General features: G+C 57.3%; 1 protein-coding gene across 1 annotated transcript; it reads left to right on the top strand.

Annotated features, from left to right (window-relative positions):
• Positions 1-22,949: 22,949 nt before the first annotated feature.
• Positions 22,950-34,793, top strand: SIK1 (salt inducible kinase 1). The gene is made up of 14 exons (XM_054578772.1): positions 22,950-23,125; positions 23,740-23,907; positions 24,353-24,469; positions 26,985-27,048; positions 27,236-27,397; positions 27,560-27,684; positions 27,783-27,906; positions 28,567-28,787; positions 29,106-29,255; positions 29,704-29,826; positions 29,960-30,173; positions 30,702-30,983; positions 31,652-31,883; positions 32,349-34,793. Exons 2-14 carry the CDS (start codon positions 23,752-23,754, stop codon positions 32,731-32,733), a joined length of 2,355 nt encoding a protein of 784 aa, XP_054434747.1. The 5' UTR covers positions 22,950-23,125; positions 23,740-23,751; the 3' UTR covers positions 32,734-34,793.
• The last annotated feature ends 30,337 nt before the right edge of the window (positions 34,794-65,130 follow it).

Raw genomic sequence — 65,130 nt, 5'->3', positions numbered from 1 at the left:
GACCCTCCTTGGACATCCGTGTCTCCGTTTTAGAATGTGCCTGAGGACGGGCTGAGTCTTGGGCAGCAGGCAAAATAGTGTCACATCTGTTCTCTCTGGTTTTTGTCATCCCCTCCGCCTGCCTCTCACCCCTGGAAGCCCCTCTCCTTCCAGCCGTGGCTCATGTCCCCAAAGGGGGGTGCCCCCATGTGGGTCCTGGTCAGGCGCAGGATGTTGTTTGAAGAAGAAAATGGTCCCCAGCCCGCGGGTGGGGGAAGAGTCAGTATAGGGGTAAACTCAGCAGATAGAGGAGAGGTCCCATTTCAGAAAGTTTGGGTGACACATTCCTCTGCGCCCTCCTCCTGAAGGCTGGGCAGGCGGTGCCTGGAGGGCATTGGGAAGGGGAGTGAGGCCCCGGAGTTAGCAGGCGTTTGTGCAGCTCTGCAGAAGCAGGGCTCCTGGCCTTTCTGGAAAGGGTAGAACAGCCCCCCACCCTGGGCTGTTGGAGCCCCAGCTCTGTAGTCACTGGGAGCCAGAAAAATGTGAACCCCCTCCCCCGGTATGGACTAAACACGTGTCCCCAACCCAAGGGCAGATGGCCTCAAAGGGACGAGGTGGGCACCAGAAAGGGCAGGGAAGGGCTGCTGGGTCTTGGGGACCTTCCACTCATGGAAGCAGCAGCTAAGCTGGCTGTGGGAGCCTGGAGGGCCCACTCGGAGCAGATGGATGGACTGACAGGCCTTGAATCCCACTGGGCCACTCGGCAGTGCCCCTGTGCTCACAGTTGTGTCCTGGGAGGACCGCCCCCGCCCCCCCGTATATGAGTCCCTGGGCTCAGACGCCTGACACTGCCGCCCTCCTCACAGGGTAGAGATGGGGTCAGCCAAAGGGAGCAATGGACCCCTCGGTGGCAGTTGGGGGTCACAAAAGAGATGGAGGAGGACAGAGAATGGGCGGCAGAGACTGGACACAGGCAGGGAGCAGCTCTCGCTAACTGCAGACCTCAGGGGCACCAGGAAGCACCCTCCCAACCCCATTGGGCCGGGTTTATGAGGGGCTTTCTTTAAAGCCGGGGTCGCGCTGTTGGCTCTCACTGCGCAGGGCCTCGGAGTTAGTCGTGGACCCCACGGAACACGGCCGCCCCGCAGGAGCCCCCATAGCTCCCCTCAGGTGGGTAGAGGAGGCGCAGAGCTGGGCAAGGGCCCCCGCAACCCAGACCCCACACCAAGGGGGCCGAGTCCACCCATGGGGCTGGGAGTGGCAGAGCCTGAGCTCTGCGAAAAGACCCCGAAACAGATGCCTGGAGGCTGCACGGAGCTCCCCCGGGGGTGGAGGGCGCTGGCTCAAGGCCCCCGGCCCCTTCCCTCTTCTGCCAGCACTCTGCCGCAGGGGGTGGGAGGATGGGTGCGCTCAGGGCCCTTGAGGGCCGAGGGATGGGTCACCCTCAGATTGGCAACAGCTGCATCTGCTGTGCTTGGAGCCCTTGAGATTAATCACCTGCCTTTTCCAATTAGAATCTCCTTGATTTCAGAAATATTTCTTCTTTACCAGGGAAGCGAGGGTGGTATTTTGAAGAGCAGGGGGAAGCTCCTTTGCTCAGTTGCTGAAGCTGGGGGCCCGGCTTGGGCCCCTGGCAGGGAACTGTGTCCCAGGCACCCGGTGCAGCCCCTGTCAAGCTCTCCGGGCCCAGAGACAGCGGCCTGCTTCCTAGGCGGGGGTGCGGCACAGCATGTGCCCCAGGCTGAGTGGGAGCAACCCTTCCCGCCCCCGCAGATGGCTCTGGCGGGGGCGGAGGGGGGACTGTGGCATGTGGCAGGCGAGGGAACCCAGAGCTGATGACCAGGCTGGAGCAACCAGGCCACATTTGACCATGTAAGGAGCCCCAGGCTGCTCGGAAAGCCCTGAATTAGAAAGGCATCCAGGCCTGTTGCGGAGGATAAGGAAGCTGCGCGGGGCCGAACTCCCAGGGGCTGTTATCAGCACCAGACACTGAAGGCTGCGGCTCCACCTGGGCGGTCTGCCCCTAGAAAGCCCTGGTGGTTCTGTTGAAGGCCAGGCTTTGTGTGCCCAGTGGCTGATGGGTGAGTCAGTTTTGTGTCACTCAGTGAGACGTGGATGCTTCCCTATTTGTAAAAGCAGCTGCTGCTGGACTACGGGCTCCATGGGCATGCTCAGCTTGGCCTCAGAATGTCATTGTCACTACAGGTCGGAGGCAGCACCGATTACATAAGTGGGGAAACTGAGTCCCAGGGGGGTCGCCCAGCAGAACTTCTGGGTGAGCTGGGCCCACTTCGGGGTGGGGGCATACCCGTGGGGGTGGGGCCTGAACACCGGGCCCTGTCTCTCCTGCATAATCCTGCCAGCATCCCATGGCTTTCCTGTCTCTGAGTCATCTGTCCTCACCTCCCTACACCTCTCTGTCCCTTAACTCCTGGCTGTCCCTGTCACCTGGCCAGCCCACTTGGCCTTTCTGGTTCTCCCCCCTGCCCATCTGACAGCTGACTCCATGTGGATACAGCACTGGAAACGCTCGCTGTGCCTTTGGTGTACCTTTGCTTTTTCATTTCATTTTTCTCATTGCTCCTTTTTATTTTATTTTGTAAAAGGGCAGGTCTGCAGGCGGTTCTCCCTTGCTCAGCTGGAGAAGTCCCATGCGCCGGGCCTTTGCCCAAGTTCCTCTGAGGCCTCACGTCCATTTAACACCGGTGGGAGGTGGAGCCCCTGGCTACTCTGGCCTTGCTGCTCTGCTTGTGTCCTCTGACCCTGCTCCGCTCAGAGACCTCAGAGACTGTCCAAGCACAGGCGTGTTCTCCCCGGAAGGGCCCACTGTCTGGAGAATGCAACAATCATGATCAAGGAACCAATAAATAACCTCGAGAAATACACATCCATTGATAGGGCCACCTGCTGTCGCTGGGTGAACTGCGCCAGGCACAGCACGCCCGCCCCCTCTGCCCCTCACACGGGCTCTGCCATTTGACTGAGTGATGAAAGCAGGAGAGACATGGGTTTATAGCCTAGAGAAACCTCACAGGTACCAGGACATGCAGACAAGAGTGTTGCAGATGCTCTGCTCATCACCAGTGACTTCATATAAATTGTGCAATAGTTACATGTGGAATAGTATACAGCAGGAAAAAGACCAACCTATAGTTACATACGACAACATGGGTCATCTTAGAAACACAATATTGAGTGAAAAATAGTTAATTGCAAAGGACTTCGTGATACATGCTTCAACCTGTAGAAAGGCCAACCTCAAGCAAAACAGAACACTATTGTTTAGAGATTCATAGTAAAGAGTAAGGGTGCTTCAGGATAGAGGTTGCCTCTGGGGAAGCTGGAGGGAGGGCTGTGAAGGAGCGAGGGGTGGGAGTGGGCGGATGTGCTCCAGCTTATGGGGGCGCCCGGGTGCCCAGCCTTGGAGAGGAGGACGCACTCTCCTGTAACTGACAATGACGGACGGCGCCTCTGGCTGCATGGCCTGCGGGGCTGGCCACCCCAGGGGGCCTGAGTCAAGACACGATCACAGAGCCAGCCAGCCCACGTGACCAGGCCTTCTCTGCCCCGAGGACCGCACGGCTGCCGGCCTCAGGTTCCAGGGAAGGAACCCCTCTACTCGGAAGGGCACCGCCAGCCCTCCTCCCGCTCGGTGGGATTGGCGGCAGGGCGGGCTCCGGGCAGCACATCAGGGAGGCTCTGCGAGGCTGGGACAGGGGTCATCTGCATCCCAGCTTTGTCAGGCTCCAGGTTGTGGTCTTGGTGACTCAGGCTGAAAGGGGGGCTGCTACCCTTTGAGGTCCTATCTGCCAGGACGCCCTGGAAGACCCCAGCAGGTGGGCAGAGGTGGGGGCTGCGTCAGCCTGATTCGGGTGCAGCTCCTCCTGGTGTCCTCTGGTAGGAGGGGACGACCTCATCTCTGCTGAGGCCAGGAGTCCACTGTGGGCACCTTCGTGACCCCCTGTGGCTCTGGCTGAGAACTTGGCCCCTCCCACCAGAGCCCTCTGCTCCAGGGCAGGGACCTTTTTCGCTCTGGAGGATTTCAGAAGATCCTTCTAAAAGGGTACCCCCAGATCTGCCCCTCTGGAAGGGAGATGCCACATCCTTGTCCTGCCCCTAAGAGGTCTGAGATGTTCCCCCCAGGCATAGCCTCGCTCGGGCCTCCTGTCCCTTCCTTATGTCACCTCTGGTACATTATGGGGGACAGCCCCCGAGTGTTGTTTGGCAACATGGTGGGAGCAAGCACACGAAGGCAGGGCAAGGGGTCAGGGGTGAATTGTCTCAGATCCTGCAGATTCCTGGAGGCAGCAGAGTTGCCCCTGGCTGGGGCATTAAGGACCAGGAGCGCAGGGAGGTGGGGAGCAGCCTGCAGGTGGAAGAACCTAAAAAACAAGGATCTGACGACTCAGGGCCGGATTCCAGCAGAACAGAGAACCACGTGCTTGGGTGGGGGGTGGGGGGGCAGAGCTGGGGGATTAGCGGGGCTGAGTCACAGCCCGCGGGGGTGGAGGGGACAGGAAGGATGACAGGTGAGGACGCTGGGTCCAGGGGCGGTGTGCAGGGAAGGGGAATGTGGTGGGATTATAGGATCCTGGAGGACGGAAGCGTTGGCTGTGTAGCTCCGGCAGCCGCTCCACCAGAATGTGCTGCAAAATAAGCAGAGGCGTGATGTTACATTGCGGGGGCGGAGAGTGAAGGCCCCAGACTGGGATGAGGTGCTGACGGTGACGGGGAAGGGGGCCGGGCCAGCACGGAGGAGCCTGCCCAGTGTCCCGGTCCAGCGGCGGGCCCTGGGCACCCGTGCCCTCTGCAGGAATCTGGGGCACTCAGACAGCAGCTCCGGGGAGTGGGCAGACCCGGGGTTGCTTATGACCGTCCCACAGCTGCCCGCTTTGGGTCTCTGCGGACAGCCGCTGCATGGCGGCGGGGCTTCCCCCATGAGGACACGGGGATGTGGACGAGGGGGCCCACCTGGCAAGGGCTCCAGGTCCCACAGAGTCTGGGGGGCAATGATGGCCCCGTCCGCAGTGCCCTCTGGGCTGTGTGGGGTGAGGGGTGAAGGGGTTGCCAGGCCCTCTGCTTTCTGTGCATGCAGGGTCTTGAAATGTGGTTTATTATTATGCAGTATGGTCAGGCCAACGGCTCAGGTGGTAGCCGCTGAAAAGAGCTCGTTTCTCACAGATCTCAAGAGGAGGGGCCGCCACGCAGGGCCTCTGGGGGCGCACCTGGGCCAGGTAGGCGGGGGAGGGGCAACGTGGTCAAGAGCCTTCACCATGGTTTCTAGGAAAGGGATGAGCCGGGTGGGCCAGCAGGCTCAGCATTGGCCAGCTCGCATAATTTTGACAGATGGGAGCACAGGGGACGTCCCTGGTTGCCTGGCACCCGGCCCTGGGATGGCGGCCGGCAGTGCTGGGCGTGCTGGCGCTGGAGGGGTGGGCTTGCGTGTGGAAGGCGGCTTGTGGGCCAAGTCTCTGACTGTCTCTAGGGAAGAGCCAGCCCTGGGAGGGGCCGTCCCGTCAGGGCCAGCAGGCCCCAGATTCAAAGCCTGAGACACGGAAACACAGAACAGGAGCTAGGAGCGTCAAGAAGGCGGGGCCCGGCCTGGAGGCCTTGGGCTTGTGCAGCCCAGCTACAGCATGGTCATGTTGAAAAGGACATTTTGAGCCCAACCCGGGTCTGGTTTTCCCTTGGCCGTTTTTCAGATCTGGTGGAAACAGTGCAGGAGGAAGGGGTGGCCTGAATTCCTTTCACCGGATCCAAGGGAACTTGCTGACGTCAGCCCCGACTGCTGGGTGATCGATGAGAAATCCCCAAGGTTCACGTATCACTCTGCACTTGGAAAGAACTTTCCGGAACCATGGCTCCTATGCCCACTCTTGCCCCATCCCTGCACTGCGGGACTTGGGTGCTCTTCCTCACCCCTGTGCACCAGGAGCCGGTCTAGGGTGTAGGGAGGAGGGTGGGAAGGGGCCCCCAGGAAGCTGGGAGTCCCCCCAGGCCCCACCTCAGAGCTGGGGAGCGTGGACCCTGCCCCTCTGGCCCCCTGCCTGGCTGCAGCCTGGTCACCACTGGCCCCTGCAAGGCCAGTCCTAGCACTGTCTTTTCTTGATGCACTGGCTCATTCAAATTGATTTTTTAAAAAGCTTTTGCAGAAAGAATAGCTTTCAAAATAGAGACACAGACTTAGTGTCTCAAGAGCCCTGAGAAATGTTGGGGGCTTGCCTGGGTCTGAACAACCCCAGGGGTACCTTTCCTCGGAAGGGCAGGGACGTCCGGTGCAGGTGCTGGCAGAGGTAGCCCAAGGGACAGGCCCAGCCACACTCATGGGGCCTGGAGGGCTGGAAGGTCTGAATGGAGTTTTCCATTTTCAGAGTGAAGGTCTGGGTGGACGAGAGGGAAACCTGAGAGGCGGTGCCGGTTGGTGGGTAGGAGGCTGTACTCTATCTATTTTTAATTGCAACGTGTAGACGAGCGCAGACAGTTGGCTCCGCTCTGGTGCATGGGGCCTGCAGGGCTCCTCGTTTGCGCTATTTGCCCAGACAGACGCGGCTCTCCTGGGGTAATCAGAGAAGGTTCTTTCAAAGAGAAGACGAAGCCCATCCCCTTGCAGTGTCCGGGGGCAGGGTGCACGTTCCATGCTCCCCGTGGGGTTCCGGCCCCTGCCCCTTGGGCCAGCATCACCTGACCCCCCTGCCAGGAACCTGGGTGATGGTGACTGACCCCTCACAGGGACATCTAGGTGCGGCCTTCTACGTGTGCTATGTGATAAAACTCACAACCAGGCAGGCAGGATGGGGTGCCCACGGGTGTTGAGATGCTGAGGGGTGACTAGGGCAGAGGTGCGGAGAAGCGCCAGAGCCTGTGCCTCGATTGTCCTCTTCCTGCGCTCGCCGGGGCCTGGGCCGCAGGGAGATGTGGACTCTTCCTCTTCACTTAAAAGAAGGCACAGCATGATCAAGCAGCTGTCCTCCTGAAGGCCACTTCCCCTTTACGTGGTCATGGGTTACGTGTCCCCCGAATTCCTGTGTGGAAGCCCTGACCCCCAGCCTCTCAGAACGTCACTGTATTTGCGTCCGTCTTTACAGAGGCGATTACATTAAAACAAGGCCATTCCGGTGGGCTCTGATCCAGCAGGAGCAGCGTCCTTCTCCGAGGAGATGAGGACACAGACAACACAGAGGGCCGACCACAGGAGGACACAGTGAGAGGACGGTCTACACCCAGCCCTCTTCCTCTCCTGCAGGACCTAGCGTGTTGCTCCTCCCCGCCCCGGCCCCAACCCAACCTGCAGTGACTTGTTCCTGGAAAGGCCCATTTGAAAGCGTATCTGCTGGTCAGGTCAGATCGAAAGGAATCCTTTGGGAACTACCAGGCAAAAATAAATAAATAAATAAATAAATAAATAAATAAATAAATAAATAAATAAGGCCTCAGTAACTCGCATTTTATTTGCGTTTGGAATTTCCTATACCAGGCTTCCTGAAGCGGGGTCTGGGTTGCTGCGGGAGGATCGCGCAGGGGGAGGGGCAGGCACGGCTGGTGGGCTTTTCGCTGTGTCCTGCAGGGACGCCCCGATTCCACGCCCACCGGGCTGTGGCTGTTGAGAGCTTTTCAACAGCAGGCAAGTAACGTCATTACCAGCGGAGTTCTAATGGGCCCCACCGTTCTCTCTGATTAAATCAGCCCTTAGTTGCAGCTGAGGTTCTTTCCAACCTGATCTCCATAAGGTGGGGGTTCCCGGGCTCAGCTCTGAGAGAGGAAGGAATAAACACCAATTGACGTCACAGGACAGCGGAGCCTGCGCTGTGCTGCCGCAGGGACCTAATAACAAAGGGCTCACGGAGCCTCTGGGCCGTCCTCTCCCTACGGCCCCCAACTCTAAATCCTTCTTGGGGGCATTTCTTGACTCTGCTGAACCAGCTGAGCCAAGGGTCTTCGCTTCCCAGGTGCCCTGCGCTCCCGCCCCTGGTGCAGGGAGTGGGAAGGAAGAGAAGGGGCCTGGGCGTCTGCCACGCCAGGACTCCTGTGTTTGTTCAGAGCGTCACCTGAGGCCACGCTCAAGTTCTCTTAGTTTGGTTCCCTGGAATGCAAGGGTTTGGGTGAAGGGGGTGTATTTGGGGGCGGTCTTAGGAAGCCCAGCGAGGAAGTGGGACAGGGAAGAGAAGATGCGTTGCCGAGTGGAAGCTGCCATGGGTAACGGGGCCGCTGGGAGGGTCATAGGGTGCCCTCTGCACAGCACCTGTGGAGCAAGGAAACTGAGATCCATTCTCCAGGCCCCAGCCCTGCTGATCGGACTTTACCCTTGGGGTTCTGGACGGGCCCTGAGAAGGCCCCTAGGCAGGGGCAGAGGCAGCAGCCTGAGAATAACCTCCTTGAGCCCCATAAGCCCCCATGGGAACCCACTGCAGGCTGCCCACCACCTGGAAGCCGGGGACACGTGATTTTCAGGACTCAGGTTCAAGGCTGGCATTCAGGAGGGGGTGGTGAGCGCTTCTAGAACTGGGACAAGGTCAGAGACAGGCTGTCCCTGCGTGAAATGAGCATGGACCGAACTGCTGAAGCTGCCGGTCCCAGCTCTTGCAGAAACCTGAGCAGGTCACAGTGCGGCGGTGTAAGGGCACAGCAGGTTCTGAGGACAGGTGGCCTGGGGGAGGGCTGGTCACCTGCTGGAAGTCAGAACAAGGGGGGACCAAAGCCCTCAGCCTCAATGGCCACCCTGCTGATGAATATCCTCACAAGAACCTGGCCCTTCCTCCTCCCAGGGCACCTGTCTGTTTAAAAGAAATTGGCACTTGCTGCACGACCCTTTGTGCAGCCCCAGGAGCTCCTACCGTCCCCTCTGACCTTCTTGCAGGCTCCTGTTCAGCCTCCAGCCCTACTCCTCCTCCCACCTCCAGCCTGCGATCCTCAAACCCAAGTCCTGGCCTTGGCCTTTCTGTTAAGACCGCCCAGTGTCTCCCTCTGGGTCACCGACATGCCTTGGCTGTCAGGGTGGGGGTGCCTTTGGGCCTGGGCCGGCTGTGCTCCTAGCTGGTCTTTCCGAACCTGCAAGGCCAAGACCCTACCCTGCAGGCGGCCTTGCGCGGCCCCAGCCTGCTTCCTGCAGCCAGAAGACCTTGCGGGCCGGCCGGGCGGGCCGGCGGACGGCCAGCTGACCTTGTCCTAGTGGGCCTCAGGACCACGGTCTTCCTGGCAGGAAGCACGTCCAGCAGACCCGAGAGACAGCCTCCTGTGCATACTGCAACAGGCGTGTTTACACGGGTTGGCCAAGTGTACGCTGGCACGACTTCTGTCACGCCTCCGGGAGGCCCACAGCAACGCCAGGTGTCTGGGAAGGGAAGTGGGAAAGGATGCAGCGGGCTGGGGGCACACTGGGGGCTGTGCGGCGGGGCGGGGACAGCAGAAGAGGGTGGCAGAGGGAGCTGTGTGTTCTCCTGTGAGTATGTGTGTGCAGGGGTGTGCGTGCCCGGGTGTGAGAGTGTGTGCGGGAGAGTGTAAGTCTGTGCTGGGGGCATGTTTGGGTCCCCACTGACCCTGAAGGACTTGCAAACATATTCCTGATTTGTGGAGTTATTTGAAGTCTATAAAGGAAGAAAATCCAATGTGTACTAAGTACAATAAAATGACAAGGAAGTAGGGTTTTCCCCAAATCACAAACACAGGGACCTGCGTTGCTGCTTTGTGATGGCTCGGCCCCCCCGCAGTGTATGGTGGGGGGCACAGACCCCATGTGACCCCTCGTGTCCTGGCCCTGCCCCAGCTCTGAGGGCAGCAGCAGGGCCCTGGCCCGGCTCCCTCCCTAGAGGTAGAGGGAGGGGGAAGTGGCTCTTTGTCTCACTACTGAGCTGGGACATCCCTTCTTCCCCTTTGGACTTGGACCAAGACTTAGAACGTGGACACTTTTTGTTCTCAGGCCTCCACACTTGGATGGAATTCACCGCCAGCTCCCCCGCGTCTCCAGGTTGTAAACAGCGGATTTCAGGACTCGTTAGCCTCCAAAATCATGGGAGCCAACTCCTCACAGTAGATCCATCTTATCTATCTACCTACCTGTCTATTGTTCCATCCATCCAACTCTACCCCTACCTACCTATCTCCCCATTGGTTCTATTGGTTCCCTCTCTCTGGAGAACCCTAACTAATACCATGCCTGTTTTGGGGAGATGCTTCCATCTAATGTGACCCTGTCCCAGCCTGTCACACACTGTCCCCTACCCTCACCCCTCCAAGTCACCTCCTATGTGTTTTTCTGTGGCTCTGAGGACATCTCCTTCCTGGGCAGGGCCTATGACGGGGACAGGATCGAGCCGGCCTGTACCATGAGGGGTGGCAGGGACCCTACATGCCCTCTAAGTCACCTCCTCCAGGGTGGGGAAAGGGGGCATGATCAGTGCCGTAACTTGGGTCACAGGCGCCCCATAACCACCCCGCACCCCTGACTGCTCCCCCAGCCCCAGGCCCCGGCCGACACGCCCATTCCTGCCAGCTGTGCAAAAGAAATGTGTCCTCTTGGCCCACAGTTGTGCCGCCGTGTTACCAGGAACCTCTGAGGTGCTGTTATCCTTGAATTTAAACATAATGATATGACTTGGGATACTGACAATGAAGGGAAAGCCAAGAGTTAACAGCGACACCTTCCTTCGAGTTTCACAACTGTATCTACCCCAGGAAAGGCGAAGAGAGGAGGGCGGGGAGCAGATGTGGGGGTTGGCCAGGGCTGGGGAGGACGGTGCCAGAAGCTGGACCTTGGGTCCCACCTGACCCCAGGGCCCGCCTGAGAGCTCCTCCTAGGCAGCCGGTGCCAGCCACTGGGAGGGTCAGGCCACGGTGGTGTTTACCTTTGGTTTAGGTTAATGAGATCAAAGTTACACTCCTTATCACATTTTTAAGATTGAGAGAGGACTTGAGACCTACTCATGCAGAAGTAGCCCTCGGCATTCTTTGATTGCACAACCCCAGTGATTTTTACAGGTATGGTCCTGCTTTTATGAGGTGCAGCAAGAGTTCCGTCACTTTAGCATTCGGCTGTGACGTCTGTCATAATAAAGATACGCTTTTAAATGCCAATTCATTTACTGAAGGATAAGACACGGGATTTTTCCCCTTCTGCTCAGTGGCAGCATTCACACCCAGGGAATGTGGCCCGACGGCCTCCTCTGATCTAACGTTGTTATGCAATGACGCCACCTGGTAGGGTGCCACGGAGCCTTACACAGAGCATGGTAAGGAGTGACACGGCCCAAAAGGCAGCACTTGACATCCAGGAAAAAAAAACCTGACAGAGACAAATATAAGAAAAGTATGTGTAAGACGTAAAGAACAAATATCCTTAACACATAAAAATGAGTTCTCAGAATAAATAAGGAAAAACCACTTACCCTCCTAGGAGACGTCTTTTGAGTTTGCCCACACAAAGGAGTTTGTGGTCCTTCGTCTGGTCACGCTCTCGGGACCCGCCCCCTCCCACCCTTAGTCCGTGAGATTTGAATGGGCTGACCTACACTTCACCTCCTCGGGCCAAACATGTGACGCGCACCGGGCCAGTGAAGGAGGCCCCGAGTCACTGGCTGGAACTATTGGGGAAAAGGCATGCCTTTCCCATGGGCTGTTACACTGGCAAGATATTAGCTGTTGTCACTGCGCCATGGAACGTGCGGCACGAGGACAAAGTCAAGGGGAGACGAGCTGAGGAATGTTGGTGAAAAGTTGGAAGAGGACAGAGAAACGTTCGAGGACCTGAGTCTTGCTCAGCCTGGAGCCCAGTGCACTCTGACCCCTTTAGTGATACAAAACACTACTTTCCCTTTTGGCTTAAAGCTCTTTGACTTGCGTTTCTGTCGTTCACAACCAAGGGAGTCTTGGCTAAGACCCACCCTGAGGACTGGAAAGAATGGACACGCAAGGGAAATACAAAGGCCAATGAATATGAAAACAAGGAACAATCTTAGAAGGGACATTCAAGAATCACATACAGTGCTTACTGCTGTGTGTCTCCCCAAAAGCTACGCTGAAGTCCTAACCCTAGAACCACAGTCTGCAACTGTATTTGGAAATAGAGTCGTTGCAGATGTGGTTAGTTACAATGAGGTAGGACTGGAGTAGGAGGACCCTAATCCAGTCTGACCGGCGTCCTTGTAAGAAGAAGAGACACACAGGGAAAAGATGGTCACGTGCTGATGGAGGCAGACGGTGGCAGGATGGATCTCCAAGTCAAGGAAGGACAAGTACTGCTGAGAACCGGCAGGAGGACCCTGCCCTAGAGCCGGGGGACAACTTCATCTCCTCCAGAACTGGGAGAATAAATTTCTGCTGTTTGAAGTCCCCCCTACTTTGGGGTGCTTTGTTACAGAGCCCCAGGGAACTAGTGCAGATACCACGTATTTCCATTTCTGCAATTAGCAAATTACTTTTTAAATGAAAATTCTTAAGTGCTGGCAAGGTAACATCAGGAGTCTCCTCTAGCGGTTTGGCAACACGTACCCAAGGCTTTAAGAGCATTTCTCCATTTATCAATTCCATTTTTTTTTTTTTTAAATCCTCACCCTAGGACAGTTTTTCATTGCTTTTTAGAGAGAGAGGAAGAAAAACATCGATGCGAGAGTGAAGCATCAACTGGTTACCTCCTCTTCACGTTCATGCCAGACCAGGGATCGTACACCCCTGGATGGCGGATCACACACACCCAGACCAGGGACAGAACCCACAACCCAGGTATGTGCCCCGACTGGGAATCAAATCTGCAACCTTTCAGTTATGGGATGATGTTCCAACCGAGTCACACCAGCCAGGGCTATAAATTCCATTTCTAAGGCTTTATCCTAACATAAAATTTCACCTAGAAATGAAGAGCTTTGGAAAAGATGCTCATGACACCATTGTTTATAATAATGTATACAAATAACAAACCCCTCACTGCCACCAACCAGGTCATGCTATGAGGCTTATGGGACAACACTCGAATAAAGATTGAGCATGCAGGGACAGAAGTGTCACTTGGCCAGGCTATCTGACATCTCCCCGGAGTTATGGGACAAGCTGACCACATTTCCCTGCTGTTGGCGAAAAGCCCCGTCTGGTTTCAGGGGCTGCAGCCCTGCCCACAGGGGAGAGGGCCCCAAGGCTGGAAACAACCCAGGAGGCCTGTCCTGAGGAGACGAAACCTGTCCCCCTGGCAGGGGGCAGCCCCTGCCCCCTCACATCACCCTGCTTGGCCCTGTGATGGTCGCTTGTTGATGATGGGTAAGTTTTTCTCATGAGGAGAAAATGACCTAAGACAGACATCAGCCGGTATGGGCAGCAGACAAGGACTTGGGGGACACGGAGAAAGGGCAAAAAGGCCCGCGCCCCTCGGCTCAGCTTGGACATAGCCGGGGTCCTCACTCTACCTGAGAGAAGTCTCCTTGTCTCTTGGTGGCTCTGCCCTGCCTGCCTGGCTCAGGCTTGAAACAGTACCAAAGGCAGGTACAGGCCTAAGCTGGACCAGGCGGTTCCCGGGACTATTAAGGCCCTCTAAGCATGTTTGTTCTCTCAAAAGCGATGATAACTGGCTCCTACTGGGAAGGAGATTTACATTATTCATAGACTCTGACCTGAGGCAGATCTCTTGTGATCCTTCCATTGTCCCTGTCTGTTTTCTGTAAACAGAGCCTTTTGACATTGATTGATGAGCTTTGCTGTAAACCCCTGTGCATATGGTTCTCAATAAAAAGCCTTTCGATATGGGTTTGGGGCCTTCTCTTCTCTAGAGGGAAGAGCCCTGTCCCCTCTCCTGGCAATCAGAGAAGTGTTTGCCACGACTTGTGTTTATTCCCCCATCTGTGAGAACCCCGGGATGGGCTCTGCGGGATTCAGAGCCCGCTCCCTCCTCAGCTGGACCTGGACAATAATCCTCAGATCCAGGAGCCCCGTGCTCCACTGCGGCGCTTCCTGCAACGTGTCGCTTCCTGCTGCACCCTGCCCTCTGCCAAACCTATGTGGAAAACCCCTCAGGTTTTCCTAAGATCCGGCTGTGAAGGGCCAGGCTCTGCTTCCTCCCCTCGGAAGTTCTCCTGGCGTGGTGGGCGGGGGTGTGTGGGGGGGTCTGGCAGGTTCACTGAGCCATCTCAAAGGAAGGCGGGTGCCCCCTGGGGAGGGCAGTCTTGTCCCTGACCACCCACCACCAGGGACTCTGGGACCAGCTGAGTCCTGCTCGGTGTTCACCTTTGCCCTTAGGGCAAAGGACATCGTCCCCAGGCTTCAGACCATGCCGCTGAGTTCCCAGCCGGGCTCCAGTCACAGCGCTGGTCCTGGTGAAGCCAGCTGCCCCCCCAGGACCACCCGGGTCTCCCTGCGCCGACGAGGCTGTGTTGGCTCCTTGTAAGGCACCAGGTGGGCTGGGTGGGGTGGAGGTGTCTCAGGGCCCCAGCCGACTGGTTTTCAGAGGGCAGGGTCCCCATCAGGTTCGTCTCAGAAACTCCCATGGTCACATGACCTACACACAGCTGCTCAGGCCTATCTGTCAGGCCGAACCCCCTGGTGGGCTTGGCTGCTGCCGGGGCTGGGACCTCTGAAGAGAGGCCAGTTGTCCTGCCATGGGCTCTGGCTCCTGGCCCGTCCAGGCTTCCGCCGCCGTCCTTGATCTGCCGACCTGATGCCCTTCCACAAAGCAATGTTATTCCTTTGGGTCCCCACAGCTGGCGCCCAGCCCAGGGGCGCTCAAGGCCTAGTAACCCTAGGAACATTCACTTCCCTTTTTATCAGTGGGGGCAGGTACCCTGGGAGGTTTGGTCCTAGAAAGTCCGAAAGTAGGAGCACAGCCCTGGCCACAGCCAGAGCCAAGCATATGCACGCACACACAGATGACACAGATACACCCCCTGCGCATATGGCAGAGACAAACAGCACGCATATGCCACATGCACACACACAGGCACCCATGCCACCACGCTTCTATCCGTCCTAACGTATGTGAGCGCCGGCCCTGCGAGAGGCATGTCACCTGGGGGGGGGCGGTGGCTTCGGATCTGTGCTGTTGGATTTTTGCAGGAGAACGTAATCATGAGTCACAGGTGTAATTTAAAATAGAAGGGAAAGGCTGTGAGTCAAACCTGGCCCCCAAGCAGGCTGCCTCTGCGGCGGGTCTCTCAGGCGCTGCTCCTGGCCCGGCCCGCCTCTGGTCGGGAGTCCTGTCGCCGCACAAGGTCCCAACCGGCAGGCAGGGTGCAGGGATGGCCAGTGTCCACCTGGGGGGACATGTGTGACCTGCCTTGGTCCCAGAGTGGCCTCTGGTTTCAAAAAGCTGGGGGCAGCCAGGTGGTCCTGTGGTGCTTTTGGGTCTTGCTGGACCCTTGGACCTGGCTTGGTAAAATTTTTTGTTTTTATTGTGGTAAAATATATATACATATATAAAATGTACCATTTTAACCATTTTTGAATGCACTGTTCTGTGGCATTCAATTCGTGCACATCATTGTCCAGTCTTCACTGCCACCCATCTCATAGCTTGTCTATCATCGCAAACAGGAACTCTGTCTGCATTAAACCAGGTCTCCCTCCCCGACCCCACAGCCCCTGTTCTACTGTCTCTGTGAACCTGACTTCTCTAGAAATCTCACGTCATTGTGGAATCAGTAGAATATTTGTGACCAGTTTGCTTCACTGCGCACCAGGTCCTAGAGGCTCATCCGCATTGCAGCACACATCAGACCTGCTTCCTTTTTAAGGCTGAGTGATATTCCAGGGCAGGGATAGACCACATTTGGTTTATTCATCCCTCTGTGAATGGACGCCGCGGCTGCTTCTGCCTTTCGCAGAAGCCGTTGTGAATAAAGCGGCCATGAACAGGGAGTACGGGTTCAAGTCCCTGCTTCCACTTCTTTAGGGTCGATGCCCAGAAGAGGGATTGCTGATCATACGGTGATACTGTGTTTAATTTTTGAGGTCCCCCCGCCACTATTTTCGACAGTGGTTGCGCATTTTACATTCCCACCATCAGTGCCCGAGGGTTCCAATTTCTCCGTATCTTCACCAACACTTGTTATTTCGAGGTTTTGTACAAAAAAAAAAATAACAGCCATCGGAATGGATGTGAAGTGATATCTCATTGTGGTCTGGGGGACTTGGCTTCTTAAAGGGGATGGAGTGCAGCTGGTGTTCATGTCACGGTGGAGTGACCGAGCTGCCCAGGGGCCAGGGGCAAATGGCTCCAGGCACCCAGTCTGGCCCAGGTGCGGGCACACAGCCATCGCAGACCTGCCTGGAGCCCCAGCCTGGGCCTGTCGCTTGTGCTCGGAGGCTCGGATGTCCTGAAATCATGGGCTCAGAGTGTGGATCCACTGATGTTCCTGGGAGCTTGTTCCATGCTGGGGCCTCGCTTGGGGCTGGGACAGTGGCCACAGGGGCCTCACCCTGTAGGAGGAGAGGCAGCAGTGAGACAGAGGGGCCTGACGGCTGACAGCAGGGACAGAGCGGGAGCGGGGCTGTAAGCCGGCCTCAGGGTCCACAGAGCCCAGCTTCCCCCACTGCTCGGCGGCCGCTGACCACCCAGGCTCCAGGCTGCGGTTGCAGACCGCAAGTGAAGACGGATCTTTCAACCAGTGTTCCTAAGTCAGCCGGGACCCTGTGTGGTGTTAGCAGACCTGGCCAGAGTGTGTCCTTCCTGAGAGAGCCCGGGGGTTCCCTCTGCCCCGAACTGGCACCGAAGTGGGTGGGCACGCCCCGCCTCTGCTTCCTCTGTTTGCTTAGGTGCTTAAGCTCCTTCTGGGCTCTGAAGAGATCACTTCACATCACATCATCTTAGAGCATCTCATGTCTGCTATGGGACAGCACAGAGCGAGCCGAAAGATGGCCCGCCCCACCCCCTCCACACCGGTGCTTCGGTTCTGGGAAAGGAGAAGCAAACCCAGCTGGCTGGGGGGATGCGAAAGTTCTGTGGTTCCAGTCCTGGTAGCCCAGGTCCTGAACCTGACCTACTAATTTTGTGACTGTGGTTTATTTGTGAGAAGAAGGTTCTAGAAATTTCCTTCCAGGTCCTGGGATGACTCAGAGCTCCCTGGCCCTGAGGCAGGTTGGGTTGGACCTTCTTCCTGGCCCAGCTGGTTTTGAGAGGCTCTGCCCACCTTAAAACTCTTGCCTTGTTCTAAGCAGTTTTCAATTTAATCGTGCTGTACAAGGAAAGTGTACTATTCCCTCCACGCTTTTGTCCGTTCTGGTTTCGCAGGGGCCATGGTGGAGAGGCCAGTAGGACGAGGGCGTGCTAGTGCCAGTGCACTTCGTCTCACTTTGTCCCACGTCCTCTATCTTTGCACGGCTCAGTGGTTGTCGCGATGCACCTGTGAGGTGTTACTGTGGGGGGCTTGGTCTGGGGGACTACTGCATGGTCCTCCTTGTTAGTTGATGCCGAATACATCTTTGCCTCCTTGTGATGTAAATCCATGTGTTTTCTTTTTAAAGAAACAACACACCACCACCAAAAACCACAGAAACGAGGTCAGAAAGAATGAGAACCCCTTTGCCGTCTGCATCAAAAAAAGCTGGACGCTGCGCGGCCCCTGCAAGTCCTCCTGGGCAATCAGGGGCTTCCAAGTTCCCTTGGCAACCAGGGGACCAGGACCTCTGCTGCGGTGGCTGAACCTGCAGGTCCTCAAGGTCATCCGGGGGTCCCTCAGTTTATGAGATTCTGCTCTTGGCCTCCAGGAACCACCCTTGTCCCTGGGGCTGTGCCGTCCCGAGCGGCATGTCCAGGCATCCAGCCTTGACCTGGCTGCTCTCAGACAAGCAAGCCTTTCGGAGAATGTGGGAGGAAAGGCCCCGGGGGGCGACTAAGGTTATCAGATGGAGGGGAGAAGAAGAAGGGGTGAAGCAGGGGACAGTACAGCCGCTTCCAAAACAGAATTCCAAGACCACAACTAAAGCTCAAGACTCTGAGGGCCGTGTAAGACCACAGCTGTGAAAAGGGCAGGATGTAAGACACTGATAGAGACCCGGGGGCGGAGGGTGGGGGGTGGGACGGGACTCCAAACCACCGCGGGTATCACCAGTGCTCTTTGTTCTCATCTTCACACATTTCTGTATTTTCTACTGAGTTTTCTACCTAGAAAAGCAGAGTGCTAATTTATAGGAAAATATTATGCTGGGAGAGCATTTCATTTTGTTCCCACTTGATGCTGCTGAAAGTGACTGGGATCCATCCAGAAGCTGCCAGGACCGCCTCTCGCCCAGTGCACCTCCCCCCACTCCTACCCCTCCTCCTCCCTCCCTCCTCTTCCCTCCCTCCTCCTCCAGCCTGGAAGCCACACTCCAGACCAGATCCCCTGCCAGGCCAGCACTCCCAACCCCTTCTTCCGCACCATCGTCTTCTCCTGGCAATGCCTCAACCCTGGTTCAGCCCGGATACCCGCAATGTCACACCGCCCCTGGCCCAGCATCTCCGGAGAAAAATCACACAACTATTTGAGCAATACATGGACAAGGTGGAGCGTTTCCTGCGGTCTCAGGGCTGGTCCCTTCGCCTGCCTCCTCTCCTCTCCCCCAGCCACCCCCTCCTGCCCCTCCTGTCCTGCGTCCACCCCCGCTGCCTTTTCTCTGGTGGAAATGGCAGGAGTCCCCACATTAAGGCCACATTTCCTATCAAACTATTCTATGTCATTGGCCTGATTATCTTCTCCCCTTCACTTGCTGCCTTCTGAGAGCGTCTTATTCATCACCTGTGTCTTCATGGTCTGTCTCCTTAAGCAGGTGACAACCCTTGAGAGAAGCCATCTTGTCTGTTTCCTTCCCACTGTGCTCACCTCCAAAACAGTGCACGGCACACAGTGGGTGCTTTACAAGCGTGGGTCCTGCTGGCGACTCCCTCAGCATGTCACGCTCTCTCAGGACCCGTGCCTTCCCTTCCCTCTTTGTCCCTTCTAGCGCGACTGTCTGTCACAATTTAAGTCAGTCCCATGCTCATTTTCACCGTCTGGCATAGTTCTTGCCAAGTCTTGCAAAGTGTAAAACTCACATGTTTTTTGAATGATTGAGTAGTAATAAAAAAAGATAGTACTGCATATTGTGCCCAGCTGCCAGTGGACGCCCTGGAGGCACTTAAATGAAAAGCGCCGCTTAGAAGTCTAGAATCTCCCAGAGCGATGGGGTGCTCCGGGCAGCCCCAGCGGAAAGCCCAGAGTAAAGGATGTGGCGGTTACACTGGGGCTCTTGGCCCTGTTTCCCAGGCTGCACGAGGCCACCCCAGGGGATTCCACTCCACAACGTGGAAGGAGCTAAAACTTTTCTCCCTGATTGTGTGGTCTGCCAGTAAAACAGTGGGGAACTTTGGCTTTTAAGCACGTGGTTCCTTCCACCTGAGGCTTTCAGCTGGTTTACTCTGCGGGTGCTGGCAGGACAAGTGACCACGCCCCACGAGGTTTCTTGATGTTGCTTTTCTTAAAGGAGCCCGCTTCTGAGTACCGGTGCCTCTATTTCGGGCCCTTGCTGACTCACAGCTGCTCACCTCACTCCATCCTGCGCCCCCACCTTCCGCTTCCTAGACAACTGCCTTTAGAACACTGGATCGGGAGACAGACACCCTAAGGTCTCTTGGGTCCTCAGGTGCGGTGTTATCTGCTCACCCGCTTTAATACTGGGCAACCCTATCAGCCACATCAGCGACTGCTCACTGTGGCAGAAACACAGACGGGAACTAGAAAGCCTAGAACCTTGCTGTTAAAGGGCCAGCGGTCTGTGAATCAGAGGTTTCCTCTGGGGTGAAAATGTTGGAATTCTGCCTTGCCTGTCCCATGACTGCTTCTTTGGCCACCGCCCCCCTCCCCGCCACCCCTTGGCCGGGTGTCTGACCCTGGTCCCAATGTCTCCAGGACCTGAATTGCTTCTCTGCCAGCCTGCAGAGGGCCTGGACCAAGAAACACGGGCATCGCCGAGGTGGTCACCGAGCAAATGCACCCCGGAGCAGTGTGGGGTGTAGGAGGCGATGCCATCGGAGGCCGAAACGCTGGCCTGTGTCCAGCCAGCCAGCTTGCCCGGGCTCCTGAGTTAGCCTGCGAGCAGCTGGGCTGTCACTGAGAGTCAGTGCTTTTCTCCCACCTGCTGGACCCCAGGCCACACACTGTCTCCCTGATGCAGTGTGTAGTTGTCTACTGAGTGTGTCTGTGTCAAGCTCTGCAAATACAGCAGGAGGCAGAAGGGACCGGGGTCACCACTGAGGACCAAGGACGCTGCTGGGAGGCTGATCTGTCTTCAGTGTGTATGTGTCTCCCATTGTGTTACGGGGAGAATTCTTTGGATCATTCGATTATGCCTGTAGAAGCACATGCTGTTTTCGTTGTTGTTGTTTTTGTAGTGGTAGTCCTGTGTGGAGACTAGAAATTTAAAAAGAAATAAATAATTCTGGAAGGAATTACCATCTCCAGGGCCACGGATACAAACAGCCATAGGCACTTGAACAGAGACCCCCAAATTCACGAGGGTGCCCGGAGGAGCCCCCCGCAGGAGAGACGACAGCCATTCTGGGGTCAGCATCATCCTCTGCCCTGACTGCATTCTCCAAGGGCAGGCTCCCCCCAAGCGTTTGGGAATGGCCACAGCCTACACGGGGCTTTTAGAAAGGGCTGGGAGCAAGGGTCAAGTGCACTTGGGCCCAGGGACCCTTCCTGGGAAGGCAGCTTCAGCCCTTTGGCTGCAGTTTGTATTTGGGGATGACAAAATGTTTCCAAACAGCCAGCCAAGTGTTTGCAAACCCTTAAGACCTTTCAATAAGAGTCTGGAGAGCCCTGGGGCAGATGGGTGTGAAAGGGTGGAGAAGCTAGTTTGCTGGATAACACCTGGGGAAAGCTCTGAAGTCACAAAATGAGGGAGAGCAGGTGAGTATTCAGGTCCCTGGTTTCTTCACTCTGCCTCCTGTTCTCCTAGGAACAGGCTGGCGGGGCTCCCAGAAGGGGACGAAAGCGGTTGTAAACTACTCAGCTAGAAGGAAGTAAAAATATTCCTCCGAACACTGGGTAAACCTGGGACAGATAACGAGGGTCACTTTTGAAAGACGAGGAAAACTTTGGGACTAGTAGTGTCCTTGAAAGGCTTTTTCAAACAAGCTGACTCACAAACCCTCATCCAGGGAGGGGGTGATTGGGAAATGTTTGGTCGGCCAGAGACTGTTCACCAGGCGAAGCAGGTCCAGTCTGCCCGGTGCCCTGGCCAGAGCAGCCGGTCTTCAGGCAGCCGCCCACACACACACCGCAGCCTCCCCTCTCTGCCAGGTCTCCCAGTTCTGCATCCGTTTCGCTTAACTTTTACTCCCCACCCCCTTCAGAGAAGTGGTATTTTTATTTAACACAAGGAAAAATCATTCTAGGCAAGATGCAGAGTTGTAATCCTAAACGTCTGCCTTCCTAATATTTAAAAAATTCTAATCACCCGTACCCTCTGTCTTCCCTTAGAAAACATTTATTTTGTGATGAGATGTAAAGAACATAAAGTGAGCTGCAATACCAAGGTAAACTGTCCTTCACTGCTGCTTTCATTCTCTCCCCGTGGTGGGGATGAGACCACCAGGCACATCGGTCCTAGGGGACTCAGGTCCTGTCCCACTGCTGCCCTGCAGCTCTGGGAAAACAGTGAGGTGGTCCAGTAAGCCTCCAAAAGTAACCACGGGATCTTCCATGTGTCCACTCTGCCAAGGGGTGAAGTCCTCACCCACCGCAGACTCCGCCCATTGGCCCACTCGGGATGGCTGCTCCTCCAAGGGCAGGGTCCTTTCATTGGTGTTCAGTGGACACTTGTCAGATGAACACACGTAATTGAGCCACCCTGTGCTGTGTTGAGGGTGTTGCCGACCCAGTAACCCACTACGCTGGTACCTGACAACCTAAAGACCTCAGCGATCAGAGTCCATTTCTACCTGGACCTCTGGCCCCCTGGAAACCAGCCCGCTGGGCCTTCTTTTCTCCATCCTGCTGAGTTATAACATCAAAGCGGCTCCATCAGAAAAGGCGCAGACCTTCCTCCGCGATTGGCTGGCTTCTGACAGCGTATCTGATGGGGAAAGGACAGGGAAGGACAAGGCTCGCCTTGGGTAGGGCAAGGACCCACTCCACCGGCCTAGGGGGCTGCAGCAGCAGCATCCATTTAGGACGTCAGCTCCGGCGATCACTTGCCAGAGATGCCGACCAGCTTTCTTGTGCTTGTTTCTAACTTGGTGAACTGAGATTCGCACACAACAAGCGAAATCAAAGTTGGGGGGCCCCAAGGTCCTCGAATATAGTGCTGCCATGCTCCAGAGGGTCGCCGGCGGTGGGCGGTCCCTCTCCAGGATCTGGCGTGCTCTCCCTCAGTGGGAGCTGGAGTGCTGTCACCTGGCAATGCCTTATGGCCTCATTCTTCGAGTCTTCGAGGTTACCCTAGCCTGACCTGGTACTTTGCCCAATACAGGCTGCAAGGCTGCGCGCTTCTGACGGAAATGGGGGGTGAGACCAGTGCCTCCATCACCGGGACTGTGGAGTAGGGGTCCAAAGAGAACCCAGCAGTGCTGGCTGCTGTTCGGGGTTTCGGAGCCGCCCTAGACCCAAACCTTTTGGGAGGGTGCAAGAAGTGGAGGCAGGCGCGAATGCGGCGGTTCGTGCGCTAGCAGGCGGGGAGGCGGCGCCCGGGGGAAGCAAGGGTTAAGCCTTTTGCAGCCTCCACGGCGCCCGGTAGGGGGCGCGCGCCGGCGGGAAGGCGGGCGCGGGTGGACCTCCGCGGGCCTTCGGTGCCCGGCGCCCCTGACGTCACCGCCCCGCGGTCGCCAGGGCGACGGCCTCATCAGCCCGCGCGTCAGAGCCGCTTGTCTCTTGGCAACTGCCCGATCTCCCGCTCTCCCTCCGCCTGGCTCTGAGCCGCGCGTCGTTCTGGCGTCAAAGCGACGTCAATGGGACTGTATCAATCCAGCGCGGCGACGGGGCGGGGCCGACGGAGGCGGGCCGGGGCGGGGCCGGGGCGGGGCCTGGGCGGGGCGGTGGCGCGTGCGGCGGGGTGCGCGGCGCGGTCTCAGAGCTGACATGCTGCGCGGCCCGGCAGGCTGTAGAGGCGGCGGCTGTGGCGACCCGAGCAGTAGGCGCCAGAGCAGCAAGAGCGGACAAGTGGTCGGTGGGAGTCTCGGGGCGAGCGGCGTCCCAGCCTCGGCGTCCCGAAGGCGGCGGAGGTGAGGCGGCGGCTGGGGTGGCGCCGTGGGACTGGGCTCGGGGCTCCGGCGGCCCCGCGGGTGCGCGCGTGGAAGTCGGGCCGGGACGCCGCTCGCCCCGAGGCCGCCGCATCCCCTTTGTTATGGGGAGGTGGGAGCGGATCCACGTACCCCTCGGGGTGAGGGGCTTCAGGGTTCGAAATAGAACCGATCGCGGACGGCGGGATACTCGGCCCGCGGGGTTCGGGGTTCGGTAGGAGCCGGACGCGGGGGGCGGCGGGGGCGGGTCCACATGCTCCGCGGAGCTAAGGGTGCCCGGGGGACTGGAGTGGAACCGACCGCGGGGAGCGGGGTATACGCCGCCCAGGACTGAAGAGCTACAGGATTCGGGATAAAGCCGACCGCGAGCAGCGGGGGACGGGTGTAGGAGCGGGTCCGCGCGCCCCGCGGGGCTAAGGGTGTTAGGGGGCACTAGAGTGGAGCCCGCCGCGGGCGGCGGGGGACGAGTGTAGGAGGGGTTCGAGTTCCCCGCGGTGCTAAGAGGGTCCGGGGAGACGAGAGCGGAGCCGACCGCCGGCCCCGGGGCTGGCGGGTGTGGGATCGCGGTCGTCGCTGATCGCTCCCGGCGTCCGCAGGTGCCCGGAGCCATGGTGATCATGTCGGAGTTCAGCGCGGCCCCAGCGGGCGTGAGCCAGGGCCAGCAGAAGCCCCTCCGGGTGGGCTTTTACGACATCGAGCGGACCCTGGGCAAGGGCAATTTCGCGGTGGTGAAGCTGGCCCGGCATCGAGTCACCAAAACCCAGGTGCCTGGGGCGAACTCTCCCTGGGGTGGACCCTGCGTGGGGGCAGCCTGCCTGTTGGGATCCCTGCCTGTAGTGTAAGGTCTAAATGCTGACAGTTTTTAGTTCGGTGAAGAAAAAAAAAATGTCTTGTATTATGATTGCATAATTCGAACAAATATTAGGGGACAGCAAAGAAGATAATGATCAAATAAGCCAGGAGTGCAGTGCTCTCGGTTCCAGAGCTAAAGCCCTGCAAAGTGAGCCTGCAAAGACTTGGGACAATTATTTAACTTTGGCTAGTTTAAGTAATATTAATAGTTATTTTAGTTTCCTCCTCCCCAACTTTTTGTGACCTTTCGGGGACATAAAGTGTTTGAGAAATTAGCCTGCAAAAAATGCAGTGTGTATATTAGGTTAAGCGAGAGGGTTTTTTAAAAATATCCTTTTTTCTTTTAAAAATCTGTAGGTAGCAATAAAAATAATCGATAAAACACGCCTAGATTCAAGCAATTTGGAGAAAATCTATCGTGAGGTTCAGATCATGAAGCTTCTGAATCATCCACATATCATAAAGCTTTATCAGGTAAGGATTAAAGTTTGCCTTTTACTGTAACTTTTGGCAAGTGTATTAGTTTTTATTTCCAACAACCAAAGTCTGCAGTTTCTGAAGGCTGCCCCTCTCTTTGGTATGTGTTGGAGTCAGGGAGTTGGTCTTAAAGGGTAAACAGATTGATTTCTGTAGTGGTGAAGGCGCATTTATAGTTATTTTCTTGCTTTTGGGCCGTAAGTGAGATTTGCTTCATGAAATTTTATTTAGTATTACAAGTTGTTGCAGTTTTAAATGCGTAGATTTAAATGGGATGTTGTTGCCTTTACTGTGAAGACCAACAGCCAGATCTGTGTGTTGCCACAAGTCAGGCATTTTGTGTAGAAGGACAAATGCTAGTGAAACTTCTGTCTTTGCAGATAATTACTGAACTTTCAAACTGGCTGCTCTTACCAGTTTTCATAAACTTATCTATGCAAAGGCAGCAGGGAGCATTTGTCTTCCTCGGGGAAACTCTTCCTTCAAAGGCAGAGATGAAAACACCTCTGCCTGGTGAGAGCAAGGAGACTGGCCTTTAATCCGCGTTAAGAACAGGCCTCACCCTGCCCGTCTGGTGGTTTGTTCTGTGGCTTTATTTTTGTTCTCCTGTTGAAACTAATAAATTATATCTTTGGAAAATAAGTGCCAGTTTCCTTAAGACAGCAAAGAGAATCTCTTGTTTAGTGGCCACTTCTGCAAAGACGAAATCAAGTCTTGTTCAGGAGAGCGAGCTCTTTGCAAATGCTCCCTGTTCCGTCCAGTCGGGCCGCCTATAAGTTCCTTTTGCTGACTCTCAGGAAACCTGGAGAGTCTGAAATGAATATGGGTTGGTGTGAGCGTTCGTGCAGTTGGCAGGGCCAGGCATACAGTGGGCAGGAGTAGGACTGTAATTGACAATTATCCCACAGAAGGCTCTTCACGCGATTAAAATGAAGGTGGAAGTAGTCATCGGGGCTTGTGTTTCCAGAATGACAGCGTACTCATCTTTGTTCAGTGCAGCGCACGCGTCACGGACGTGTTTTGTTTCTGTTGTCGTTTGTAAGTCGCTGTCTGGATAAGACGTTTCCTCCCCGGTCACTGATGTCAATGCCTGAGAAATGTGCCTGGCCTGTTTCCGCAGGAGTAGACTGACCCCTGTCTGTTTTTGACTGAGCTGAGCGGGAGGGATGAGCCACGAGTGTGGCTTCCTTGTCCTCCTGGCCCCCGCTGGCACCTGCGTGGACCAGCTCAGTTAGCCATGTCTTGCCTACCTGATCCAAGTCAGAGATCTTTTCTTGAGGTGAATTTTCTTACTGGCCTGTGTGCTGCTTTGACTGTTCGGGGGCAGCAACGGTTGTTCTTAGCCTGGTGTTGATGGTGGTATCTGATTTTCATCCAGCTGGCTCAGGCCCAGGACCTTGGTGAGACGCTGAAGTCTTGAGGTTTCTTTTAAAAAAACTTAAACACATTCAATCTTCTTTCTCTGTGACTTTTTTTTTTTTTTTTCATTGAGAAAAAGGATGGACTTAGACACGTGAAGGGCCAGGGCAGTAAAAATTCTAGCTGAACTATATGGTGTTCACTTTTTAGATTTACAGCTCAAAGCAGTTGTCTTTAAAGTGTCTTTTTTAAAGGAATAACTATAGTTTGAACCCCGAAGAAATCTTTTTCTGTAAGAATATATTATCTCTCTGCCTCCCTCTGAAATATTTTTAAATACTTGGATATGAGTTAGTTTTACTTTTGCTACCAAAGATTTGAATTTTATCTTGTTTCTTAGTTAGGTTTTAAATTCTTCACAATTTTTTTTCAAAGTGAAATAAAATTCTCGATCAACAAGGGAACATTTAAGGCAGGGGTCTCTAACCCTCCGGGCCTCCCTACCCCCCTACCCACCCACAGCGGGCAAGCCAGCAATACCAAAAAGGTTCGGGACCGCTGCCGTAAGGTGTACTTGGCACTGGCGCTTGCTGTTGACACATGCTGAGTGGTTTGCTGTGCACAGAGCAGACTGTTGGAGCTACTTGGCAAAGCTGGCTTCTCGTGGCCTAATTAATCATGTTACCAACGCATGTGGGGACGGGGCATTTGCCATCTATTATTCAGCTGTGCTGGCCATTGGCTTGAAAAGTCTGTTGCCTGCTAGACTCCTAGAAGAAAGCCCTCCTAAACTCAACATCGCTTTTACTTCTGTAGCCTGCAGAGTCCCCAGGTGGGTGAGGCAGAGGGAGTTCAAAATGCAATGTAAGAGAATGCAATGCACTGACACCTTCACCGAGAGCAAAGACACGTCAGGATAGGCAGGCTCATGAGGAGTTCACCTCTGACTTTTTAAAAAAACTCTTTCTGAATAGGAATCCCCTTATTTGTTTCTTTATTGCAGAAGTTTTTGTTTCCTTTCCAAAAATAATGAATTCACTCATCCAGAGAAGTTAGCAATTCCCTGGGGTTTAGGTAGATTATTTATACCATTGGCATGTTCTCTTTTTGTGTGGTTAAACGCCTGGTCTTTATTTATCTATTTTTTTTTTAGGTTATGGAAACAAAGGATATGCTTTACATTGTCACTGAATTCGCAAAAAATGGAGAAATGTTTGGTGAGCCACCCTTATTTTTAATACCTGTTCAAACCAAATGGCGCTTCCCTGGCAGGAACTGCTCCTCCCCAGTACGGGCCTACCCACCTTACAACTGCGCAGCCTCCCTCAGTCACGGCCTAGATGGACGCCCCCCCACCCCTGCTTGTGGACTTGGGGGCTGTAATTCTGCGTTGTTGCTCCTCAGATTATTTGACTTCAAACGGGCACCTGAGTGAGAATGAAGCCCGGAAGAAGTTCTGGCAGATTCTGTCGGCCGTTGAGTACTGCCACAGCCATCACATTGTGCACCGGGACCTCAAGACTGAGAATCTGCTGCTGGATGGAAACATGGACATCAAGCTGGCAGGTAAGCAGGAGGGTCACCCCAGCCCGGGAAGCACGGTCCTGCGGAGGGGGCCACGTGCCAGCGCAGGTCTCCGTGCTGCCGGCTCACACATCTTTGAAACCGGGGCCCCTGCTTTTTCCACCCTAACTTCATTACTTCATCGTTTCTTCCTTTGTGTCTCAGACTTTGGATTCGGGAATTTCTACAAATCGGGAGAGCCTCTATCTACATGGTGTGGGAGCCCCCCATACGCAGCCCCAGAAGTCTTTGAGGGGAAGGAGTACGAAGGCCCCCAGCTCGACATCTGGGTAGGAGCCTGTGCGCAGCACACGTTGGGTGCCAGCACTAGTTAAGGGTTAACCAGTAAGGGTGTGCGGGTGCTGACTGTGCCGTCTGTTGTCCGCAGAGCCTCGGCGTTGTGCTGTACGTCCTCGTCTGCGGGTCTCTCCCCTTCGACGGGCCCAGCCTGCCAGCCCTGCGGCAGCGGGTACTGGAGGGCCGGTTCCGCATCCCCTTCTTCATGTCCCGAGGTAGGCGTGCGCGGGCCCTCTCCTGGGCAGGCGGGGGTTAGGAGCCGGCCTGCTGTGCCGCCGGCGCTGTGGGGAGCCTGGGCTGGGAGCTTTGGAGGAGGTGAAGGAATGGGTTTCCTGAAATGCCTGCTTGACCGTCTTCTGGGTCTGTGAGTCAGGCCTGCGTCACCACAGGATGTTTACCTGCGGGAGAAACCCAACCCATGGGGTGTGTTTTCAGTGCCCTACTTAGGGCATGGATAGGGGCCTCCCTCTGAGGGTGTCCCCAGAGGGCCGGCCGAGGGCTTTGTCTCAGGGGCCCACCCAGTGCCCCCCGAGTCTCACCCACCCCACACTTGTGCTTTTCTTCTTCATCCAATAAAGATGTGACCTGGTGCCTACTGGCATATGTGGTCACAGCAGAAAGGGCAGTCTGGGTGGTCTCTGTGGGGACATTAGGAGGGCTGTGTCCCCTTCAGAGGCCCACCCCTCTGCGGGGGGCTCTGTGGTGGTCCGTCTGGGCCGATGGCACAGGCGAGCGCGCCTGGCCTCGGTATTCTTTAGAATGGTCACTTGTCCGTTTGCCTGCATGAAGGGAGCCTTGTTCCCTTCACCAGTGGGTGGTGGGCACTGTGCGCACAGTGGCCTGCGCGTGCTCAGTGCACCTCCCTCGACCTGCAGACTGCGAGACGCTGATCCGCCGCATGCTGGTGGTGGACCCTGCCAAGCGTATCAGCATCGCCCAGATCCGGCAGCACAGGTGGATGCAGGCCGACCCCACCCTGCCACGCACCTGCCCTGCCAGTGCCGCACTCGGCTACAACTCCAACCTGGGCGACTATGACGAGCAGGTGCTGGGCATCATGCAGACCCTCGGGGTGGACCGGCAGAGGACCGTGGAGGTGAGTGCTGCCCCGTCACTCCCCCAACTTGGCTTTGACAGGAGAGGTGCTTGTTCTGGGGAGCAGGGGTGACTTTATCAGGAAAAGCAGTCACTCACCAGTTGAGTTAAAATGGGAACACAGGCTAATTTAAGGGCCAGCTTGTCCACTCTTCTAAAGGATATTCTGGGCCTCCCAAGAATAACCCTGGGAACGGCCTTGTCAGGGAGCGACTTGAGACATCCCAAGGCGCCACCCGCACACGGGAGCCCTGCAGCTCCTCTGGCTTCTCCTCTGACCTGGTTCTGACCTGCTTCTCCGCCTCCCTGCCTCTCCCAGTCGCTTCAGAACAGCAGCTATAACCACTTCGCGGCCATTTATTACCTCCTGCTGGAGCGGCTGAAGGAGCACCGCAGCAACCCACCGTCGGCCCGGCCTGGCCCGGCCCGGCAGCAGAGACCCAGAAGCTCTGACCACAGCAGTGTGGAGGTGAGCGGGGATCCAAAGCCCCAGCCTTCTGTCCCCCGAGTTAGAAACCCTTGCTCACTTGGGCCTAGGAGAGAGAGACCCAGGCTGAGCTCCTGCCCCCGTTTATGTACCGCCCCCCCAACCCTGCCCGTTAAGCCCTGGGTCTGAGAGGGGGGTTCCCTTGTGAGCCCTGGACCAGAGGATGTGTGGAGAACTGGGGGTGCTGTTCACTCTGTTGGGGTTCAGGTCCCACCCATGGCCACTTGTTCCTCACTGGCCCTGGAGCTGGCCTCTCAGTGCCTCCCCGGATCACTGCCACACAGGGCGGCCTCGGAGGGAGGGTACACGTGTTCTGAGCCTGGTCAGCCAGGGCTGGCGTCTTGGCCAGCGCGAGGCCAGCATGGTCTTTCTTGCAATGCTCGTGGGGCCACTTCCCTGATGGCCTCTGTCCTTCACTGCTGGCTCACAGGTGCCTCAGGAAGGCCTCCCCAGTGATGCTTTCCGATCCTCCCTGCTGTGCCCGCAGCCCCAGACCTTGGGGCAGTCCATCCTGCAGGCCGAAATGGACTGTGACCTCCACAGCTCACTCCAGGTGTGTGAGCATCTGCACTGGGCCACCTCTTGGGGGCGGGGAGCTTGTCTCATCCCCAGTGGTGGTGACGAATGACCCCCATACCGGGTCACATGGAGCCCCAGGGTCACTGGTTTCTGTCCCTCCTACACAGCCCTTGCTCTTCCCTGTGGACGCCAACTGCAATGGCATGTTCCGGCAGCGCTCAGTCTCGCCCAGCAGCCCGCTGGGCACGACCATTAGCGAGGAGGTCAGGCCGGGCCAGGGCCCGAAGGAGGAGCCGGAGGCGCAGAGGCCCCTGCCCGGCAGCTCGGGCCGCAGGCACACGCTGGCCGAGGTCTCCACCTTCTCCCCGTGCGTCCCTCCCTGTAAGTGTGCACGTGAGCAGGGGCCCGGCCTGGCGGGCGGACTTATGGTTGGGACTACGAGGGCCTGATAACAAAACACCCCTTTTCTGCCAGGCGGCTTCTTCTGAGTTCTCAGATCTGCCACTGGTTTAACCCGCGAGGCCGCAAGGGTCACGGCCCCTGAGGTCTCTCAGTGGTGGGGTTGAGCTTTCTCCAGGTCCTGGGAGGGTCTTCACTCCTGACCCTTTGTGTCCTTGGTCAGCTCCACCGATCAGTCACAGCTGGGACCCCTGTGCGGGCTGGCTGGCTGGCAAGGCTTCCCGGCCTCTGGTGGCCTCTGGTTATCATAGACCCCCACTCCCTCGAGGCTGAGGAGAGATGTGGCCTGTCAGCAGGCCGAGGGGGCTGGCCGAGGGCCTGGGGCTGGCTGCAGTGGGCCTGGGGAAGGCGGCGGAGCCGATTCCTCTCTGGTGAAACTGTCAGGTCCTGGTGGGCCGCGTTGGCCTCGGGGGAGGAGGGCCCCTCAAGAGCGCTGTGCTCCCTTTGCAGGCATCGTCATCTCCTCCTCCTCCGCGGCGAGCCCTTCAGAAGGCACGAGCTCCGACAGCTGCCTGACCTTCTCGGCGGGGGTCAGCCCGGCAGGGCTCGGTGGACGCCTGGCTGCTCAGGGGCTGGCGGGCACCTGCTCTCCACTCAAGCTGGTCTCACCACTGCTGGGGACGCAGTCGGCCACCCCGGTGCTGCAGGCCCAGGGAGCCCTGGGAGGGGTGGCCCTGCTCCCTGTCAGTTTCCAAGAAGGCCGGAGGGCTTCGGACACCTCGCTCACTCAAGGTGACCCCCCCTTCCACTCTCCTCTCTGCCTTCCCCGAGAGAGGCTGTGTGTCGCCCTGGCAGGCGTCACACTGTCCTTGATGGCTGAGGGTCCCCCATTCTCTAGCCTGGCCTCGGTGGAGCAGCTGTGCTCCTCGGGCGGATCCCAGATGGCCTGATTTCCTGGGACAAAATCCCCTGGCCTCTAGGGGCAGGTCTTAAAAATTAAAAGAGACACTTGGATGCCAGGCAGCAGCTCCGTACCCGGAGGAGGGCCGGGGCCGGGAGAGGCCCTCCGCACCCGGCCGCCTGGGCTCCCTCCATGCCACCCAGGGCTTGGGGGCCTGAGCCCCCTCCCTAGCCTCATGGCACTGCTCACACCCTTCTTCCACGAAGGACCCGTGGTCTGCCCAGACACTTGCCTGTTGGTGTTGGAACTGCCATCCCCAACGAAAGCCAAAAGATGGCTTCTTAGCCCTGCGAGGGACTGGGGCGTGGAAGGCGATTAGATGACCAGAGAGCACCCTCAGCCCCGTAGGAAGGCACACCTGTCCTTTCACGCATCACTTCCATGTCGCCCGTTTCTCTGCCCTCCTCCCCACCACCTGGGGACCCCAGCCAGCCCTGGGCTCTTGGTCCCAGGCTGGGGGACAGAGGCCCATAAACTGCCCTCATTTGCCCCTCTCCAGGCCTGAAAGCCTTCCGGCAGCAGCTGAGGAAGAATGCGAGGACCAAAGGGTTTCTGGGCCTGAACAAGATCAAGGGGCTGGCTCGCCAGGTGTGCCAGCCCTCCTCCAGCCGGGCCACACGGGGCGGCCTGGGCGCCTTCCCGCTGCCCACGCCGAGCCCGGGCCTGCACAGCAGCGGGGCCAGCAGCCGGGAGGGCAGAAACCTGCTGGAGGAAGTGCTGCACCAGCAAAGGTAGGGCCGCCCTGTGCCGCCGCCCGTGACCTTGGCAGCGCTCGCGTTCATCCAGCCTTCTTGCGCTCCCCGCTCCATGTGATCAATGAATGTACCTCCCTGCCCCCACGTGTGGGGAGACCTGCAGGGCCTTGTTCCTGCAGATGGTGGCAGAGGTGGGGAGCAGTCAGGCTTTGTCACTTTGAAGCCTGTAAGTGGGGGATGGAGGGGGGCAGTGAATAAAAATGTCACGTCTGGTTGGCATCTCTGAGCTGCTATAAAAGCGCGGCAGAGAATGGAAATGTCAGGAATTGCTCAGGGGATTAGTCACGCACGGCTTTGCATGTTCTGGGCAGCTGCAGCCGGCACTTCCCTGGGCCACGGAAGCCCGTGGTGTCTGAGCCTGGCCGGGTGGAGCTCACCAGAGAAGCCGCGCTCAGAGCTGGCAGTGACCTGTTCCCTGCCCTGTTTCCTCTGTCCCCCCAGGTTGCTCCAGTTACAGCACCACCCAGCAGCCCTGCCCAGCTGCCAGCAGGCTCCCCAGCTGACCCCGGCCCCACTGGTCCTGGCCCCCTGTGACAGCGCCCTCCTTGTGTCGGGACTGCAGAAGGAGCTGGGCCTGGGGCCTGGCCCGCTGCTGCCGCCCCACCTCCTCCAGGCCGGGGTCTCCCCGGTGGCCTCGGCAGCCCAGCTCCTGGACACGCACCTGCACATCAGCACTGCCACGGCACCCCTGCACGCCGCCGCGCCGCTGCAGCCGCACTTTGCCATGCTGCCCCCGGCTTTCGACCCCGTGGGGCTGCCGCAAGGGGACTGTGAGATGGAGGACCTGACCTCGGGCCAGCTGGGCACGTTTGTCCTGGTGCAGTGAGAGGGACGCCTCCCACCACCCTCCTCCCGCATGGGCTGCCGACTCCTCGAAGCAATAATCTCAGAGTATGTGAAGGCGATTCTGGACTCAAAGCCACTAACTTCCTAGAAGCGAAACAAGCAATACGTTTGGTGTTTTGGCTTTTTAGTTTATTTTTTGTTTTATTTTCTCCTTGCACTGAGCAACTGCTGCCATGAGTAGGGACTGGAATGTTTCTGAAGAAAAATAATAATTGAGGGTGTGTTGTGGGGGCGGGTGGACAGGAGGGGGAAGGAGGGAAGCGAGGGGAGACGCGGGCGGGGCTGGCTGTGCTCACCAGGCCGGCCTGGCAGCTGCAGGCTGCCACGGGCTCCCTCGTGCACTTCGGGCGCTTCGGGTCACAGAGGCCGTTGCCTCGGACGAAGCCGTGGTGTGAGCCGTGCGCTGCAGGAGTGAGTGCGTGCACCTACGGCGAGTGCGCGCGTGCTGTGTTCAGTAGTATCCTTCTTTTAAATTAACAATTCTCCACTTCCTGAAATGTTTATGCTTCAAATGAAAGCTGTGAACTTTGTGCTTTATGTATCAGTTTTCAAAAAACTCTTAAGGGCCAGCCCAGGAGAACATAACCGGCACAATCTTGGAATTCTCTTCCCCTGAGGTCAGTAAACAGAGGACCACTTTTTCTTATTTTTGATGAGTTTTGTAAACTGCTCCAAGGTTGGTTCCAGGAGGAAGAACCTCGAAGGGGCAGGCTGGCTGCGGGGCGGGCTCTGTCCCGGCACTTGGCATAGGGCCTGGGTGCCTGCCAGGGAGATTACCTCCTGCCGCACATCTTATTTCCGCTGCTAATTAAGTTTTTATGCATTTCATTATCAGGGTCCAAAAAGAACAACTGACCTGGGGGACGTGCAATACGGTGAGGCTGGACCTGGGGCAGGAACGGGCAGCAACCCGCCCGCACTCAGGGGTCACTGTCAGTGGACAGCCCCGCCCTCCCCAGGCCCATGCTTGTTAGGCTTTTGTTCAAGAAAATGAAATGAGAGGTCAGGTCAGTGTTGTTCGGCTTTGTTCCTTTGTAAGCAAATAATGTACATGTGTATAAATAGACAGATAGACACTACTTATTTTTTATATTTTTTACTACACCTTTGTGTTCCTGGTTTAAGTTCCCCTCTGGCAATGTTACGAAGTGCTACACGAGGTCCATGTGGAGGAGGGGGACGAGGGGCGCCCTTGCCTGGCAGGTGGACTCAGGTGGCGGCTTGGCAGGCCAGAGGCCCCTGGAGAGGAGGGAAGAGCGCTGCCACGCACTCCCTTGGCCCTGTCTGCCCTGGTCCTTTACCCCCGGTGCCTTCCGCTCCTGTGGCTCTTCCGCCCTCAGTATTGAACAGGCGGTGACGGCTGGGGAAGGCGGGCACTGGTAAAAGCCAAAGACCACTGGAGACCCTGGTGGGAGGAGGCGGCGGCCGGCCGTGCGTCTGCATCTGCCCAGCTTGCTGCTACTGTCCCTCCCGGCGCCGCCACTGCTACTGCTGCTCTGGCTCCTGCCAAGGATCAGGGCAAGGGACTGTCCTTGCCCTTGGCCTCTGAGAAGTCCCCAGAGCCACTTGCTGACTTGTAAGCGAGGTTGGGGGCAGAGAGAACCTGCGTCGTGGGCTGCCAGGGCCGTCGCCTCCACACAGGTAGTACGGGGGTCCCAACACAGAACCAGCTCCCTTTTTGAAGTTCATTCTGTCCTAACGCCAGAGATCAAAGGCCTCAGAACCATGACAAGCACTTTACTTTCACGGTGGTTTTCTTTCTCGTTGCTGTAAGTCAAGTTGTGTGTCTTGTTTTTAAGTGTGTGTGACGTGTGTTTTATAGGTTTCCCAACAGCGCTGTTCTCGAATGAATGCAGTGGCCTGTTTGAAGGCACTACGTGATCTGATTAAGATGTACATTTTTTTTTTTTTTACCATAACTGAATTACTTTGTTTCTTATGTTAACAATGAGAAATGTATGCCAAATGATTAGTGGATGTATGTTTTTTAATTTAATATTTAAATAAAATATTTGGGGGAAAAAACCCTGACTTTTTCCTTTGGGTCTCTGTGGGTGCGCCTCCTTTTACAGCCGCTTCACTAAGAAGAAGCCAAGTCCTCCAGGCCTGTGGACGGTTCAGATCTTAAAGGGGCGGGCCCGGTGCCAATCCCCGCTTTCAGCCTCGCTGCAAAGAACCGGTGGCAGCCAGGCTGCAGGCGCCACTCCCCGCGCCTGGCGTTGGCGGTGGTCGTGGGCACCCTGCGCTCGGTGCGGAGAGGAGCGGCCTGAGCCGGGCGCCCGAGGGTGTGCACGCAGCCTCGCTGGTTCTCAGCCCCTTCCTGGGCGAATCCGCTGAACCACTTCACACCCACATCTGTTTCCAGCCGGCTCTTCTCCTCCAGGGCACCATTCACCCTTTGCCCCTTCCCTCACAATGTTCTCTGAATCCACTTATAAACGAGGACTTTGGAAGAATCTGACAGCCAAAAACTTTCCTGGTCTCTCCACGCTGGCTTTGCCACCTTCCAGCAGTAGGGCAGACGCGGCTGCCTGAAGAACAGAGGGTCCTGTTCATTCTGTACCCAGCAGATACTTTGTGGTTAAAGTTGTCAACTTCTCACCCATTAGGATGGTCATTATAAAAAAAAACATAAAAAGTGTTGGCAAGGGTGGAAGAATTGGAACTCTTGTGCCCTGCTGGTTGGACACACTGTGGGCTGTTCCTCAGCAAGTTAGACAGAATCACTGTGTGGTCCAGCAACCCTGCTTCTGGGCATCGACACGAAGGCACTGAAATCAGGGATACGAGTAGATACAATACTTGCGCCCGGTTGTTCACTGTAGCCCCTCAGCCAAGGGCTGGAAGCAGCCCAAGGCTTCATCCAAGGGTGATTAGGTAGGCAAATGGGATCATCCACACACTGGAATATTACTCCCACTTACGAAGGAAGTTCTGGCACCTGCTACATGGATGACCCTGGGAGACATGCTCAGGAAACAAGTCAGGCACGAAAGGACAACGCCGTGTGGTTCCGCTTACGTGACGCCCCTAGAGGAGTCAGATCCATAGAGCGGAGGGGCGGTCAGAGTTCTGGGAATGGACGGAGGTGACGGTGGCATGACAGCGTGAATGTACCTAATGCCACTGAGCTGTGTGCTTGGAAACGGTAAAGATGTTAAATTTTGTGTTGGGTGTGTATTACCACAACAGAAAGGAAGGTCTTTCGGGGAAGATGCCCAGAGATGGACAGTGGCTTCCTTGTGGAGAGTGGGGCTCCGGGGCAAGACATGCGTGAGCAAGGGCAGGGAGGACAGACGACCGAAGGTGTCAGGTCCGCGGGGAATCCGGAAGCACAGACCACGTTTCCATGGCCTGCGTGTGTGGAACAACAATATGTCAAGTGTTGCTTCGATGCAGCTGACGGGGTCTGAGAGGCCGGTGAGGCCTCACAGGTTTGTGGAGGAGGCCCAGCCAACGTCTCCCTGTATTCAGAGGAACGTCTCAGCGAGCGCTGCTTGATTGAGAACAGCTACATCAGACATCCGAGCTATGGGGCCTGCTCTGGCTGCAGGCGAATTGGACCGCACAGCCCCAGGAGAGCTCACCGAACCCCGCGGATGCCCACTCTGGGCCCTGGGTGGCCCGCCAGCACTCCCAGCCCCTTGGTCCCCAGGGTGCGGAGAGCAGGGCCAGGCTCCGTTCGCTGTGGGGAAGACTAAAGGGAGCTCTCCGTTTACTGTTTGGGACAGGGGTCTTGTCAACTAGGAAGAACTTGATGTGTGTCCTGGCCCCTCAGGTGGGCGGTCCTCTCCCGTGAGGCCCTTCGGATCACATCCTACCTCACCTGCCCCGAGCACCATCGGGCACGTGTGGAGCTCCCCAGCAAATAGCTGGCAGCCAGGGGACTCTGTGCCCACCTGCGTGGTTGGATCTTCTGGAACTTGGTGATGTGTCGTGGTCATTATCATCATTATTACTATGAATAACATCTAGATTTCTCAGGTTGGAAATTTAAACCCTGCTCAGGGAGCCTCCTGGGGACCTTGGGGGATGCTGGGGCGCAGTCCCCAGCTCATTGGTCTGGTCGCCAGCCATTTGCCATCCCGCAGACGAAGAGGGGCCAACCTGGCTGTGAGATTCATCGTGGCCGTGGGCCTCGCGGGGCTGGCCATGGGTTAAGGGATCCCCTTTCAGGGCCCCACCACCTGCGCCTGGCCCTGCCAACATCTCTGTGCCATGGGTGACCGCACCTGCTGGGCGTTTCACAAGGTGTTGACATTGTGGATGTGTCTGTTCCTGTCCGGGTGTGGCAACGCTGAGCATGCTCCGGCACCTCCCTCAGCACGTGACCATACATGACAGGCACTTGGGGCTTTTGGGGTTTTCTCCTCCTTACCCCTCTGGTGAGGGTCTAGGCATAGCCTGGAGCGGTGGCTGCTCCAAGGGGCTGCTAGAGTCCTTGCTCATGCAAGGCGGAGCCGGCCCCTGCGGGCGGCACGCGGAGCGGAGCACACAGCCTCGGACAGTATCCTTCAAGTGAGATACACCTGGCTTCATCCCCGCTCTGCCGCTTCCTGGTCCTGCAACAATGGACGATAACGCCACTGTCATCGTTTTCAAGATGGCGCACGTGACAATGCAGTCTACTTCGGGTGATGAGAACACTGAGTCCCACAGGAGCCTCTTAGGGCTCCTGGCACACAGTGAGTGCACCACGAACACAGCGGTGACCCTGGTGTCATCGCAGCCAGCAGGGCAAACCTCCACAAGGGAGGAAGTGTCAGGGGCCAGGTCACCCATGTCAGTGCTGGTGTTCCAAATACTGACTCCTCCCACAGTAGGTAGGAGACCTTCACCAAAAGGTGCTCCAGGGCCATCCATGTGTTCCTGTCACCCGGAACTGATGGCACTTCCTCTGCGGGGCCCTGGGGGCACGTGGGCTAGTGCGTGTCCTGCTTTCAGGAGGAAGTCATTCTGGGCGTCCAGAGATGGGGCAGCTCAGGAATGAGAGTGGCTGCTGTCACAGGGGAGGGGCCCTGGGACAGTGTGGCTGGAGCATGGGGGAAGTTCAGGGTGGGGATGAGGCTCCTCTCCCTCCAAGGCAGGAACCGAATCTGGCTTAAGAGGAAATGACTTGTTGGGGGTGGAAGAAAAAGTGTTGGCCTATTGGGTTTCCTTCCAGAATAATAAGACCAAGGTGTTCCTGTGGTCAGGGCAGAGTGCACAGGGCAGGCCCGCAACGTGAACTTTGAACTTGGCCGAGGGTCCCGAAGAGCAGGGTGGGCAGGGTGGAGAGTTCTTTAAGGAGCCCCCTGAGGTTTTTCAAGATCTGGCTTTGTGGGCTACTGTCCGGGCTGAGGGAAGAGAGCAGGAAACCGAGGGGCCTGGAATCGGGGCTCAGGAAGGGTCCTGTAGCTGGGAGGGCAGTGGAGGGAGAGCAGAGGGAGGGCGGGGAGAGGGGGGAGCATGTGCACCTCTGCTCCTCAGGGGAACTCCTGGGGCCTCAGTCTGACTCACTCCTCTTTAATGATCATTATTTCACCCATTGGAGAGGACCTGAGCGTTACTCAGAAAGCCCAGGTGGCCAGAGGGCTCTCCGTTCCCCTTTTGTTGTTGAAACCTGTGTGCTGGGCTGAAGCACACAGCACTAGGCCAGGCCAGCCTCCCGGGCAGGCTTCGGCGTTTGCCGCTGCTGTTGAATCGGAAACTTCCAGCCAGCAAGGGGCGAGGCGAAAGGCCCAGGCTCCGGGTCCCGCTGGACTGAGGATGGGAGGCTGTGAGCAACAAGGGGATGTGAGCCCCCCTCAGAAATCGGTACCCCCAGAACAAATCAGCCCACCAAGCTGTAGCTGACACACAGTAAAATGCACCTATCCTAAGGGAATAGTTCAATGAGCTTCAACAGCGTACAGACCTGTGTGACCACCACCAAAACCAACACACAGGACGATCCTGTGTGTCTCCCATAACGCCTGGCCCTTTGCGGATGACCCTGCCTCCTCTCCCGGCACCAGGCAGCTGATGCCTGCTTTCTGTCCCCGTGGATCAGTTTGTACTTCCTAGAATTTTCTATGAATGGTCACACAACACGTCTGGCATCTCTCACTGGCGTCACTAGGCAGAGACGTGCCAGGTGTTGTGCGCACCGCTGGTTCGGTTTGTTTTCCTGCTGAGACGTGTTCCTTGGTGTGGGGGGCCCGAGCGCGGTCATCTGCTCACCTGCTGATGGACGCTCAGGTTGTTTCCAGTCTGGGGCTGTGACAAATGGTGCTGCTATGGGTGTTTGTGTGTGAGTCGTTGTGTGCATGTGCTTCCTTTCTCTTGGGTAGCAGAGGTGGAAACAATGGCTGCATTGAATGGAATGACAGCTACTGACGTCACGAGGAGCTGCCACGCTGTCACCCAGAGCTCCTGCAGCAGATCACCCTCCTCCCACGGTGCAGGAGCCCCAGGCGCTTCCCATCCTCACCAGCACGGGGGAGGGCCAGTCCCCCAAATCCTGGCCATTCTCGTGGCTCTGTCGTGCTATCTCATCATGATTTTGCATTTTCCTGGCGACTAGCAATGTTGAACCTCTTTTTATGTGCTTGTTGGCTATTCTATTTTTCAAGTTTAAGTCTTTCAGAATTTTTAATTGGGTTCTTTGAATTATTATTATTGAGTTGCAGGTGTTTTAAAAATATATTCTGCATATATTCTTTTTCAAATGCTTATGTGTAATTTGTTATATAGGCATACATGTGTGAATGAACACATATATGTATACATAAACACATGCCTAAACACACACAACAGATATGTAGATGTATATACACACACTTGTATGTATATGTATGTGTATATATACACACACGCACAGAATATTTCTCCCATCTATAGCTTGCCTTTCATTTGAAGTGCAGAGTTGGAGGTTTTAATTTTTATGAAGTCCAACTTACTATTTCATCTTGTGTGTCTCGTCTTCCTCAACATTAAGAGGATCTATGTTACTGCCCAGAGGTTTTGTACTGTTAGCTTGCACGTCCACACCTGCGATCCACTTCAAGATTATTTTTTCTACGGTTTGGAGAGCAGCTGCTGGTGCTGTAATTACCGCGTCTGTCTCCACGCAGAAAGGTGGTGCGTGGCACATCCCCTCTGTCCACGCCCACAGGTCAGACCTCGGACACAGCCACGCCTCGCACCAGGGCAGCTGGGGATGTCCACAAAACTGCCGCTTCTACCGTGTTTTGTAGATCTGATAAAAATGTAAGATTTCTTTCATGATAACAACAATGATGACAAAAGTTTGAAAACCAAGAACACACACAACAGCCTTCCCTGACATGCGGAGACCAGTGAGTCCGTGTTCCCGTGAGCCCCAAGCCTGGCACTGCAGCCGCGGATTCCACCCACAGGACTTGCTTGAGTCGGTCGGCGGCGGGTGGGGGCGGTGACTCCCCAGCCACCCTCTGTACCTGGCCTGGCGGTGACCTCCCATCCCCTTCTTCCCACCTGCCACACAGATAGCAGCAGCATGAGCCCCAGGCTATCTGAGGACCTGTGAGGGCAGGCAGGGGACTCCGGGCAACGCAAATGAGCTGTCACTGTCTTATGAAGCTTGTGCCTGTCATCCGCAGCCCGGATGCCAATGTGTGTTTCAGCTCCTGCCTGATGGGGAAGGCAGGGCCCAGAGGTTTGGGGCTGGTGTTCCAGCCTGGGCCAGCTAAGCCTGGCTCCCAGGCCACGTCCCTGGAATGCCTTCTGTCTATCTCCTCTTGCTGAGCAGAAGACCCCAAAGAGCAAGAGAGGGACAGAAGGGGATACTAGGGTGGGACCAACCATTCAAATGGGCATAGGGACAGCCTTCCCCACGCATCGGCCGCCTCGACCTCCAAGGTACAGAGTCTCCAAAGGCACACCTGGGACGTCCAGGTCCTTGAGTTGGCTCCGGCGCGGGCCCCCCGGCAGCGAGCTGGCTGACAGGCCCTGCTGTCCAGAGGAGCTCTGTTGCTGGGAGTTGAAAGATGGACAGCGGGCACAGGGGCTTACCTGGCGGGGCCTGGAGCCCTGCCCGCCGCCGCCGGGGAGACCTGCAGGCAGCTGGGGCTCCGAGACGCTCCACCACTGCCTCCCGTGCTCCTAGCCGCAGGCAGGCTGCGCTGTGGCACTCAGGTCCAGGGCATGTGAGATATTTAACAGGCAAGGTCCTTCTCCATGTGGGCTGTAATTAATTTTCCTGAAATAAGCATGACAGCCCAATAGCCTTTGCCTGTCTGAGTCAGGCGGCGATCGCCACCTCTCACGGCCATGGCCACAGTGCGCCCTGGGCCCCTGCGAGCGTGGGGTGCCCGCAGGGAGGGTGCAGGGGTTGGCCAGAGGTTGAGGATGCGGTCCTCCCCAGCCACCCTGCCCGGAAGCCTCGGGGGACCAAGAGACACATGCAGTTCTCAGTTGCAGGGTTGGTGCCAAGAGTGGCACAGCAGGTCGTGAGGCTGGTGGCAGGAGAGGGAGGGTGGGGGAGGACAGTAAACCTTGAATGGGGCGGACAGAACTGCCCTCTGTGAATGGAGTGCAAAGCTGGGTCCTGCTGGGGGTACGTGCCCCAACACGCATCCCAGCAGTGGTGGCAGGAGAAAGACCACGAGGGTCCAGCGATGTGAGGGGTGGTCACAGCCTCGGGCTGGACACGGCCGGTAGTGAACGGTCAGAGCAGGATGCAGGGAGGGCCCAGGCAGAGCTAATGCTTGAGGCCCGTGTGCCGAGGGGTATGGGGCCGCCTCTCCCCTCGCCTGGGCCCTTGGCGGCGGCTGGCGTGGAGCAGCACCCGCACGGCGCCGTCAGGAGGGAGTGGCGCCTCGTACAGGGAAGCAGGGATGGCGCGGAGGCCGGATGTGCATTGTCCTCGGCTGCGTGACATGTGGACTGGGGGCCCTGTTCAGTGCTGGTCAGCCCTCCACCAACAGGGCCAGGAGTCTGTATCTGGTCCCTCTTCCTTTCCGGCGGCTCCTCCTCCAAGGATGAGGCTTAGGAGCCTGGGAGCCTCATCTGGGAGGCTGGAGACAAAGCAGCCTTGTCCCCATACGGTAGCAGAGGGGTAAACTGAGGCCTCAGAGATTAATCAGTCATGGAAGGGCGCTGCAGGTCTGGCTGCAGGAGGAGGAGCCAGGAAAACTGCAGGACCCACCGCCCCCTCCCTTCCCTTTGCTGGGGGACGGAGCTTCCGTGCTGGCTGGGCAGCAGGCCCCAGGACGGCTCCGCCCGGACTCGTACCTGAGCGCCCCGGCCCTCTTCACTCAGCTCATTTCACAGATGGAGACGTGGAGCTTAAACCCCTGTCCCAGGTCACAGAGGTGGTCCACGGCCAACATACCTGAGAGCCAGTCCTGGAGCTCTGCTGGGGAGTGATGGACCCTCCAGGCCGCCCGTCCCCGTGTTCTGTCTGCCGTCTGGAACCCCGCCCTACGGGCCCTGCCTAGAGCAGGCCTGGCGTCACCTCCGGCCCCCGGGTGGGAGTTGAGCCCCGTTTCTGATGGGGTTTCTGTTTGCAGTTTCTTTTAAGAAGAAGGGCATTGTGGCTTGCACCGTGTCCCTCAGTATGGCATGTGGAGGTCCTAACTCCCATACCTACAAGTGTGACCTTATTCAGACCTCGAACCTTTGCAGATGTAAGCAAGTTAAGCTGAAGTCATCAGGGCAGGCCCTCAGCCCGCCAGGACTGGTGCCCTCATAAGAAGAGGGACATTTGGACACACATGGAAGGAAGCAGGTTGTGTGAAAATAGAGGGAGAGATTGGGGTGATGCTGCCACACATCGAGGGACGCCTGGGGCCACCAGAACCCGCAAGGGCTGGAAGAGGCAGGAGGCCCCTCCCTGGTGCCTCTAGAGGGAGGGCAGCCCCTCAGGCACCTTGATCTGGAGTTCTCAGCCTTCAGAAGCGGGGGGCCCGCCCACCCCATGCCTCCTGCGGTGTTGGATGCAGCGGCCACAGCACAGTGACATAGAGGCCAGAGCAGGCCAGTTCCCGTCTCTGATGGAGAAAGGACCCATAGTCTAGGTCACAGGTCGCCTGGCGGGGAATTTGTGGAGCCGTCCCCTTTCTGCCACGGCTGCTCCAAGTTGCACCCCATCCTGTGTCCTCTCCCAACCCCAAGGCCAGCGGATGGCTCTCCCTCCAGCACTCACGCTTCTGCTGCGAAACAGATACTCCTGCTGTGAGCAGAGCCATCTTTAAGAGACAGGGGTCCTCAGTGGGGCAAGGGTGAGGGGACCCAGGAAACCGGAAGCCACCCCCTGACTCCCCTCCCTCCTTGGGACGCCTGGCCCCTTTAACTGGAGTTTCCCACGAAGTGAAGTTCTGCCCACCCAGCACAGATGTGCTTTCCTGAGGGATGGGGTCACGATGTGCCAGGCTGTGTGTCCAAAGGCTGGACCCAGGCCGGGGACCCAGGGCGTCCCCCACCCACCGGGCCACACAGCTATGTCCTCCACCCCCGTGTCACTGTTGGGCAAACACAACTGGCTACTTGTGAGCCCAGGCTGCACCTGGGAAAGGGCCTCAGGGGTGTCCCCCTGGGCTGACAGGGACCTCAGCCACCGCCTGGGAGGGGCAGCCTTGCTCCCGGAGCCCAGGGCTAAAGTGCTGAGGGAGCGGCCAGGGCTGCCTGCAGGGTGGGGGCAGCGGGGTATGGCCTGGCGGTGGAAGGCTCGGCAGAGGCGGAGCCGGGCACAGGAGGGGCCTAGCAAGAGGTGGGGCGGGGGGGCAGCGGGGGCGGCAGCCTGCCTGGGGGCCAGCACTGTCCCCAGTGGCTGCAGCAGGGCTGGGGCGAGGGGCTCATCCTGGCACGCCAGCCGCAGATCCTCACCCACCCCCTGCTGGCTCGGGTCCCGGCGCGGAGGGCTGCTTGTCCCCCCTGCTGGGACACAGGGGCTGGCAGTGGGGCCGCAGTGGACACGTTGGCGTGAACTGACAGGAGGCTGCACCCCACTGTCTCCCTGGCCTTGCTCTGGGGTGCGGTGACCTATGGCCCAGACGATGGCCGTTTCCTGGTCCTGAGTCCCGTCCCCTCTGGGAGCAGGTGGTGGCTATTGTGACTTGTCCTGAGGAAGAACACTGAGTCCCAAAGACTCCTGCTGCGGCCCTGGTGGGGACCTGTCCCGGGTGAGGGCTGGTGGCCTTCCTTGCGTGGGAGAGGGGAAACGAAAGCACAGGAGGGAAGTGGGCCGCCCCAGCAGGCAGGGCAGGCGCGGGGCAGAGAGTGGCGAGGGCACGGTGGTGCAGAAGGGAGGCAGCGGGGGTGGGGCTAGCTGTGCTTCTAGAACCGAAGCCCCCAGCCCCAGCAGAGAGCACTGGGCCCCGCCCCATTCACAGCCAGGTCCCCGGCATACAAGGGAGAGCCCACTGGGAACCTTGGGGCAGCACCCCCTGATCAGGTCCCCATTGTGGGGTGGGGTTCCCACCCCAGAGCACCCAGTGGAGGGCCGGACGTGGGTGATGCTGCCTGGGGTGGGGGCACAGAATGGGCACTCCATTCCTGCCCCCATGAAAACTGCTCCTCTGCAGTTCACACTGTGCGGGGGAGGGCGGGGCAAATGGGAGGCGACGGGCTGCCACAGGGGGCAGGCGCTGACCGGTGGGCCTGGCTCCGCCCCGGGGGCCTCAATGGGCCTGTCTGCTCTACAGGCAGCCGGAAGCACTGTCGTGGTCGCCCCTAAGGAAGGTCCCTGAGCTCAGGGCAGCTGGAGACAGCTCTCTGGAGGTGGCAGGGCACACAGCCCCAGGCCACAGGTTGTGGATGCCACAACAGGAGATGCCCCAGGAAAGGACTGTGGGTACTCGGTGGGGAAACTGAGGCCAGAGAGAAGAGGAGCAACCTCAGAGCCACCAGCGCCAGGATCAGCAGAGACATGCCCTTGGGTGACAGATCCAGTTCTGGGTCTAGTCAGTTGGCACCACAGCCCAGTGAGCAGGGGGCAGAACCCCAGTGAGGGTAGAGCAAATGCCAGTTGTCACACAGGGTCACTCGTCCTCACACCCGTCCACCTGGTGGGCAGGCGTCATGTGTCCACTGTCCAGATGAGGAAGCTGAGCCCCAGGCTCGGCGTGCAGAGTGCAAGAGGAGAGCGCGGGGCTGTGCCTGTGCCCCAAGGCTCACCGCGGGCCCTGGCACCCTGATTCCTCCCTCTGCACCCCTAGTCGAGGTGCATTTCTGAGCGTGTTTTTTGAGAAGGCCAAGGGGCAGGGAGGCAGCCAGGGGCCAGGCGAGCCTGGCCTGCAGCGGCCTGCTCTGTGCTGTGTGTCGCACACAGTTGCACGCACATGTGTGCACAGAGCAGGGCACAGGCAGGCACCGAAACCCATCGCCCCGTTTGTTCTGACTTAGTCGCCACCACAGGCCTGAAGAGCCACCATTCGTCCCCAAGTGGCGGAGGAGGAAGCTGAGGTTGGAGAGGTCCCGTGACTCAGACGAAGTGCAGCTCGCCAGCTGGTGTTGGCCCGTGTGACTACAGGTCAGGTGCTGAGAGCTGGGGACAGCGCTGCTGACCAGCAGGGCCAGGTGGGCGAGTCCCTGGCAGGAGAAGAGCATCTCATGTTTGTCAGTGTGACCGCAGTGGGAGAAGTGACCAAGGGGGGAGAAGTGACTGAGGGGAGGGAAGTGACGACGGGGGCAGAGGTGAGGAGAGGCGACCGCAGGGCAAGGCGACTATAGGGGAGGGCTGGCTGCAGGGGAAGGGGTGACCACTGGGAAGCACAGTGCCCCCTGGAAAGCAGGATGAGGCAGCAGGCCTCCGTGGGAGGGGGGCGGAGGAGTGGATCCCCTCCTGCGTGCGGGGGACCGCTGGCGGGGGACAGCTGGTGGGGGACACAGGCGGCCCCGGATTCCCTCTGGGCCTGGAGGCTGGCCTGGGGCGGACGGGCTGCCCCGAGCCGGGGTCCTCAGTGCCTTTGGTCCCTCTGCCGTGGGCTAGGGGCCTCACCCTCAGTCAGGGCTTCTGCTCCCTCAGCCCTGGCCCATGCGCAGTCAGGGGCCACCCCAGAGGCTCAGGAGAGCCACCCTGACGTCCCCCATGCCAGCTGTGCTGAGAGCTGTGCTTGTCCCATCTTGATGCAGAGCGGGCATGCGCAGAACACTGCCTGACGGTGCATGTGCGTGTATGTGTGTGTGTGTGTGCATGTATGCATGCACGTGTGCTTGTGTGTACTCCTGAGTCCAAGCTTCTGCTCTGACGGGGTAAGCGCAACGCAGTCACAACAGTGCAAGATGTCTTGGAGGGGGCTGCAGGCAGTGCCAAGGGTCTGTGTCGCACGTGGCCTGGGGCAGGCGAGGGACGGTGACCGCGGAGGCCAGCACCAGCTCTGCTCTGCGACCATATCAATGCAGGGTCAGGTTTTCTCCTTCCCAGTGGGGAGCAGAGCCAGCCAGCATGTGCGGGGCCAGCCGAGCCCTAGGACTCTCACTGTTTGGCCTTGGGGCCCGGATCCAGGCCCCCTGTGCCTGCCCCCCTGTCCCTTGGGGTCGCCTGAGCCACGGCTCTCTGACTTCAGGCTGAGAGGTGGCTGATTTTCTCACTCTTGTCGCTCTGTGATTGTGTAAACGCGAGTCCTTTTCAGGTGACATTTCATCCTTAGCTTTGAAAGTTGGGTGACTATTTCTCTGCTTATTTTGAGGAATAGACACAGACCAAAGGCAGAGGCCCAGCGGCCTTGACCCAGCATTCCCCGGGACAGGGCACCTGTCAAGATCCTTCTAAGAGTTGGGGCTGCAGTCCCTTTGCCCCAGGAAGGCTCTGCCTGCCAGGTGGTCCCCTTCCAAGTCCCTGCAGGGTAACCTTGGCCTCCTAGGGCTTCTGTGGATGGGGTGCCCACCCTTGCCCTTGGCCCTCAGGTCAACAAAGCCCCTCCCCAAAACTGGGCGCCTGCGGGCGCTCCCTGCAGTCAGTGTCTGCTCCAGCTGCCAGGCCCGTCCCAGCACGGCGCTGCCAGGCACAGGCACTTCAGTCTGATTCCGACCATGACTCTGCAGCCACACCCGCTGCCTTCTCTCCTGAAGTCCTGACCCAGCTGAGGATGGATTGAGGGTGTGAAGCAGGCACCACGCCCCGGAACGACACTTCAGGTGCAAGGGGTAAAAAGCTTCTCTTCTCTCCCCAACAGACTCTGCCTGGGAAGCCTGAGACCAGCTCACTCATGACCTTGGGGTGAGGACATCCGTCTATCTGGTCCAGGCAAGGCCTACGCAGGGCATTGTGTCCATCCAGGCACCTCCGGGCCCAGCCCTGCATCCCTGGGAGCCCTCTGCAGCCTCCCTGGGGCTCTGAGGCTGGAGCTTTCCTGTTCCACGGTGCAAACCAGCCCCCAGAGACTGGGCAGGGCGGCAGCTCCAGCCTGGAACCCACCGTCCGCAAGCCACATCTGCCCCCAGGCCCCAGTGGGGTCAGGGTTGAGACTGGAGGAGGCATAGGGGCAGGGGTCTGCCAGCAGCATGACTTGTGGGGCCCGGTACAGAGTGAAGTATGGCACCTGTTGTTCCTAAGGACTGAGACTAGCAAGGTGCCCGCCTGGGCTGCACCAGGCAGGGGCCCGAGTAGGTGCACCCGCAGTCTGGGGCTCCGAGGTTGGAGGCTAGGGTGCTGCTCAGGGCTTTGATGGGACCCCATGAGTCAAGACTATGGGCGGAGGGTGGGTAGAGTCAGGTGGAAGGAGAGAAGAAGAGAGATTTGTCTCGTGGACAGTTGGGTGGGGAGAGGACCGGCCGTTTGAAGGGATATGGGGGTTTCTGGAAGGGGTGCTGGCTGTAGTCTGTAAATTCCGTCATGTGACTGGGAGAAGCTGCAGGCCAAGAATCTCTTTGCACATTGTGTGTGGTTGCTGTGAGTGTGTCCCTGAAGCGTTTACTCTCCTCGCTGTCCACACTGTGCCCGCCTCACTGTTTTCCGGAACCTGACCTCCACCCTACCGCCCCCGCCTGCACTCAGCCCTTCAAGGTTGTCTCAATTCACGGATCACTCCTGCACGCGTCCTTTAAGACCCGGTCCTGCCTTGCCCTGTTTCCACAGCACCCCTGCATGCTGACTTGAGCACCCAGGACACTAACTGGCATTCTGTCATGAGTGTTGGTCTCCTTGTATTAATTAAAACTCTCTTTGTGCAAAACCCCAATTTAAATGAACGTCAGTGAAAAGGGAATTTATTGGCTTATATTCACTCCATCTCCCGGAGGCAGCTTCAGGCATGGCTAGATCCAGGAGCCCACGTGGTGGCCTCAAGGCTCTGCTGCCCCATGTCTTGGTTCCGCTTGTCTTTGGCTTCATTCTCGATGTCAACTCTCTCTCTCTGGAGTGGGAACGGCCTTTGGCAATCCCACATTTGCCTCCTACCTTGAGCCAGTGGGAAGAGGGTGATTTTCCAGTCGCTCTGCAGTCATTCAGAATGAATGCCTGTGGCTGGTGGCGGGGGGCAGACGGTAGGTGGCTGTCCTTATAACTGGATCGGGTCAACCCCTTAAGAAAGAGAGGTTTGCTGCCCAGCAGAGCAGGGAGGGAACCTGGGCAGTGTCTTTGCGTCTCTCCAGCCAAGTGGCCGAGCTCCTTGCAGATGGGTTGAGCATTTTAAGCACTTCTGCACCCCCATCCCTTGGCACAATGCCTGGCACACAGGTGGATACAATTTTTACTGACGGCCACCCTTGCCCTGATGGGCTCTTAGGTCAGAGAAAGTGGAGCACATAGGCTGTGGAGAAACTATAAGGTGACAAATGTCGTCTGTAGGAAACTTCTCGGCCTCTCAGGTCTTGGCTCTTCCTCCTCTGGTGGCCTCAAGCTAAAGGACTCGACTTTGCTGCAGAGCTGATGGGGGTGGGGGACAGAGGGAAGGGCAGGTGGGCTTTCCTTGCCCTTCAAGCCCTTCTCACAGTTGTCCCGTGGCCCAGTCCCCAGTCAAAACCTGCGGCTTGCAAGGTTCGCTCTGGGGACAGTGGGATCAAGAACAAGTGTGAAATGGCTGCTGGACACTGGTTGCCATGTCGTTCTGGGCAGGATGCCCAGTGCCAGCCTTGGCAGAGAGGCAGAGCTTTGAGGTCCTGGACCCAGCCATGCCTGAAGCTGCCCTGGTAATGTTGTTATGTAAACCAGTGAAATCATTTTTCAATTTAAGTTTACCTGAACTGGTGTCCCAAATTACCATGTCCCAGAATCTGGAAGAAGGGGGTGAGGTATTTTGTAAGAATATAACTTAAAATGCCTTTCACTGATAGTACAGTTGTTGACAGGACCACCCTGTTCCCAGGGCTAGGTAGTGATGTCAAATGGATCTGGCCACCAGTGAGTGATGTATTTCCTTGGCCTTCCCATCCCCCGGGTCTGGCTGCGTCCTGGGGTCTCCCTCCCTGAGAAGCTTCCTGCTTCGCAGACAATGCTGAGAGCCTCCCCCACCAGTGTGGGGCGCAGTACGAGGGGTGGAGAGGATGTCCCAGCTCCGATCTGCTGTTGGCCACAGGACGCCAGGAAGCCCCGGCTTGTGGCATTTGCCCAGGTTTTTTGGTTCACCCTGTCTCTCAGAATTTCCTCTCTAATTCCCTTTTTTCCCCATTTTCTATTTTATTTACCAGGCGAAAAACTGGCTCCCTAAAATGCACACAAATGCACTCATACAAATGCAATTGTTTCTCTTAAAAATTCTGCGAGTGGTGTAAGTTCTTGCAGAAAAAGCAGAACAGTCACGACGTACGTGTTCTCTTGATGTGCGAGATGGACTGCGGAGCCTCCAGTCGCTGTGAACACATAATTGTTTCATTTCACCCAGTCCTGGCCTTCAGTCACATTCCGTCTGCCCGCCCCCACCCCCAACAAGCCCTCTGCAGACCCCACTCCCGCCTGACCACTTTGGGTCTAAAGCAGCCCTCACCCCACATCTGCTCAGTGCTTTCCCTCCCTCTTGGGAGCTGGCTGGCGTCTCTCAGGGCGGGCATGGGTTGGGGACGAAGGCATGTTTGTCCTTGCACTCGGCCCCTCTATCCTGTGGGTGGGCCCCACAGTGAACCGCCAACTCCGAGGGCCCTGCCTCCCCGGCCCCACGCACAGGCTGGGTTGGGGTGGGGCTGGGTGTCGACCCCGGTCAGTTTTCATGCATGAAGCCCCGCAGGGAGGGCTTCTTAGCGTGTGCGTTTGTGTGTACTCACGTGTGTACATGTACCTGTGTGTATATGTACATGTACCTATATATCTATATGTATACATGTATCAATGTGAGTATACGTCCTATTGGTCTGTCCCCCTGAGGAGTCTGACTGGCACAATGTGCGTTGACCCTGCCCTCAGGGGCTTGCCTACCACTGTGGCTGCAAGGTCCCTGTCCCTTCGCAGGTCTAGGGGCAGACACAGCCCCCTCCTGGCAAAAGGCAGGACACCCCCCATTCCTGCCTTTCTTCCTCAAGTGACCCTGTTTGAATGTACATCTCTTTCCTGGCCAGGCCATAGCTGGCACTTCCCTCCCCCAGGCAAGGCCCAGCCAACTGCTATCTGAAGGGACTTTCCCAGGCCTTTCCCAGCAGGGGAATCTGGACGCAACTTTCATCTTCCCTTCAGATTTATCCTCCGTGGCACCGGCGGCTGGTAAGGACTTTTCATGAAGAAAATGCAGGCGAATGCACTGTGACGGGTTTTTGCTTTCTTATTGCTATTGGTCGACTTCCAAAATAATTGTGCAAAGGGGCAACGTGCTAGGAAACGCGGCCACTTCTCCTCTCCCAGTCTCCTGGGGCACAGGAGCCACGGTCTCCCAGGGAGAGAGGGTCTGAGGCTCCCTTCCTGTGATCTGATGGTGGATTCTGGGAAATTCCAGGAAGAGGGACTTCCTCTTTTCACGGGAACGGTGTTCCCTCTGTAGGAAGCCCTGGACGCCAGCGCTTCCGGGCAGGGATCCCCCTCCCTTGTATCTGCTCCCCACACCTGGGCTGTTGCCAGGGAAACCGGGGAGGCAGTTGGAGCCTCTGGAAGGGGGCAGCCCCAGCCCGGACGCCTGGCCCCCCGGGGCAGCGTTAGAACCTGCCTTTGATTAAAAGTTTGACATCTTGTTCATCGTGAATTGTGCACTTTAGATTTTTAGAACAATTACCCTAAAATATGCGTGTTCTTGATTAGTGAGTTTTCTGGGGCCCTCTTCCGGGGCCCGTGTCTGGTTCCTGTCCTTGAGCGACAGGACACATGGAGCTGAGCTGGGCCCTGTGAGCAAGACCCGGACCGGCAGGAGCCTGGGTCGGGCGGCCCTTGGAATAGGAGGCTGAAACTCCTGCCCCAGGGAAGGCCGCGACGGGCTTTGCTCCCCGTCTCAGTCCAGCGCCAGCATCCGGAGGGCCCCAGTCAAAGCCCAGCGGGCGCACATCAGGGGCCTGACCCAGCCAGGCCAGGGTCCTGGGCTGTGGCAGACCCTGGCACAGCGAGGGGGCAGCGCTGGGAGACAGGGGGCAAGCGCAGCTCCGCTCTTCCCGGGCCAGCCGGCCGTCACTCTGAGCAGCGGCCGGGCAGTGTTGGGACAGCTGGGGCTTCTGAGGCGGCAAAAGCCAGAGGTCTGGGTTGGGTCCTCCCACAAGAGGGGTCTGGGGGCGTCGTCACAGGCAGCGGCGGCCGCAGCGGCTCCTCAGCCCCACTGTTCAGCACTCCCACAGCCCTCCCCCCTGCAGCCTGGCCGTGGGCCCTGGGGGGGCCCCCCCGGGATCAGGACGCCCTCTCTGGTTTTGAAGCTTCCTCCCTGACTGCCAAGGCCCAGGAGCACGCCTCTGCCTCCTTCTCTGGTGCCCGTGCCCTGCTGGGCCACCTTTTGGGGGGTCAACATGAACGGTGTATTTGGAAGCAGGTGAGAGAACAGCGTGATCCCAGATAGAGCACAGGAGACACTTTCTCCCCATTGTCCCTGCAAGGTCGCCCAGCCCTGGCTCCAGGTGCTTGTTATTCTGTTTTATAAATCGATGAGGAGCAGCCGACTGCTTCCCCATGGGATGGCATATGAGGGGCTTCTTTTATCGACCACCCTAGCAATCCTGACCGTGTTTCACCATGGGAGCACAGCAGGTAAGTGACTTGTCTGAGGTCACCCAGCGAGTGCAGCTGGCCAGGGGGACGGCGCCAAGCCCCAGTGCCGCCCAGCTGCCTGGGGAGGAGTTCGCCGTCCGGAGGAGAAGAGCCCGCTCCCGGCCTGCGTCCCAGCAGGGGCCCCTCAGCTTGAAAGCCCGGATGCCAGAAAGCCCCTGGCGGCGCTGACAGGAGGGCACCGCGCATGGACACATCGCACGCAGGCCACACACGCCATGCACTCCCACGTCCACTCACAGATACCGCACGCTCACACGCATGCGCATCCCCTTATTCATCACCTCACACACACTTATGCTGACACACAAACGTGTACGCACTCACATCCCGCCCATATTTTTTCACAGACACACCCTGTCACCCACGCCTCCAGACCAGCCTTTCATCTCACGTGGCAGGCGCAAAGCCGCCAGGCTGCCCAGCAGCCAAAACTGCATCCCTAGGTGTCGCCCTCGGCCCCACGGACCACCTGGCCAGTTCCCGCAAGGCCTGCCCGCCTGGGCACAGGCGCGCCTGCCCCGCTCGCTGCTTGGCCGGCGCTGCCCCAGGGGGTGTGAGGCTGGTGTCTACACCCGCTTCCTGGACAGGCCGCGTGCGTGCGTGCCCAGAGCTTCCTGCGGCGTGCAGGTGGGGTTCGGGTCAGCATGTGCAAACGTGTTAAATGAGGTCACTTCTGAAGACAACCAAGCAGGAGGCCATGAGGGAGGCCAGTGAGGGAAACAGCCTCCGTACTCTGTGGTCAGAAACAGCCTGTGACGAGGTGCCGTCTGGGTCACACTGATGAGCCTGAGGAGCCAAATCCACAAAGGCACTGGCCGGCCTGCCAGGTGCAGGGCGCAGGTGAGAGGGCTTAAGGTGGACTGGCGCTTGAGGTTGGCTGTGTGGCTGGGTGTGGTGATGGGGTGTCACATGTGGATGGCGCCTTCCTCAGGCTGCCTGGGAGCCCTGGGATGGGGAAACGTGGGGTGTTGGGGTGCTGGGTTATGTCAGAGCAGAAAGCCAGCCCTCCTGACGGCTTCTCTCCCCCGGGGCCTTAGGGGCAAGGGCTGAGCTCCCTTCTTCCTGGCCCTGGTGGCCTTAGTCACTGCTGCCCTTCCTTCTGCTGAACCCATGTTGGGACACAGCCCCCCAGGAAGCCACAGCTGACAGGAAACCCACTGGCCATGAGAACACAGCCAGGGTCTCTGAGGGTCAACTCCGTTTGCTCCGTTAGAGAAGGCATCTGCTGCACCTTGAAGGCATCATTAAGTGCCCCAACGCCGGCCTGGGCTGTGTGCTGTGAGTGGAGGGGGCGGACGTCCCGGAGCAGGCTCTCCAGCCAGACAGCTCAGGCGGCCCAGTCCCCCTCCTGCTCCCAGACCGTTCCCTGACACCCACCAGCCGAGGAAGGAGGTCGCTCTGTGATGGGGGAAGAACTGCCCACCACGGCAGGTCGTCTTGAGCTTTCAGAACAGGTCCAACCATGAAGCCCCAGCGTCTGAGCACAGCGGACCCTCCCGCCCCGCCCCGCTCCGCGGTGGTGCCGGGAGCTGGGAGGAGATGGAGTGATCCCCAAAATACCAACAGAAAAGTGTCCCCCAGAAGTGTATGCTCAGCAAACCACCTGCCTGCTGGAGAGAGACGTGTGTGACTTCTGAGGGCAGAGTGCTCACATTGCCGTTGCCCCAGCCTGCTGGTCATTGAGGCCCCTCACGCCAATGCTGCTGTGAGCCTGTCACACGGCCGACTCGCCCAGACCCACTGTGCCCATGGCCATCTTTACTTCACAGGGAAGAGCACTGGGGCCCAGGGGGTGGGCTCACTGTGCACGCCTCGTGTGTTCTGCAGCCACCGCTGCGGGGGCGCATTGGCCCCTCTCAAGTGTTGCTGGGTTTGCAACAGTGGACATGCCAGGCGCAGGACTGCTCCACACTGCACAGGCCACCCCGGGGACACTGGTGTCAGGCAGAGGTTCCAGCCGATGCCCCTACTGCTGTGACCATGTTCTGGAGGGACCCCACCTCTGTGCGTGTACATCCGTGGCTCCGCCAGGCAGCCACCCGTGGGGATGGCCAGAGCAGCTCCCGCGGCAGAATCGCTCCACAGAGGAGTGTCTGCCTGGGTTGCCCGCTCCCCGGCCTGGGGACGCTGTGCCAATGCCCAGGGCGCTTTCTGGAAGGAAAGCCTCTGGACTGAAAGGAATCTGGGGATCTGTTGTGCCCACGCGCATCGCGAAGGCTCTGAGAAGCCCTGCGCTTAGAAACACACGCAGCTCTGTTTGCCTTTCACTTAACCACAGAATGTTTTTGTTTGTTTAATGTCACATTTACTGATCTCCCACAGGATAAGCCTTTGTGTGGCTGCACCATGAAGTCACATGGCCAAGGAACAGCCACTATGGGAGTCTGTGAGGACAGAACACTGCCCACCACCCGTGGGAGGAGCCGAAGTGAGGGGTCCTCTCGTGTGTCAGACCTGACACGTTGTCACTGTGACGGGCCCTCGTCAATATGATAGCCTTCTCTCACTCCCCTGCCAGCAGCGAGAATGGTCCACTGAATCATGCATGATTCATTAATCTTAATTAAAATGCAAATGCATTGCCAACCTTCTCTGATAATTAAAGCCCATTGTGGGAATAAGCTGAAAGCTTCTAGGATGACGTTTCTCTTGCTGAAGCAAAACAGATGACTCTTTCAGCTTTGCCCCCAGCAGTCCTATTGGCGGGTTTGCAGCAGGACAGACTCCCCCTTGACGAAGAGGCTCCCTCCCCCTCTCACTCACCCACACGCACACCCTGGGCACACAGGTTCGGCTATAAATCGAGCTGTATTTTCCGGCGTTGTCTCAGGCCCTCAGGATCCCAACTTGGCAAGGGAGGAAAACACTAATTATGAATTCATTTCCTGCAAGAAAGAGCATATTCCTTTGAGCTACTCTTTGGAATCTTCAAGTGGGTCGTAAGGACTGTCAGGGTTCCTGAGTGTGCCCTTCTGGAAAGAACCAGCCCAGAGCAATGGGCGGGGAGAGGAGAAGCTTCCCTTCCCTGAGCTCGGGGGGTCCCGACGCTGTGGACGGAAGTGGAGTCTCAGTTTCACGCCCATGAGCCCCGGGCTGCGATCACTGGAGCCCACCCCAGCGATGTGCCAGGATCGGGGGCATCTGCCCTGGCAGCCTGCACGTGCTCCTGAGAGCTGGAGCTGAGTCGCCCCCTGCCCACCCGGACGCTGGGCATCACCAGAGCTTCGGAGCCAGGTTGAGGGGGTGGGTAAAAAGGTGAAAGGATTAGGAAGTGCACATTGCCAAAGAGGAAAACAGCCACAGAGAGGTAGGGCTCACGCAGCACGGGGGATAGAGTCAACAGTCTCGTACACAACAGTGATCGTACATGGCGTCAGGTGCGCGCTGGACTTACAGGGCGACGGCTTCCTTAGCTGGGTAAATGTCTCATCACTATGTTGTACACCTGAAACTGACATGATATGGTATGTCAACTGTAATTGGAAAAATAATTTTTTTTTTAAAAAAAGAAAGAATAAAATGATGAATTTTAAAAATGCATAGTCTTTGGAGAACAGATCATGCAGTCACTGGAGGGATTTTGCAAAGCTTTAAAAGTTAAAATAATATACAGTATTTTATTAATAAACATAAATTTGAATTTTTAGGGGAAAATGTATTTCGAAGGACTTTTAAGGCATATGCTTTTTTAAAAAATAAAATAGGCTTTATTTTTTGGAGCCCTTTCAGGTTTCCAGCAAAACTGAGTAGAGAATGCAAAGGGTGCCCGTGTGGCCCCTGACCTCACGCATGCACAGCCGCTCCCGCTCCCCACACCCACCGGAGGGGACACTGTTGCGATCGATGAGCCGACACTGACGTCGTCGTCGTCACCCAGGGTCCAAAGCCTGCATTAGGGTCGCTCTTGGTGTACATTCTGTGGATTTGGACACATGTATATGACATGTGTGCATCCCTGTCACGTCACACAGAGTAGTTTCACTGCCCTGAACATCCTCTGTGTTCCTCCCGGTCATCCTGTCCCCTCCTCCAGTGCCTGGCAATCCTGCCCTGACCTCTTCGCTGTCTTTGGAGTTTAGACGTTCGCTTTTAAATGAACCAGCTGATCTGACAATAAACAAAACGCAGTCAAAACCAGGCAAACCCAAAGACACACAACAAGGGCCCGTGGAAGGCATCTGGGGTAGAGGGTGGGGACGGTGGGCTGTGCCTGGCAGGGGTCTGAGGCAGGGGTCTGGTGTCCGTCGGAGGCCCCCCCCATCCCCAGGGAAGCCTTTGACTCACAAGAAACACGGCCTGTCTTCCCAGAACAAAGGCAGCACCCAATTCTGGAGTCCGCTGAGCCGCGCCTGGCCTCAGCCAGGTGCTGGCTAGCTGAGGGCCATGGGCAAAGCCCTCCTGCCCATGGGGGCCCAGAGCAGCCTTGGGATCCCCACTTTTCATCAATCACCTCTTGACCAGTTGCCATGGAGACCCACTGGCGCGGCAGTTGGTCCAGGACAGGTCAGACCAGGGGCCGCCTTGACCCTCAAGGTCCTCCTCTGGACACTCTCTGCCCTGTCCCCTCTCCCCTTCCCCCTCCTTGGTTGTCACTTGGCCTCAGGTCTGGTGGCTGGGCTGGTGAAGGAGCTGGCGCCAGGCCTGGAAAGTTCTCCATTCTCGTGAATTATTCACAGTGAAGAGAGGACGCTGCCAGGCGCCCCACAGCCCCCAGGTGACCTTTCAGGGTTTCCTCTGACTGCTGGGCTCTGACGCCCAGTGCCCTTGAGCAACTTACTGGCTGTGCCAAGGGGCGGGGCGGGCCTGTGTGACCCGGGAACCTGCTTCTTCCGGCTGTTCTTCTGGCCAGCAGCTGGGAGCAGGGCCTTGACGGCGGGCCGGTCACAGCTCAGGGCCCTGATGTGCGTCCATCTGTTGCGCAGTCTCTCTGGGCTACATCTCAGCGTCACTGTCCTCAGGTATCGCCGGCAGCCCTACCTTCCTGGCCTGACCAGAGGACCTTCCTGACCCACAGAGCCAGCGGGGCAAGTGCAATCTGTGGCCAGCCTAACGGTGTTTGCACAATTCCCAAAGCCTATAAAAATGCAAAACAAAGACGGGAACGTGACAGGGGCCACACACGTGACTGCCAGACCCTAAACTAGGTAATGAGTAAAACGCCCGGCCCTTTATGGAGAAGGGAGCTCTGGGCACCCCCCAAACCCCCGCCCCGGGCAGCTGCCTCGCCGCCTGCGTCCCAGCCCTTTCCTCCCAGGTCTTTCCTCCTCAGGGCTTCTCCCCGGGGGGCGGCGGGCCTCTCTGTGCTGGCACAGGGGCAAAGGTGGCACCTTTCTCCTAGCACTTCTAGAAGACCCCACAGCTGGCTCTGTGGCTCTGCTTGTCCAGGGCCAGGTGACATGGCCTGGAGCCTGGTGGCGGCAGGGTGGGGGGGACACCGCCTGGTCTTCATTGATGGGGAGTTGGGGGTGGCCCCCAAAGGGACACTGGGGTGCTGCTCCAGCACGGGGGTGGAAGCAGAGGGCTGAAGTGGGCGTCCCCCGCCCCGCCCCCTCCCACGGGCGATGAGGGCCGGAACCCAGCGAAGGATAAGGCGATGCTCAGACTTGGCTCTGCTCTGGTTGAAGATGCATTTCTTATCCATGTTGCCTGTCTTGGTGCGTTTGCTATGACCCTGCATCCCAGGACATCGATGAAAGTGCAGCCCTTGCCTGAGGTCACCTCCTTGTAACCAAGGGGACAGAGCGTGCTGGAGCCTGGTGGTGGCCGTGAGGCTCCTGCTCAGGTGGGGGCTCTGTCACTGTGCCCATTTCATCAGCCAAAGCTGCCTCATGGCCGAGGCTGCTGGACACGGGCCAAGGCATCCAGCCCTTCCACAGGAAGGGAGCTGGAGCCCAGTTCCCCCCACCCCCACCCCATCGCGTTGTGCAGACCCCTCAACCCTGGGTGTCTGCAGGGCACACAGCCTGGCGACAACAGAAACGCGAGGAGGGAGACAAGGAGGGGAAAGCAGGCCCTCCGAGGGACATATTCCCAGTGGGGGGCTGTCACCTCTCAGGCATGGGGGCTCCCTGCTGACAGGGTGCTGGGCCCGCTGTCCCGCCCCAGGACCAGCAGGGGAGCTGAAGGATGAAGCCCAGTGAGGGATGTCCCGGCCACAGCCCTCAGAATGGGAGGAGCGGGGCTGGTCCTTGGCCCCGACAGCCCCTATCTTTCGAGCACCCTGAGCCACTTGGTCCACCTGCACACACGCCCCCGGGGTGGCTGCTTGCTTTCCAGCTTCCTCTTTCCACTGGTCACAGGGAAGGGCCTGGTCAGGCTGGGGGAAGCCGCCCTGGCCTCAGTCAGCCTTTGGGGCAATCATTTCACGATGGCGTTCCCTCCTGGTTCTGCAGCTTCCGGAAGCAAAGCTTCTGTGCAGGGAGGCCCCCCAGGCTCACGTCCCCTGCGCCGATGTCTTGAATGAGTGGAAGTCAGAATGAGGTTCGAGAACAGAGGGAAATCATGCAGGACTGTGGACCAAGAGGCCTGCGGCCCAGAAATGATTTTAGAAAACAGTGGCATAGATGGGCCCTAAGGGAGGTCCAGCCCCTTCTGTGGTGCTCAGGGTGACCACGGAGACCAGTCGGCCCACGGATTAGCGAGGTCCCCCTTTATCCTTAAGGGGCCACCCAGTCCTACTCTGCCATGAAAACGATGCCAAGGGGCTGTGGCCTCCCCTCAAGAAAGGGCTGATATGCAAAAACCTGTCTTCCTAAGCAGGGAAATTAGGAAGAGATGATGTGCTTTCCTAGGACTTTCTCCCTGCCCTGCCACCCCCCAAGAAAACAACATCCTTAATTTGCCAGAAGCCCTGAGAGCCCCTTCCCTGAGCACAGGGAGGTGGCGTTTATGAACAGGTCCAGTGCATGAAAGAACCTTCTGTGCTGCGGGAGCTCCCACAGACAGCGTGCGCCTGGCCCAAAGCCAAGTGCCCGTGCAGCCGAGGGGCCGGTTCGTCCCTTGGGTTATGGACCCATAAGCAGCAGCAGCCAGGGCCCTGCTCCCTTGGGGGCAGTTCCTGGCTGGGAAGGAGGGAGGTGGGGTCACCGCACCCCCGCACTCCTCGGGCAGGCCAGGCAGGCGGCATGTGATGCTGGTGGAGGCCCGCAGAGCAGCTGACCCAGGAAACGAGGAGGATGACGCTGGGTGTGACGGCAGACGGCAGGCTCATCGTGAAATGTGACTCGAGGGGGATGAGGACGGGTCATGAGAAAGTACGCAGGAGAGAAATCCCCTGGACCTTCTTCCCCTGGAAAACAAGCTGGCCCCTCTGAGGCGTGATTCAGAATCCCACGTTGTGCCTGAATTAAGCAGCTGGGACGGGTGACACCTGCTTACCCACTGGGGGGTCCCAGGTGGCAGGGACAGGCTCCCCTGACCCCTGCCCGGAAAACAAAGAGGGATTGTGGACAGCCAGGGGCAGGCGGGGGGGGGGGGGGGGGGGCGGAGGGGCAAACCAAGGGCCCCTCTGCTCTCCCCGGACCAGAGCGTCAGAGGGAGAGCGGGACAGGAGGGAGCTGGGCTCCGGCTCTGCAGGCTGCCCTGGCCTGGAGGGAGCTGTCTGGCAGGGCCGGGCTTGCGACCTTTCATGCACTGCCAAGTGAATCAACAAAGGCCACAGGCTGGTGCTGTAATCCCTTCTGACCTCCCCTCCCCCCACCCCCACCTCCCATTCTTGGCTGCAACTTATTTACACAGGGGTGGGCAGAAGTCGGTTTATAGTTGTGAGTATGCGAAACATAGAGTTTAGTCTTGTATTCTTATTTATTAATTATTGTATTATCTCTTTGTATTACAACTGTAAACCTACTTTATCCCACCCCGTTTGTATATTGTCACCTAAATGCACAGACCAACCCCAGACCTTTAAAAATAGACACTGCAGTGAACCAGACCCGCTGCGCTGCACTGTGGGCTCGGGGTGTCCACCCGGGAACCTTCCCCTGCCTTGGGGCCAGCTCTCCTGACATAGACTTGAGAATGGAGGAAGGCCAGACCCTCCACGGTCCCACCCTGAGGGGCAGGGCCATGGCCCAAACCACTGTGACCAACATCCTGCAAGGCTGGCGGCTACGACGTGTGAGCTGGGCCAGCCTGGGTGTGCTGTCCACGTGCGTACTGCGCTGGCTTATGCGCAAGAGGCCTTTTTAAACAGGTCACCTCCTGCGGACACACTCTCCCTTTATCTCTGCAGCACGGAGGTGCTCCGGGTGTTCCGGGCCCCAGATGCAGGGAGTCCCATCCCAGTGGCTGTGGTACCATTTCTGCTTTTGTCCTAATTTAAAGGGAAATGACGCCTCTGTCTTTCTATCCTGCACACTGGAAGTCCAGGGTGAAAAGTGCGCCTGCGGTAAAATGCTCAGGTTCTGGAGTGTTCCAAGCTTCCCTTCCACTCTGCTCGGTGTTGTGCAAAGGGCAGAGGCGAGCCAGGGCGACCCAGAGCTGCGAGGGCGGTCTGCGGGGGCGTGGGGCCCAGAAGCACGCCCAGAGAGTGCTAGAGGCTAGGCTACATCAGGCAAGCCATTTACACCTGGCGAGCCCTGTCCCTGTCCCTGCAAGATGGGGGCGGGGTCATTCGTCTGCCTGGGAAGGCTCAGTGGTCGCCCTGGAGGGTGCCAGGGCCTTGTGAACTGTGGGGTCCTGTCCCAGTACTGAGTGTGCAGCGCCGCTCTGGTTTGTAATTACACCGGAGGTGCCGAGACTGAACTTAAGCACAGGCGACTTTCCCTGCTGGTTCTGGCCACGCCGAGCCCGTCATCAGAGTGGGGTAGAAGACAGCTACATAGCGACCACATCGTCATTGTCACCATTGCTGTCACCATCAACACCTGGGCGCACGGTGCTCCTACCCTGCGTGCCTGGTGATTAAGAGTCACGCTTCACGGCGGATCTGGGGACCTGAGGGGAAGAGGAACCGTGTGTCATGTGCTTGAGCTCCTGACATGAAGGGCAGCAGGGAACAGACAGCTGGCGGTCACCAAGGGCTCCCCACATGGGCCTGACAGGGGCCTCATTTAAACATCATGACAGCGTATGCCTCCCATCCCAGGAGAAAGCCAGGGTGCAGAGGGTTAAACAAACCTTCACAGCATCAAGCACCACCAGAAGATGGCCCCGAGGAAGGACACCCTGTCGCTTGGGCCGAGCCTGCTGTCTCCAGGCCTCAAGGGACTCCTGTGCTTCACGCCTCAGGCCCATGCAACTTCCAGTGAGACTTGGCCCTCCCTTTTTGAGAACACCCTGCTTGTCCTGTACAAGCTAAGGACCTGCGTGTGCCCCTGTGCGTGCACGCACACCATAGCAGGTGCGCTGGGGGCTGGGCTGCCGCCTGCGACGCCTGTGGGCGCCTTTGCTTTCCTTCTGTAGCTTTAAGTAGGACCCCAAGGAAGGAAAGCATGGGGTCACCCAGAGGCCAATTCACGTCATTGGGATAAAACTACCAGGAAAAAACCTCGCACCGTCGGACACCCAAGTCCCTGCAATACTTGGATTTTTGCAGAGTCCCCGGAAATGGTCTCTGCTGGGGATGGAGTGGGGGTGAGTGGCCCCCTGCCAGCAGCAAGTGGCGGGAAGCATTTGGAGGACAGGGCACAGCCCGGCGTGCAGCACACTTTGGGGGGACCCGGGAGCTCTGGCTGAGCTCTAGATCCCACCATGCCCTTCCTTCACGGCAGTGCTTCCTGCTGGCACATTCAGGAACTGAAATTTATTTTATTTCCGAGGAACGGCATCTAAAGCTTTTCCTAATGCCACTCTCCCTGAGACAAGACAGCCACTGAAGGAGCCACCACGAGCTCAGAGCCGAGTATAGGCAGCGCTCGGGGAACACGGGGGTTGGGGGAGCTCCCAGCCTTGAGCAGGACCTGGACCCAGCCTCCCACAAAGTCCTCTGTGCCCTGGGCACGTCGCTTCCCCTCAGTCTGCTCCTCTGGGCCCCAACGTCCAGACACTGACATCACCCTGCTCAGGGGCAGCCATTAGTCAGTAATCCACAGAGCCGGGGTTGTTGGTGCCTGTGGGAGAGTCCCTGGGTGGGGCCGCGGGTGCAGTTGACACCCTATCAGACCCCCTCCGGCAGGCCTGGCACCCGCAGCCAGCTGTGGCCTGCTGGGAGCGCACACCAGCTGCATCTCTGGAGGGGGCCCTTCCCCAGTACAGCTAGGCTGTACTGCAGGGCCAGGTCGGAGCTGCCTCTTGCCCACATCTTGGCTCGGCCGTTTCCCCGCCTGGCTTGTCCCCCTCTCCCTCGCATCGGTGTGCTCTGGTGGCCATGACAAAATCCCATTGACACGGGGGCTCACACAACGGACGTGTCCGTTCTCACAGTCTAGAGGCTTCCAGGAACGAGGGGGGAGAGGTCTGCCATCTGCGTCGAAGTGCCTCGCGGGGAACCCAGCTACAAGCGCCGTCGCTCCAGGAGGACGGGGGCTGCGACTCTGGAGGAGGGATGTGAGCCCTGGGGCCGGGTGTTACTCATCCTTTTGAGTATTTTAAAATGTGGCTTTGCTCAGAAACAGCTCCACAGCGTCCTTTTGTTAACTGGCGTGTAAGATTTTCTCAAATCATAATTGGGGCCGTTTAACAATATAAATAATTTGCACTTAATGTGGTCGATAGGCACGATTTCTTATTCCTGGAAACGCAGAGGAACAAAGTAATTATAAATTACAAGAACGGAGACAAATCGCTGCAGATTTGATCTGGCGTCTTCCTCTGGCTGGCTGGGGAGCTGCCCTGTGGGGGCGGGAACCCTCAGCTGTTTCCGGGCTCAGCCAAGGACAAAGGAGCGGCCCCCTGGTCCTCCCAGGCCCCAAGCTCTCTCCACTTCTGATGACAAGTGGCTTAATTAACCTCTCCACTTTTCCATCTGTGAGGCACAGCTCAGAACGCCTGCCACCAGAGGCCACGCAGGAGGATGCATGTGTTTTCGAGAAACCTCCCTGCTTGGGGCGGAAGACATCAGCGCTCAGGACAGGCTGAGGCTAGGGGCGACGCGGATGTTCGGGATCCTCCCATCTCCGTGACCCTCCGGATGGAAACAATGGATCTGAGCGTTCGCGAACCACATGGTGCCAGTTCTCCACTGGTTGGAGACTGTGCTGCCGCCCCCCCCCCACCCCTGCCCTGCGCTGTCCCTCAAATGGGATGGTTTGTGGACTCGTGTGCTGCCACATTTTGATCTTTGTTTTCTTTTGGGGTGTCCTCCTTCTCCAAAGAAGCAGGGAGGGTATGTGGGGATCCAGTTTCAGGTTTAAAGCCAAGCCATTGCTAAATCTATTTTCTGTTTAATTAGAGAATGTATTGTCTTTTAATTAGACATTTAAATTATATATTTAAGGTGTACAGGTTGATGATTTGATCTGTCCAGAAAGTATCCATCCATGTACTAGGCAAACTAGAGACATCTACTGAAGAAGATGCAAGATACAGGAAACGTTGTGCAGGGGACAATGACGCCTCTCTCCCCTTCAAAGTAGACACCTTGAGACCTCACACAGTTCTCTCAGTCGCCCTGTTACATTTTCCTGAATCTCATTATCAGTCTGAAATCTCTTCCCTCTCAAAGGTGATTTTCGCTTTGGGAAAAGCCAGGCATCTCAGGGCCCCAGGTCTGGGCTGCAGCGGGGCTGAGTCACCTGGGTGGTTTGATGTTTTGCCAAAACAGCTCTGCGCAACACGGGATGCCTGAGCGGGTGTGCTGTCTTGATGAAGCTGCCAATCACCACTGCCCACAGCTGCGGCCATTTTCGTTGTATGGCATCTCTCAAGTGACAAAGAACATCGAGGTAATGCCCCTTATTAATTGTTTGGCCTGGAGCAGCATACTCATGATGGACAACACCTTCCCAATCAAAAAACACAGTTAACATGGTCTTGATCTTGCTGCCACTTCGCTGTGCCTCCTTTGGGTGTGCAGAACCAGGAGGCTTCCATTGGGGCAACTGGCCCTTCGTTTCTGGATCACAGCCATAGCCTCACCATTCATCTCTGGTTATGACCTTCTTGAGGAAATCTGATTCATTGGTAGCGGTGTGAATCAAGTCATTAACCACCGCAGCATGATGTTTCTCCTGCTCTGGTAGCAGAAACTGTGGAACGAATTTTGCCACAACACATTTCATGCCAGAATCCTGTGTCAAAATCTCGGACACAGTAGTTTTTGGAATCCCCACGTCAGCTTCTAGTTCCCACACTGTCAGTCGCTGATCTTTATTGATTGCAGCCCATATACATTCCACATTCTCAGGTGTTCTGCTTGTTACAGGCCTTCCAGAATGTGGATCACTCTCAACAGATTCTCGATCATCTTTGAAGCTTTTGTGCCACACTTTTATTTGCACTGCACTCGTTGCATCGTCCCTGAAAGCCTTCTGAGTCACCCAAATAGTTTCCATGGAGGACTGTTCAAACTTAACACAAAATTAGATGCAGATTCATTGCTCTACTCGCTCAGTGGTTTTGAATGCAATGGCCACGCAGTACACATGCTCACTCAACAGCATCTACCGCCCCCACTGACTAGTACAGTGAAGTCGTCATTGTTCACACATGCGCATTACAGTTCACTTGGTTGCCAGGTTACATCGATGCCATGAAAACCATTCTCGTCATATTAACAATGACTAGACTTTTTCAGGATAGACCATACATATACATTGTGAAGTAAACATCACAATTAAGCTAATTAACATATCTTTCACCTCCAATAGTTTTGCTTTTTTCCTTTCTTCCTTCCTTCACTTAAGATCTACCCTGTTAGCAAATTTCAAATACACCATATTGTTGACTAGAATCACATTGTTATACGTTACTTCTCCAGAACTTATTCATCTTGCATAAGTGCAACTTTGTTCCTCTGTCCAACATCTGCCCATATTCCCTTCCCCCTCTCTCCTGCCTCACTCTGGTAACAGTCATTTTACTTTCTGCTTCTATGAGTTCTGATATTTTAGATTCCACATAGAAGCAAGAAATTGCGATACTTGTCTTTCTACACCTAGCTTATTTTACTTAGCGTGATGTCCTCAAGGTTCCCTCATATTGTCACAAACTGAAGGATTTCCTTCTTTTTTAATATTCCAATATATATGTACATCATGTCTTTATCCATTCATCCTTCAGGGGACATTTAGGTTGTTACCATATCTTGACCTTTGCGAACAATGTTCAAATGAATATAAGAGTGTAGATAGTTCTTTGAAATCTTGATTTTATTTTCTTTGGCTATATATTCAGATTTGGAGTTACTTGATCATAAAGTAGTTCTTTTAATTTTTTGCAAAACTTCCA

This window comes from Pteronotus mesoamericanus, unplaced genomic scaffold (assembly GCF_021234165.1).
Source record: "Pteronotus mesoamericanus isolate MK-2021 breed Mesoamerican mustached bat unplaced genomic scaffold, CSHL_Meso_final contig_116, whole genome shotgun sequence".
Taxonomy (NCBI): Eukaryota; Metazoa; Chordata; class Mammalia; order Chiroptera; family Mormoopidae; genus Pteronotus; species Pteronotus mesoamericanus.
Note: the sequence above shows the minus strand (reverse complement) of the source record. Positions and strands in the feature narration are given on the sequence as shown.

What these genes read in the sequence shown, in the direction of transcription:
- SIK1 (XM_054578772.1), top strand. Translation starts at nt 23,752, where the DNA reads ATGGTGATCATGTCGGAGTTCAGCGCGGCCCCAGCGGGCGTGAGCCAG. An exon ending in CATGGACATCAAGCTGGCAG is followed by an intron (nt 27,398 to 27,559) that starts GTAAGCAGGAGG and finishes TTTGTGTCTCAG; the next exon opens with ACTTTGGATTCGGGAATTTC. An exon ending in GCCCCCAGCTCGACATCTGG is followed by an intron (nt 27,685 to 27,782) that starts GTAGGAGCCTGT and finishes TGTTGTCCGCAG; the next exon opens with AGCCTCGGCGTTGTGCTGTA.